Source organism: Drosophila willistoni, unplaced genomic scaffold (genome assembly GCF_018902025.1).
Source record: "Drosophila willistoni isolate 14030-0811.24 unplaced genomic scaffold, UCI_dwil_1.1 Seg784, whole genome shotgun sequence".
NCBI lineage: Eukaryota > Metazoa > Arthropoda > Insecta > Diptera > Drosophilidae > Drosophila > Drosophila willistoni.
The window spans coordinates 4,964-77,052 of NW_025814687.1; the positions used below are offsets into that span (position 1 = coordinate 4,964).

Below are 72,089 nucleotides of genomic sequence, written 5' to 3' on the forward strand. Positions count from 1 at the left end.
AAAGTCAAAAACGACAAATCCATTCAAAAAGACAGGAGAAATAAATCAGTTAGACGAGAAACATTTTGAAGAAAGAAATAGAGGACAAAAAGTTACACACTACAAATCAAAATTCAAGAAGAAAAAGAAAGTTAATAAAAGCAAATACGACAATTAATTAATTACAGGTCAACAACTCAAGATGACTTTTTTATACATCATGCTATTCTTAACATTAAAATCAACATGCAGTCAATCCATTGACATAAACCCAGTAAAAGCACCAAACGGTTACTTAATATTTAAAACAGGAACCATGGATTTACCGACAAACTTTGAATATCATTATTTAAAAGTGAATTTAACTCTAATAGACATTACATATAATAATTTAATGCAACAAGCACAAGAATTTAAAAACCTAATCCATATTCAATACTTAACAGAAAAACTAAGTAGGGAAATTAATGGAATACACATTGTAAAACGTAACAAACGAGGACTAATTAACGGAATTGGTTCAATATACAAATATCTTTTTGGTACTCTTGATCAGGAAGATAAAGATGAATTAGAAGAAAAAATAAATAATCTTGAAAGCAATAGCGTACAAGCAAACGAACTAAATTACGTAATAGACACTGTTAATAAAGGTTTAGAAGTAATAAACAGCCTCAGGGAAGAAAAAGAAAAGAAGTAAGATTAGAAGTTCTAATCTTTAATTTTGAGCATTTCACAGAATACATTGAAGACATAGAAATGGGCATGCAGCTCACTAGATTAGGAATTTTTAACCCAAAACTTTTAAAACATAATCACTTAAGTCATGTTAATTCGGAAAAACTATTGAATACAAAAACTTCCACCTGGCTTAAACCAAGTTCAAACGAGATATTTATCATTTCAAACATTCCTCAAGAAGTAATAAAAACCCCTATCTTTGAGATACTTCCTTATCCAGACGAGAATAAAAATATTTTGACAGAAAATTCATACGATAAATACTATTTTAATAACAACACTTTGTTCAATAAAAACACAAAACAAATAGAAACTAACGAATGTATAATAGGCATTTTAAATCAAATCCCAACCACTTGTAAATACACTAAGACATATAAGAATTTTCAAACTAATTACATTGAACCAAACATAATTGTAACATGGAATCTACCAAAAACTAAACTTAATCAAAATTGCGTAAACAACGAATTAATAATAGAAGGCAATAACATAATAAAAATTTACGATTGTGCCTTACAACTAAACGAAATATCAATAATAAACTCATTACTTGACTATAGCCAAAGCATTTATGTAACAAACAATATCACCAGGCTAGAACCTATTTCCTTTATCCAAACAAAAGAGATAATTAATGAACATACGAAATATTATACTGCATTTCAAACTATTACATTAACCACTTTTATACTTACTATAATAAGTTTGATTACATACTTAATCTATAAGTTTAAGGCAATGCCACAAAAATTAATTATTAAGCATTTCCGATCAAATAACAATCGTGGTCCCACAGACATAACCGAAACCCCAATTGTTGAAAAAATCGAGTCCCAAATTATAAACAAAATTGATACTCCAATATTTACAGCTGAGAAAAACCCCTCGCTATATCCCAATGTATCCGCCTGAGGACAGGCTATTTTCTTTAGGATGGGGGAGTCATATATCCGACTCCAATACCCAATAACATATAAATATTTCGGCCCCTAAAAATCATAACGTAAACAATTGTCCCCCTCAAAACCAAAGCGTATGAACGCTAATCCATAAAAATTAACATAAACAATCGAACACTTGAAGTAATAATTGTCCCCCTCAAAACCAAAGCGTATGAACGCTAATCCATAAAAACTAACATAAACAATTGAACACTTGAAATAATAATTGTCCCCTAACAACCAAAGGCGTGAGAACGCTAACTCAGCACTTAAAATCGGACCAATCAAATCGTCGAAATATCAACCACGCCACCAAAGGGCTCCCAAATTTAGCTATAAATATAACCATAAGACATTTTTGTAGTTAGTTCTAAGTTTTCTTTCAAATAATAAAGTACGTTACTTAACTCACGAAAAATATCTTTTTTTTCCTTATCGAGAAAATCGAATATTTAATTATATATTCTTGATCAGCATGAGAAGCTGAGTTGATATAGCCATGTCCGTCTGTCCGTCTGTCCGTCCGTCCGTCCGTCTGTGCGTATGCGTTTTACTCAGCCATCTTAAGAGCTATCGGGCTGAAATTTGTTTTCGGTGTTTTTTATTACCCGGGAAAAATAAAGTATGAAAACCATCAGGATTGGACCACTATATCATATAGCTCTAGAAGAACTAGAAGAAACATTTTTATAAAAATTTGAGTATGCCATGAAATCTACTTATGTGATATAAAACCCCAGAACCCAAAATTTGAATGTGATCGGATAAATATAACACAAGTTACAGTCAATATAATAATCGGCTCTGCTCCCAGCTCTGCCGGCAGCGCTGCTTGCTGTCTACTACGTCTTTCGTCATCAACAGAGTACATGCATACACACACAGACGCAACGCTACATAAAGTGTATGTGTATGCGTGCGTTGCTTTGCTTTGGGAATGAGGGAAGAAGAACAAATTGTAAAAAGAGAGTAAAATTGTTTTGTTTGTATATTGATGAATTGAGTTGCAGAAAACAAACATGTAAAATTATTATTACCTAGGACTGCAAGGGTATATAAACTTCGGCATAGCCGATGTTAGCTTTGATATTTCTTGTTTGATATTTTTTTTTTTTTACACCGGATTTATTTTTCCATCACTCTACTTACGTTTGTTTATATGTATTTTTCCCATTCATTCTCATGACGCTGCTCAACTTTCGTGTAGTGGGCGGATTGACTACCACACGTAAATAATATTCTGCTCAGCAGCTCCAGCGGTCGTTGTTGCGGTTTATGTTCTAGGTCCGCTTTGCCTTCCGGTCACTTTTTATAAGTTAGTGACCACTGTCACGGTCGCCATGTAATAGGTTCGGTGTTGTATCCTTTGAGATGTAGTATTTTGGGTTTTAAAAGTAAGACACAAGCAGGTCTTTTCAGTTTGAGTATGGTTTATTGAATAATTCTTAATTCTATTACAATTGTTCTCTATAGCTAAAACCGCGTAGCTGCGCTGCTGGCAATGCAGGCAGAGGAGCGGTATGCTTATGTATAAACATATTTATGTATAAATGTATGAATGTATAACTTGAAATGTATTACCAGTTATTTGGTATTTTTATACCCTTGCAAAAAGGGTATATTAATTTTGGTCAAAAGTGTGCAACGCATAGAAAGAAGCATCTCCGACCGTATAAAGTATATATATTCTTGATCAGCACGACGAGACGAGTTCAAATAGCCATGTCCGTCCGTCCGTCCGTCCGTCCGTCCGTCCGTCCGTCCGTCCGTCCGTCCGTCCGTCCGTCCGTCCGTCCGTCTGGATCAACGCAAACTCCTCCTAGACCGTAAGAGCTACAGAGTTGAAATTTTGCATGTAGGCTTGTATATACTGCAGGCGTTGTATATCTCGGATTCAGTCGGATCGGATCACTATATCATATAGCTCCCATACAAATGGCAAAGTCACGAACAGTGACTTTTCTCAATAACTTCGTTATTTTCTTAGCTATTGTCGTGAAATTTAATATTGGTGAGTTAATTATAGATATAAACGACTATGCCAAGTTTGATCAAGATCGGGTGACTATATCATATAGCTCCCATAGGAACGATCTTTCGAAAACAGTGACTTTTGTCAATAACTTCGACACTTTTGACGCGATTGCTTTCAAATTTAACATTTGTCAGTTTAATATATCTATTAATGACTGTGCCAAATTTGATAAAGATCGGCTAACTATATCATATAGCTCCCATAGGAACGATCGGAGGAAAACAGTGACTTTGATCAATATCTTCGTTCTTTCCTACGCTAAGATTGTAGGCCGTTCTTTCGCAATATTAGCCTTTTTAGATAAAACGTTTTTCTACTTTAATGGCTATAGGTAAGGAAAGAGTTACCAAAAAAGTTGCAAGGGTATACAAACTTTGACGCGGTCGAAGTTAGCCCCGGCTTTCTGGTTTTTTTATTTCTTTGCTTAATAATTGTGAATTTTCTTTTGTTGTTGCTTGTCTTGTTCTTATCTTATTTAGAGATAGTTTATTTTTCTTAATTGTTATACCCTTGCAAAAAGGGTATATTAATTTTGGTCAAAAGTGTGCAACGCATAGAAGGAAGCATCTCCGACCATATAAAGTATATATATTCTTGATCAGCACGACGAGACGAGTTCAAATAGCCATGTCCGTCCGTCCGTCTGGATCAACGCAAACTCCTCCTAGACCGTTGAAGCTACAGAGCTGAAATTTTGCATGTAGGCTTGTATATACTGCAGGCGTTGTATATCTCGGATTCAGCCGGATCGGATCACTATATCATATAGCTCCCATACAAATGGCAAAGTCACGAACAGTGACTTTTCTTAATAACTTCATTATTTTTTGAGCTATTGTCGTGAAATTTAATATTGGTGAGTTAATTTCACATATAAACGACTACGCCAAATTTGATCAAGATCGGGTGACTATATCATATAGCTCCCATAGGAACGATCTTTCGAAAACAGTGACTTTTATCAATAACTTCGTTACTTTTAATGCGATTGCTTTCAAATTAATTGTTTGTCAGTTTAATATATCTGGTAATGACTGTGCCAAATTTGATAAGGATCGGGTAACTATATCATATAGCCCCCATAGGAACAATCGGTGGAAAACAGTGACTTTGATCAATATCTTCGTTATTTCCTATGTAGGCCGTTCTTTCGCAAACATTAGCCTTTTTAGCTTAAACATTTTTCCACTTTGATGGCTATAGGTAAGGAAAGAGTTACCAAAAAAATTGCAAGGGTATACAAACTTTGACGCGGTCGAAGTTAGCCCCGGCCCTCTGGTTTTTGTTTAATTTATCTTTTTACATATATCCCTGCCTATTTTTGCGAGTGGTTTTCAGGCCACACTCTAATTGGACAGCTTTAATGCCGCACATTTGCACGAAGTTTGTTTTACAATTTATAAAAAAAATATGCATCGCAGTGCATTAAAAAAAATTGTGCGACGCAGCGCATAGTTTTATAATTAAGTTTTGGTGGGCGCTCTTTGTAGCGCTATCGGTTCACTTTTAGGACGCGTTCAATCTCAAGTTCAGCTGCTGATGTCCGGGGCCTATGGGCTCAGGCGGTACCGGTGCCGGTCTTCGCACCAGATTTTCCTTTTGGGGTCACGTAGCAGTGGCTACAGGTATATTCGCAATACGGCGAATATAGTGGTCCCTCGCAGTCGTTTGGGCAGACTATTTTCACTTTTGGTAATTCCTTCTCCGGTTGTGGCGTTATTTTTGATTTCGTCTTTGCCACGTTGTGTATTGTAGAGTATGGGATTTCGGGTGTGGCTTTATTTTTCTTTTGTCTACCTTTTTGTAATTGCAATTTTTTTTTTTTTTTTAGACATTTCTGGTAGTTTTTTTTTTGTTTAATATATATTTACTCTTTTGTCTACCTTTTTCTAATTGCAATTTTTTTTTTTTTACACATTTCTCGTAGTTTTTTATACCCTTGCAGAGGGTATTATAAAATTGGTCAGATGTTTGTAACGCACAGAAGGAGATGCTTCCGACCCCATAAGTATATATATTCTTGATCAGCATGAGAAGCTGAGTTGATATAGCCATGTCCGTCTGTCCGTCCGTCCGTCCGTCTGTGCGTATGCGTTTTACTCAGCCGTCTTAAGAGCTATCGGGCTGAAATTTGTTTTCGGTGTTTTTTATTACCCGGGAAAAATAAAGTATGAAAACCATCAGGATTGGACCACTATATCATATAGCTCTAGAAGAACTAGAAGAAACATTTTTATAAAAATTTGAGTATGCCATGAAATCTACTTATGTGATAAATTTAACACATGTTACAGTCAATATAATAATCGGCTCTGCTCCCAGCTCTGCCGGCAGCGCTGCTTGCTGTCTACTACGTCTTTCGTCATCAACAGAGTACATGCATACACACACAGACGCAACGCTACATAAAGTGTATGTGTGTGCGTGCGTTGCTTTGCTTTGGGAATGAGGGAAGAAGAACAAATTGTAAAAAGAGAGTAAAATTGTTTTGTTTGTATATTGATGAATTGAGTTGCAGAAAACTTCTTAATTCTATTACAATTGTTCTCTATAGCTAAAACCGCGTAGCTGCGCTGCTGGCAATGCAGGCAGAGGAGCGGTATGCTTATGTATAAACATATTTATGTATAAATGTATGAATGTATAACTTGAAATGTATTACCAGTTATTTGGTATTTTTTCATATATATTAATTGATAAAAATTTTTAACCTATCTTTATGCACTAATTGTTTCTTATTCTTTGAATCCTTAATTAAAATGTTATCCCTATCCTCTATTTCTTCTATAATGTATGGGCCTAAATACTTAGGTTCTAACTTATGACCCGTATCATTAAGTAATAAAACTTTACCTCCTATTTCTAATTCGATATCTTTTACCTTTCTATCATATATTTCCTTATTCTTTGCTTTATGCTGTTCTAACATAATTCTGGCTCTTTTATAAGCCTGTTCTAATCTAAATTTTGATTCCTTAGCTTAATCTTCTATGTTATATAGTGGATTTATATTATCAACACTATTAAAATGTTTGGGTAAGTTCGCAGTTTTACTAAATACCAACTCATATGGACAATAATCATGTGCCATTGAGGGTGTTGTATTAAAACAATATGCGAAGTATCGTATCCATACGTCCCAGTCAGTTTTGTGAACTGAAATGTATGATCTTAAATATTCATTGAGTGTTCGGTGGCTTCGCCCCACAGTGCCTACAGTTTGGTGATGATGTGCAGTTGAAGTTATCTTTTTAATTTGCAAGTTTTTGCATAAATCTTCAATTATTGAGTTTCTATATTCTGTTCCCATGTCCGAAATGAACGTCTTCATTGGACCGTACTGCAGAATGAAATCTTCAAATATAGCTTTCGCTACTGTTTTTGCACTTTTGTCTTTTATTGGTTTTATTACAAGATACTTAGTTAGATCGCCGATTAAGTTTACTGCGTATTCATTTCCGTGTTCTGATTTTTGGAGTGGACCGATCGTATCCACAATTACCCTGTCGAAAGCCAGTTGTGGCGTTTCAGTTATGATTAATGGAGTTTTTGTGTGCTTTGTTATTTTTGCTTGTTGACACTTATTACATTTTTTTATATATTGAGATATATGCCTTTTGATTTTGGCCATAGTTCTTAATATTCCAGTATGACCTCCTTGTATGGGATCATCGTTGAACGTAAGCAGTATTGCTTCTTTTTCTTTATCGTTATTTGATAATAAGGTCACCGGCTTAAGTAGCGCTACTCTTAATAATTGTAAAATCTTATTGCCCATATTTTTAAAAGATTCTATTGAGATAGTTTCAAAGATCTTTTCGCTCGGTGCCACTTTGACTTGACCTAAGTCGAGAATTCCTTGGTATACATATCGCAAATGTCAATTCTTGCTATAACTTTCTTGCCATGTTTGAATGTGGTTAAAGAATCAGTTATTCGCAAGGTCACTACTTTTTGTACTTCGTCGTTTACAATGACGTCATACACATTGGGCTTAGAAGCATTAAGAGATTGCTTTTGCAACTCTTTAATATTATTTTCTTTTTCTTTTCCTGCGCAGGAATTTGACTGTTTACTTTGATTTCTGGTAGTGACTCTCAAAATTTTGTGACTGGTTGGTATATTTTGTAAGTCTGTATAGTTATTCTCGATAGCGCGTCGGCTACGAAATTATCTTTTCCCTTTTTAGTTATTATAATAACCACGACCATTGCCTCTACCGCGATAATTATATTTGATATTATAATTACCACGGTTTCTTTGGGCATAATAGATGGTATTATTTTGGAAGCTTTCTGTGGATCCCGACTCTACTGAAAGAGTGGTAAATCTAGTGATTGCTTCTTTAGCTGATTGAAAGTGTCCCGATTCTATTAATAATTGGACTCTTGGACTTTTGGTATGACCTACCATGGCGTTTACTGCCACTTTGGTAGTATATTTTATTGCTTCCTCACTTGGAAGACCATCGGAAATATATGCGCCTTTAAGGGCGTCGGTCAACTCAGTAATTTCGTTTGTGTATGAAACACAGTTATTGGGGTTTCTCTGCAGATTTTTAATTTTTGCTGTTAAGAGATCTACTGATTCACCCTTGAAGATTGTTGATAGTCTTCGTATTACTTCATCAATCTTTTTTTCCGAGCTTAGGGTATTAGCCGCTTAATTTTGATTTTATGAGTTCGATGGCTACCGCTTCGTGCGGTTCTTTTATGGTGTCAAGAACGCGAAGCGCTCCAATGAAACCCGGTAGACTTTCAATATCACCATCGAAGTATGAATTCTACCCTCGTTTGTGTCATTGTGTTTTCTTTTGGAATGGCTGGTTTGCTATGACTTATTATTGATTTGGTCGTTTAGACCTGTATTTAATTGACAAAATTTTTCTCTTTTAAAAATGTTAATAGTTTGCTACTCTATATCTACTATTTCTACATCTGAGTCTGTTAAATCTATGGGTTCATTATTCGGTACTGATATATTTATCAGCTCGATTGAGTCCTTGAAATTTCGTGTACCCATCCGGGCACCTCTTTTCTTAAAGGAGTCTTGGCTAACAATCTACCGTAAGCTACTTTTATGGTTTTTTCCATAAGCTCTACAATTTTTTTTCAATTTTGTAGTTTTGTTTCGCCTGATTGTATCAGGAAATCAAGGAAGGGTAAATATTTTTGTAGCCTTTTTGTTTCTGTTTTATTCATGCTTGTTCGATTTATTTATTTTTATTTTTATACCCTTGCAAAAAGGGTATATTAATTTTGGTCAGAAGTGTGCACTGCATAGAAGGAAGCATCTCCGACCATATAAAGTATATATATTCTTGATCAGCATGACGAGACGAGTTCATATAGCCATGTCCGTCCGTCCGTCCGTCTGTCCGTCTGTCCGTCTCTCCGTCCGTCTGGATCAACGCAAACTCCTCCTAGACCGTTGAAGGTACAGAGTTGAAATTTTGCATGTAGGCTTGTATATACTGCAGGTGTTGTATATTTCGGATTCAGCCGGATCGGACCACTATATCATATAGCTCCCATTCACCGGATTTTTTTTTCCCATTACTCTACTTACTTTTGTTTATATGTATTTTTCCCATTCATTCTCATGACGCTGCCCAACGTTGCAGTGGGCGGCTACAACACGTAAATAATATTCTGCTCAGCAGCTCCAGCGGTCGTTGTTGCCATTTATGTTCTAGGTCCGTGCTGGCAATGCAGGCAGAGGAGCGGTATGCTTATGTATAAACATATTTATGTATGAATGTATAAATGTATAATGTTTACATAAGAGTATGTATGTATATATGTCGCCGCTGCGAGAGAGTGAGGATGTATCATATTGCATATTGGCCGCGCGTGTTATATTTGCCGACACAGCAGCACCATGCACTCATGGGTGGTTATGTTCCTTAAGAGGCAAATGTACTTGAATGTTACGCACATAAATATTGTTACTAATTGATACAATATATTTGTATACATTGTAATGTTGTTATTCTAGAACATGCTACATCCCCCTCTTTAGAAAAATAACGTAATTATATGGAGTTATTTTCTAATGGAAATTTATTTATGTATTATTGTTAAAAAGAATTTTTTTTTTTGTGGTTTTTTTTTCAATTTGAATGTTTGATTTTCTGTTTGATGATATATATTTTGTATATATGTATAGTGTCATTAAATGCAGATAAAAATTTTTGTCTTGTTTTATTATTATTGTTTTTTTTTCATATATATTAATTGATAAAAATTTTTAACCTATCTTAATGCACTAATTGTTTCTTATTCTTTGTATCCTTAATTAAAATGTTATCCCTTTCCATTTCTTCTATAATGTATGGGCCTAAATACTTAGGTTCTAACTTATGACCCGTATAATTAAGTAATAAAAATTTACCTCCTATTTCTAATTCGATATCTTTTACCTTTCTATCATATATTTCCTTATTCTTTGCTTTATGCTGTTATAACATAATTCTGGCTCTTTTATAAGCCTGTTCTAATCTAAATTTTGATTCCTTAGCATAATCTTCTATGTTATATAGTGGATTTATATTATCAACACTATTAAAATGTTTGGGTAAGTTCGCAGTTTTACTAAATACCAACTCATATGGACAATAATCATTTGCCATTGAGGGTGTTGTATTAAAACAATATGCGAAGTATCGTATCCATACGTCCCAGTCAGTTTTGTCAACTGAAATGTATGATCGTAAATGTTCATTGAGTGTTCGGTGGCTTCGCTCCACAGTGCCTACAGTTTGGTGATGATGTGCAGATGAAGTTATCTTTTTAATTTGCAAGTTTTTGCATAAATCTTCAATTATTGAGTTTCTATATTCTGTTCCCATGTCCGAAATGAACGTCTTCATTGGACCGTACTGCAGAATGAAATCTTCAAATGTAGCTTTCGCTACTGTTTTTGCACTTTTGTCTTTTATTGGTATTATTACAAGATATTTAGTTAGATCGCAGATTAAAACTGGTGCGCTAATCAACGCTGCCTTTAGCTGTTCAAATGCGATTTGATGATCGTCACCGAACACAAACGTTGCATCTTTTCTTAACAAGTCTGACAATGGTTTCGCTATCAATGCGTAAGCCTCTATGAAACGACGAAAATTAGAAGTTAGTCCAAGAAACCTTTGTACACTCTTGTAATTCTGTGGTTTTGGATAATTTTTCACCGCCTGTGTTTTTGCTTTAGTAGGCCTTATAGAACCCTTTTCGACAATGTATCCATAACTCCATATTTTATGAACTGACACTTCTGCCATTTAATGCGCAAACCAATATCCGATGCCCAATTTAACACACAAGCTGAAATAGCTTGTAAATTCCTTCTTTAGTATCCTTTGAAGGAATAATTAGATCACCCATATATGTAACGACTGTGCCATCTCGAATCAAATCAATAAATGTTGCAAAGATGTAGCGAGAAAACACATGAGGGGAATTTGAAATCCCAAATAGGACATACAAAAATTCGAACTGACCGCTATGTGTCACAAAAGCAGTATGCTTCCTTGAGTTGGGCTCCACAGGAACATGAAAATATCCATTTTCAAGATCCAAGGTTGTAAACACTGTATTACCCTGCAATCTCTCAATTACATTATCTATAAGTGGCATTGGGAAATGTTCTCTTACAATCTTAGCATTCAAACGTCTATAATCACAGCAAAGTGTTTTTCCTCCATCCTTTTTTGGAACAAAAAATACTTGGTTGAATGATACCCTCGGCTAACCATTTTTCTACTGTTGAGTCCACGATACCTTTATCAACGAAAGATAAACGCCTCGGCCGTTCGTATACTGGGCATTCGTACATAACTGTATATAACTGTGAATAAGCTGCTTGACTTCTTTGACGTCCGATTTAGTTAAATGGCACAAATCTATTTCACTCTTTTCTTCTTCAGCTAATAAGCACAAACTTTCAAATTCCTGTAACATACCCTTCGGTACTCACTTTTACACACTCCCAATAAACGGTCTCGTTCATCGTTTAATTCTATACCATGAAGTTTTCTGATAATATCATCTCTTATTAAACATAGATCACATCCTGTATCTATGAGTTCAGACAGCTCAACGTTTCCACATGATATTGTTTTGAAAATAGCTTTTCCTTTTACATTGATTTCCTTTGATATGGTACTAGCCCTACTGTATTCCTTTTTAGTATCTAATTTACGTGTCGGGCATACTGATGCTATATGCCCTATCTGATCACACTTAAAGTACTTAATCTTCGGACACTGACTCATAAAATGAGATACTTCGCCACACTTAAAGCATTTCTCGGTTGTTTAGATATTTCCGCTTTTCTATTATCCTTCTCATTATGATTTCTGTTTCTATTTACCACTTGAGGGCGACCAAAGTAAACCTTTTCGTAAATTGTAATCTGATCCTTCAGCTGAATGACTGTCTTTGCCTGATACAAGTTACTTTTGTTAGCATTTGAATCAGGTATTCCTTCTATGAAATATTCTATAAGACTAGCTTCATCTAAATTTATGAAACTGCCTATTTCCCTCAGACTCTAAAGGTACTCACGAAAATCTTCATTTGGGCGTTTACGTCTATTTTGCAACAATTTAGGTACTTCATACTTCTGAGCCGAACTCGCTTAACAAAATTCTTTTTAATGATATCCAATCAGTCACTCCTCGCTCACTACGCACAAAAACTTTTGCTGCACCTTTTAATAATTGCTTCGCATAAATAAATTTCTGTAGCGTGTTCCATTGAACTGCTTCTCCATTATCTTCAAAATCCCGTAACCAATTTTCTATAGACTGTTGACCTGACCCACTAAACGAAGAAAGAGAATCCTCAATGTCGCGCAAAGAAAATTATTTCTAACTGTGTTAGTAATTTAATTTTCTCTTCTTTTAGCAATTACAAAATATAATTATTTCTCTTTCAATATTTACTTTTCTTTTAATTCCAAATTTATTTACTTTACTTTTGAATATAAAATTTATTTACTTTACTTTTGAATCAACAATAATTTACTTTACTTTTGAATTAACATCAATTTACTTTACTTTTATTCAAGCCAATCTTTTAGTTATTAGTTATAATTTTGACATAAATTTATATTGATTTAATTTAATGATTGCGTCAACTCAATTTAAATTATAACATCTTTCGTTCTGTAAACATAATGTTAATTAACATAAACATCTGGCTCACCACTAAGTTGCTTTCTCGCTCGCTCGTGTTGTCTCATCAACGCCGTTTATTCGTGCCAATTTTGTTGATATGTCGATCTTCCACGAATGCTCTCACTAACGCTGTCGCGCTCGTGACGCCAATGCCGATGTCTCGCTCGTGACGCCAATGCCGTATTGTCTCCCTCTTGTACAAATTTTCCACTGCTGCCGCCAAATTTGTGCGTCTAATGCTTTCTGGTAGCTTCTATTGCCGCCAATTTTTACATGAGTCGCTTGCCGGCAATTTCTCAAGAATTTCCCACTCTAGGTACAGCTGCTCACCACATAGATTCCATGTTCCAGGCCATTTGCCACATAAATCTACCATCTCAGTGAATAGTTCCCACGACGATACTCCAACACATTTACAAAAATTACGCTATACCAGCCTCATCGCCACGTAAATTTTTGCAAAATGTAAATGTACATACATATCTCACTTCTGACGACAATTTTTGGGACACGTTAATGCAATACCACTTTTTCCTCCCGAATTTCTAGGCCCTTTTTACTCACAATCAATCTTACAGTTTTATTCAACATTATTTCTTTATACATTTATTATTAATTATTACATTGCTATACTCTTTTTTCGAGCAGCCACGAGGAACACAATCCGTCGACACAACTTGACGCCATAAAAACTCTTTTCTCAATGATATCGATGGTTTGTCATCGATATCGTTGATAACCTTTAAATTATGCACCTCTGAACTGGTTCAATACAATCGACCGCTTCTCGTCTCTCGACCCATTCCCACATTTATGTACGAAAAATATTCTTCACCCCCTGCCCTGCTCCTTCTTCAGCCCTTTTTCTTTACAATCAATAAAGTAATACTCCCAACATAAAACAAAAACAGAGGGCCGGGGCTAACTTTGACCGCGTCAAAGTTTGTATACCCTTGCAAGTTTTTTGTTTAAAAGGTCTTATGTTTGCGAAAAAACGGCTTAGGAAATAACGAAGTTATTGATCAAATTCACTGTTCACCACCGATTGTTCCTATGGGAGCTATATGATATAGTCGCCCGATCTTAATCAAATTTGGTACAGTCATTAATACTTATGTAAAACTGAGAAATATAAATTTATTGTTATTGACCAAATTCACTGTTTTCGACCGATCGGTCCTATGGAAGCTATATGATATAGTCACCCGATCTTGATTAAATTCGGCACAGTAGTTTGTTAAAGTAATAAATTCATAAATATTAAATTTCACGACAATAGCTCAGAAAATAACGAAGTTATAAGGAAAAGTCACTGTTCGTGACTTTGACGTTTGTATGGGAGCTATATGATATAGTGATCCGATCCGGCTGAATCCGAGATATACAACGCCTGCAGTATATACAAGCCTACAAGCAAAATTTCAGCTCTTTAGTTCTTACGGTCTAGGAGGAGATCGCGTCGATCCAGACAAACGGACGGACGGACGGACTATGGCTATTTGAACTCGTCTCGTCGTGCTGATCAAGAATATATATACTGACTGTGACTTTTCTCAATAACTTCGTTATTTTTTGAGCTATTGTCGTGAAATTAAATATTGGTGAGTTTATTATACATATAAACGACTATGCCATTTTATCAAGATCGGGTGACTATATCATATAGCTCCCATAGGAACGATAGGTCGAAAACAGTGACTTTTTTCAATAACTTCGTTACTATTGACGCGATTGCTTTCAAATTAAAGTTAGTTTAGTATATCTGTTAATATTTGTGCCGCATTTGATAAATATCGGGTTACTATATCATATAGCTCCCATAGGAACGATCGGTGGAAAACAGTGACTTTGATCAATATCTTCGTTATTTCCTATGCAATGATTGTTGGCCGTTCTTTCGCAAACATTAGCCTTTTTAGATAAAATGTTTTTCCACTTTGATGGCTATAGGTAAGGAAAAAGTTACCAAAAAAGTTGCAAGGGTATACAAACTTTGACGCGGTCGAGGTTCTCTCTCTCTTGTCGCATGCACGCAGGCAGGTCGGCAAAATATAAATAATTGTGGTAACTGGGTTTCGGCAGAAATACAATCCCTTGTCGATGATTACCGTTATAGACTGATATAACCGGTCGACTGTCGTTGGTTTCATTGTCCTGAACTCCTGACATTTGTGGAAATTAGATTAGATCGGCGTCTGCGACATTTACGTCTGTTAACGAAATTTCACATTGTCCGGAAGGAATTCCCAAACGTTTTTCAATCTTTTTTTCAAACTAAAAATGGTGTCATAATTGGAAACGCTGAATTCCACATTCTACTTAGGCAGAAAAAGCTCACTTGGTTATATAAGACCATTTATTTATATCCTTACGAATACTTACTCTCTTCGATTGTTGTTTAATAATAATTATCAACATTAATATTATGGACGTGACTGTATTATTTTTAGTATGAACTGTGAACTGCGAGCACACGATGTCGAATGATTCAAATGCTGTGCACACAGGGCATATCGAATTTTAGCCAAATCCCAGGCATTCTTAGATCTCAAAATTCTGGAATTATTTCTATCGTAGATAGATTCGAAACTCAACGAGCTAAACAGTAGGCAAGTGAAAAGCTTTCAGACACTTTCGTCAAGTTGGCTTTTTAACTCTTTTATTTCTTGGTTGCACTGCATACTATGCAAATGCCGCAATGTATCAACAATAAACTTAACAGCAAAGTATGCAACAATAAACTTAACAGCAAAGCAAAGTAAATTTGTATATTTCGCCTTAAGCAAAACCATTTGAACATAGAACCGAAACAATGACAAACAAAGAAAAGAAAAGTTCCTGAAAATTGGTCGAATGTAGTGAATCTGCTACAGCATGGAAAACCGAAAACCTTTTTGCGGTCTAATAAACGTCTAATTTTATACCCTTGCAGAGTTTATTATAAAATTGGTCAGATGTTTGTAACGCACAGAAGGAGACGTTTCCGACCACATAAAGTATATATAATTAAATATCCGATTTTCCCAATAAGGAAAAAAAAGATATGTTTTGTGAGTTAAATGCAACGTACTTTATTATTTGAATGAAAACTTAGAACTGAGTTACAAAAATGTCTTATGGTTATATTTATAAGCTAAATTTGGGAGCCCTTTGGTGGCGTGATTGATATTTGGATGATTTGATTGGTCCGAATATAATTGCTGAGTTAGCGTTCTCACGCTTTTGGTTGTTAGGGGGACAATTATTATTTCAAGTGTTTAATTGTTTATGTTAATTTTATGGGTTAGCGTTCATACGCTTTGGTTTTGAGAGGGGACAATTGTTTATAAAAACGGATGTTTACTTTAACGTTATGAATTTTAGGGGGCGAAATATTTATATGTTATTGGGTATTGGAGTTGGATATATGACTCCCCATCCTAAAGAAAATAGCCTGTCCTCAGGCGGATACATTGGGATATAGCGAGGAGTTTTTCTCAGCTGTAAATATTGGAGTATCAATTTTGTTTATAATTTGGGACTCAGTTTTTTCAACAATTGGGGTTTCGATTATGTCTGTGGGACCACGATTGTTATTTGATCGAAAATGCTTAATTAATAATTTTTGTGGCATTGCCTTAAACTTATAGATTAAGTATGTAATCAAACTTATTATAGTAAGTATAAAAGTGGTTAATGTAATAGTTTGAAATGCAGTATAATATTTCGTATGTTCGTTAATTATCTCTTTTGTTTGGATAAAGGAAATAGGTTCTAGCCTGGTGATATTGTTTGTTACATAAATGCTTTGGCTATAGTCAAGCAATGAATTTATTATTGATATTTCGTTTAGTTGTAAGGCACAATCGTAAATTTTTATTATGTTATTTTGATTAAGTTTAGTTTTTGGTAAATTCCATGTTACAATTATGTTTGGTTCAATGTAATTAGTTTGAAAATTCTTATATGTCTTAGTGTATTTACAAGTGGTTGGGATTTGATTTAAAATGCCTATTATACATTTGTTAGTTTCTATTTGTTTTGTGTTTTTATTGATCAAAGTGTTGTTATTAAAATAGTATTTATCGTATGTATTTGCTGTCAAAATATTTTTATTCTCGTCTGGATAAGGAAGTACCTCAAAGATAGGGGTTTTTATTATTTCTTGAGGAATGTTTGAAATGATAAATATCTCGTTTGAACTTGGTTTAAGCCAGGTGGAAGTTATTGTATTCAATAGTTTTTCCGAATTAACATGACTTAAGTGATTATGTTTTAGAAGTTTTGGGTTGAAAATTCCTAGTCTAGTGAGCTGCATGCCCATTTCTATGTCTTCAATGTATTCTGTGAAATGCTCAAAATTAAAGATTAGAACTTCTAATTTAACTGATTTTTCTTTTTCTTCCCTGAGGTTGTTTATTACTTCTAAACCTTTATTAACAGTGTCTATTACGTAATTTAGTTCGTTTGCTTGTACGACATTGCTTTCAAGATTATTTATTTTTTCTTCCAATTCATCTTTATCTTCCTGTTCAAGAGTACCAAAAAGATATTTGTATTTTGAACCAACTCCGTTAATTAGTCGTTTATAACGTTTTACAATGTGTATTCCATTAATTTCCCTACTTAGTTTTTCTGTTAAGTATTGAATATGGATTAGGTTTTTAAATTCTTGTGCTTGTTGCATTAAATTATTATATGTAATGTCTATTAGAGTTAAATTCACTTTTAAATAATGATATTCAAAGTTTGTCGGTAAGTCCATGGTTCCTGTTTTAAATATTAAGTAACCGTTTGGTGCTTTTACTGGGTTTATGCCAATGGATTGACTGCAAGTTGACTTTAATGTTAAGAATAGCATGATGCATAAAAAAGTCATCTTGAGTTGTTGACCTGTAATTAATTAATTGTCGTATTTGCTTTTATTAACTTTCTTTTTCTTCTTGAATTTTGATTTGTAGTGTGTAACTTTTTGTCCTCTATTTCTTTCTTCAAAATGTTTCTCGTCTAACTGATTTATTTCTCCTGTCTTTTTGAATGGATTTGTCGTTTTTGACTTTACTAATGGTGCTTGTTTAAATCTAGTGTCGATTTCGAAGTCGTCTCTATCTTCATTTAAATTGTTTATTTGATGTATTTTTTTTGTTTGGGTATTATAGTCGGGGGATCCTGCATAGATAAAAATGTCCGCTGGTGTTCGGTTAGTTGTTTTATGTCTCGTCTTATGGTTGTATACGTAGAGAATTTTTTCAAATTTAAGTAATTTATCTTCGTTTTATGGAATCTTTCTACGTCTGAGATGCTGTTTTTACTTGATGTGATTTCTAACTTTACATTTTCTTCTTGTAGCCAATTTTTTAGTGCTATACACAGAAATGCTGAATCTTTGTCTGATTTTATTTCTATTGGTTTGCCCATTTCATAATTGCTCTCTTGGCTTCTAACCAATCTCTAGACTTTACTTCTACAAGTGTTGCAAATTTCGAGTAAATGTCAATGCATGAAAGGAATTGTAAATTGTCTATCATGTAAAAGTCCATGACGTATTTTTCTCTGATATTAATTACATTAATAATGTTTTGAATTAGGTTTTGAAAATCGGGAAAATAATATTTTTCTTTAAACAAATTAATCGTTTTTTCAATTCCTGGATGTAATAATTCTTTATGTTGTTTTAGGATTATTTCTTTAAATTGTGCAAACGTTTGAAGGTCCTCTAACTTAATACTAGATTTCGAGGTTTTTGTATTTGCGTTTGGTTGTATTATTTCGATAAAAGCTTTTGGAATATGGGAAAATCTTGTTCATTATGAAAATATAGTACAGTGTTTTTACTGCAAAGATATCTTATGATTATATCCCTTGCGTAAGCATTGGTCATTTCTTTGTATGTTATTTTTATGTTTGTTTTGTAAAAGTAAGTTGTTGTTTCTGCTTTGTCTTCTATTTGTCTGTTGTAATAATTAATGGGTCTTTCTACTATTGGAATGTAGTTTTTATTATCCTCGTGAGAACTATGTATTGTAGCTGCTGTGCTTTCTGTTGATCCTAAAAGATTTTCATCTATTTTAACTCTGGAAAGGGCATCTGCTACATGATTTTCTTTGCCAGGTAAATATTTAATTTTGTAATCAAGCTCATTTAGTCTTATTTTCCATCTTTGAAGTTTCATATTTGGTTCTTTTATATTGTTGAGCCATACTAAAGGCTTATGGTCGCTTAGAATCTCGAACTTTCTACCGAAAAGGTATGGCCTAAAATATTTGGTTGCCCATACAATAGATAGTAATTCCTTTTCTATGGCTGAATAATTAAGTTCGTGTTCGTTAAGTGTTCTACTACCATAAGAAATAGGTCTATGGTCCTGTGAGAGGAACGCACCCAAAGCTATGTTGCTAGCATCTGTGGTTAGGAAAAATGGTTTTTTGAAATCGGGATATGCAAGTATAGGATCATTCATAAGGAGATATTTTAATTTTTCGAAGGATGAAATATAATTTGGGTCGTTTATATTTATTTTAGCTCCTTTCTTTAATCCTAGAGTTAAAGGTTTTGCAATATGTGCAAAGTTGGGTATAAATTTCCGGAAGAATCCGCATAATCCTATTGCGATTACATCTGGCAGCCTACTTGGTCACCCGCCCATCTGGCAACCCTATACGCGTCAAGACGCACTCTCGTATATGGCACCGTCTGTGCCGGTCGTGTTTCTCATAGTTCTACCACAAATAATATATTCACTACTAATATATATATATCCATCAATAACTCTGTTAACCCATGAAGTTGAATAAATCTCAACAGGTTATGGGCCCAGCAACCTTCCACTGCGCCAATAATTCGATGGATTCAGAATAGTGAAAATAAAGTAAAAAGTGTAAAAGTTGTGGCGAAAAAGTTCTAGAAAGATTTTTGTGTCTCGCCTGTGTGGCGCCGAACTGCCGTTTTTTTTACGTTGCTTGTGTAGCTTCGCGGTCGGCTTTTGCTTGTGTAGCTAAGTCAAGAAAAAACGTGCGAGAGAGAACACAATAGAAAACAGTTAAATAAAGAGAAACAGAACATAAAAAATGAGTGTCGCAAGTGTACGTATGGAGCCGTTAGGCAAAGAAAATTTTGATACTTGGAAAATTCAAATGGAAGCACTTTTGATCAAAAATGATATGTGGAAATATGTGAACAATACATGTGTAAAGACAGAACAAAATGCTGCACAGTGGGTGAAAGAAGATGCTAAGGCAAAATCTGACTTAATTCTGGCCATGGCGACAACAGAATTAAAACAAATAAAAAACTGTGAAACTTCAAACGAAGTATGGAAAAAGTTGCATAGTATCTACCAGTCCACGGGTCCCGCACGCAAAGCCACCCTACTGAAGTCTTTGATTTTGCTGAAATTAGGCCCCGGCGCCGACATGCGAGATCACGTCGATAAGTTTTTTGACATTGTAGACAAAATAAATGAAACTGAAGTAATCAACATAAATGATTTAATCTCGATCTTGCTACTGTACAGTATATCAGAAGAATACGAAACATTTCGTATAGCAATCGAGTCGCAGGACAATTTAATTACACCTGAAGCACTAAAGGTAAAATTATTGGATGAATACGAAGCGCGAAATCGAAACAAAGGAAAATCATCACCAGGGGCACTGATGATAAATAAGAGATTCAATAATGGTGCACCAGGGTCGTCCAAGGCAGGTGGTTTTAAATACAAATGTTATAATTGTGGAAAGGTGGGGCACAAGGCGGCGAAATGTCCCAAGAAATTTCCGAAAAACTCCGGAGAAAACAGTGAGTCATATACAAGTATGTACATACAAGAAGCAAATCTTACACGCACAAGCCTAAAGGGATGGTGCCTGGACTCTGGAGCAACGTCACATATGTGTTCAAAGAAGGAAAGGTTTAATAAAACGTACGCAGAAAAATCGCAAGAGTTAAAACTAGCAAACGGCGAAAGTACAGCAATTAATGGAATCGGGTCGGTAACTTTTAAACCAAACTGTAAGTTTTCTGCAAACCTTTTGAACACACTGTATGTACCAGATATTAGAGAAAATCTACTGTCAATAGCGAAGATATGTGACCACGGTTTTAATGTGTTATTTAAGAAGAATTTTGCAGAAATAATACAGGTATCCAATGGGCAAGTAGTTTTTGTCGCACAGCGAAAACATGACCTATACCATGTCGAGGAAATGGCCATTTAGCAGTCGGAAACAAAACAAGTATCAGGGAGTGGCATGAACGTTTTGGTCACTTAAACGAAAAGGACTTAAAAGATGTCATCTAAAAAGGAAGAGTACATGGTGCATGCGTAAATATAAATGAGAGTCTACCAATCTGCGAAGCATGCATTAAGGGGAAGCAATCACGAAAACCGTTTCCTGCATCCGACTCCAAATCAAAAGAACTACTAGAACTAATCCATAGCGATGTATGTGGACCAATGCGAGTAAGTAGTCATGGAGGTAGTCGATACTTTGTTACATTTATAGATGATTTTTCAAAATGGTGCGAATGGTGTATACTATCAAAAGTAAACCAGAAGTTTTTAACAAATTCAAGGAGTTTAAGGTATACGTCGAACTCAAAACTGGAAAAAAGATTAAACGTTTTAGATCAGACAATGGAACCGAGTATACCAATAATGAGTTTAATAAGTATTTAAAAGCCGCAGGTATAAAGCACGAGCATTCAGTGGAATACACCCCACAACAAAATGGAACGGCTGAAAGGAAGAATCGAACTCTTGTGGAAATGGCTCGCTGCATGATGATCCAAGCCGTACTACCAAATAGCTACTGGGCTGAGGCAATAAACACTGCAAATTACTTACGGAATAGATGCCCATCCAAAAGTCTACGGGAGAAGTCCCTTTTACATTATGGAATCATCGTATTGCATCTATCAAACATTTGCGCACATTTGGTCAAATTGTATACTCGCTTGACAAACGTGCAAAGAGTAAATTCAGTCCAAGATCTAAACGTTGTATATTTATAGGTTACTGTAACGATGCCAAAGCCTACAGACTATATGATCCCGAAGCCAAAATGGTATTAAGAAGTCGTGACGTCATATTCACAAATATTTTTGGCAACGATCATGAATTTGAAAAATTCTCAGAGCTGAGTGCAGTCAATTCGGAATATCAAGAGGAACATAGTCAGGAAGATGATTTTCAAGAAGAGCGTGTCGTTCCCGAGGAAAATACCCCAGAAGAGAATGCTGATATTGAAGAAAATATCCAAGAAGAACCAGTACTGCAAAGACGTGGACCTAGAAGACCCAGAAAAGTGCATACAGGAAAACCTGGTCGTCCCAAGCTCATCTATAATGAAGTCCAAATCCAGTCAACCATCGGAAATGAGCCTGAACCGGAATCTGATGAGGAAGACGAATTTTATGAGGCATCGTCACTAATAAGCATCGGAGATGAATCGTCAACGCGCGCAGCTCTAAGTGGTCCAAATGCAATTGAGTGGAAAAACGCCTTGATAAGTGAGTATAAAGCGCTACAAAAGAATAAGACTTGGGAAACAGTAAAGCGAGAGAGGAATCAGAAAGTCATAGAAACCAAGTGGGTTCTCCGCACAAAGTATAAATCAAACGGCTAAGTGGAATGCCGCAAGGCTCGTCTAGTAGCAAAAGGTTTCACTCAAAGAGAGGGAATTGATTATAATGAAACTTATTCCCCTGTAGCTCGTATAGGATCAATACGAACACTGATAGCAATCGCCGTGGAACTCGACCTCGACCTCCATCAATTTGATTTCAACAGCGCATATCTAAATGGAGACATAGAGGAAGAACTGTATATAAAGGTTCCTCCAGAATTCACCGAAATACTTACGGAAAAAGAAAAGCAGATATACACCGACGATAAAGTATGTAAATTAAAGAAAGCTTTGTATGGTTTAAAGCAGAGTGGACGCCAGTGGTATAAGAAACTGGATTACAAATTGAAGGAAATGAACTTGAAGCCACTTGCAGCTGATCCTTGTGTGTATATGAAAAAACAAGGTAATGGGATTATCATCGTTTCACTGTATGTCGATGATCTCATAGTCGCAACGAATAATAACAAGCTACTAACACAGCTGAAAGCCGAATTAACACGTAATTTTGAAATGAAGGATTTAGGAAAACTGTCTTATTGCCTGGGTATCGAATTTCTTCAAAATAAGAACAAAGGTGAATGTCCTTTGGGTCAATCAAGGTATGTAAAGGATATACTAAAGAAATTCAACATGGAGGACTGTAAACCAGTGAGCACACCTATGAACGCCAGCGAGAAAATTTCAAATCAAATGTGCCCAAAGACAAAACCGGACCTGGATGAAGTATCAGGCGTCCCATATCAAAGCTTGATAGGTGCTCTAATGTGGCTTGCAGTGTCGACGCGCCCTGACATTGCACATACCGTAAGTCTTCTTAGCCAGTATAATAATTGTTACGGGAAACAACACTGGGTTGCAGCCAAAAGGGTACTTCGTTATTTGAAGGGTACTCAAGACCATGGACTAATATATAGAAAAACCGGAAAAGATTTGGTTGGCTATGCTGATGCCGACTGGGCTGCTAATATTGAGGATCGTAGATCTTTTACAGGTTTCGCATTTAAGATGGCAAACGCACCAATAAGTTGGGAATCCCGTAAGCGAACTGTCGCTCTTTCTAGTAAAGAGGCGGAATACATGGCCCTATCTGAGACGTCTAAAGAAGCTGTACATCTAAGATCTTTCTTGCAAGAGATTTTTGGCTCGCTCCGTTCCACCATAATCTACAACGACAATCAAGGAGCTGGCCAACTCACACGAAATCCTCTATTCCACAAGAGGACAAAGCATGTCGACATCCGTCATCACTTTATAAGGGAACTGGTGGACAAAGGGGACCTTCGCATTGATTACATCTCAACAGTTGGCACTGTTGGGAGTACAAAAAATAGAGAAATAACGCGCCATCTGAGGGGAAGTATTGCGAATACATCTAGCAGCCTACTTGGTCACCCGCCCATCTGGCAACCCTATACGCGTCAAGACGCACTCTCGTATATGGCACCGTCTGTGCCGGTCGTGTTTCTCATAGTTCTACCAAAATAATATATTCACTACTAATATATATATATCCATCAATAACTCTGAAAACCCATGAAGTTGAATAAATCTCAACAAATCCTAAGAATGATTTAATTTTTTTTGGAGTTTTAGGTATCGGAAATTTTTGAATTGCTTTGACTTTATCTGGGTTAGGTTTTATATCTTCTGTTGTTATTATATGACCAAGGAATGCTGTTTCCTTTTTCATAAATTCGCATATGTCGAGTTGGAGTTTAAGATTAGCTTCTGAGTGATAGTATGTGTTCCTCCAATGAAGTGGAGTACACAATGATGTCATCCAGATAAACAAGGCAATCTTTATAAATAATGTCTTCCAAAAGATTATTCATGCATCTTTGGAATGTTGCCGGGGCATTTTTAACCAAATGGCATACGTGTGTATTCGTAATTTAGTTGAGAAAGCTGTTTTTGCAATAGATTCAGGATCCATTTGAATTTAATGAAATCCCTTAGCTAAATCAATGGTGGTGAAGTATTGGCATTTTCCCAGTTTGTCGAGAATTTCGTCCATGACTGGAATTGGAAATTTGTCATCTATTGTGACTTCATTTAGATTTCGATAGTCAATGACTAATCTGAATTTTTGTTTGTTGAAACATCTCCTTTTTTTGGAACGATCCAAATGGGTGAACAGTAGGGGGAATTCAATTTTCGAATGATACCCTGTTCAATCATTTCATTTATTTGTTTGTTGACTTCCATATCAAATGTTTGGGGATATTTGTATGGTCGTTTATAGATTGGGTCCTCATGTTTTGTATGAATAGAGTGCTTTATTGTACTCGTGAAAGTCAAATTTTCACCTTCGCGGTACTGAATGTCACTGAATTCGTACAAGACCTTTTTTAGTTTTTGAGTTTCTTCGTTGTTTAAATGGTCGAGTCTATACTCATTGCTTTCTATTATCTCATTTTCAATCGCAAAATTTGTTTCCTGGTCCCTTTCTGTGGGTGGGTCCAAAACTTCTATGTTTTGTTCTTCTTCTATTTCTTCAACATCTCTAAAATAAAATGTATAGTTTCCTAATTTTGCGTATTAATCTTCATAATTTATTTGTGCTTTGCAGGCTTTTAGGAAAGTTCTGCCTATCAACATGTCGTATTTATTTGAAAATTTATGGATATAAAATTTTTGTTCTGTTGGACAAAGTTTGCTGGGTGCAAGGAAAATAATTTCTTTTAGTTTTACTGCTCCTTCAATCATGTGAATTTTGAAATCTCCTAAATAGGTTTTGAAATTAAAAAGTTTTCGGACATTATATTAATTGAAGAGCCTGAGTCGACTACACATCTCAAAGGTTTATTGTTCATCATTATTCTGATGAAGGACTTGTCTCTATCTCTTCTTCCGATTGATCCGTGGCATTCTGATGAAAATTTTCGGATGTGTCCATTTTGCTAATTCCACTATTACTTTCTCTTTGCGTTTTTGCTACATTATTTTTTGGATAGTTATTTTGCTGTTGATTATTCATTGGATTTTGAGCCCTGTCAATATTTAATTTTTGTTGAAATTCTTGAAAAAGTTTTTGGTTTGGTTTTGTTTGAGACGGAGTTGTACTATTGGGTACAAAAGATTTTCCACCTTTTTGATTTTGATTTTGGCTTTGATTCGATTTTCTGATTTCTGTTATACTATTCTCGTATAACCCTTCTCTTTGAGCTACTTGCTTCAATTTGCTGACTGTGGTTATATCGTATCTAGCTAAAGTCATAAATAATCTATCGGGTATTTTTTTGTTTATTACATCTTTTATAGTGTTATTTAAAGCATTTGTATAAAGAGCGGTGTTATTTGCATCGTTTTCTAGACTTAATTTGTTTGTGATAATATAGGACATATCTTCGAATTCTGTTACAAACTTACGAAGATTTCCTGCATAGTTGGTGTTGTAGAGGCGTCGAAGAAGTTCCTCACAGGGGGTCTGCGTCTTTAATTCATTGATGAGGAGTGTCCTTAGTTCCGGCCAGGTGTTGGCTTGTCCAATTTGTGAGAGCGGTTGTGCTTCTCCAGTAAGCTGCATCTCGATTGCACTGAACAATATGTTATGTTGCCTTGTCATGGGTTGGATATAGGTGCATGATGAAATCTATCCTCTTTATGAATGACGTCAGATTCTCTGGTGCTCCATCATAATTCCACCTGTCTTAACGAAGACAGTGCTTGATTGAGGTGGGCTTCGGTGAGTTCTACAGCCATTTTGTTTCTTCTTTTATTTTTTGTTTTAGTGGTGTTTTGTTATACCCTTGCAGAGGGTATTATAAAATTGGTCAGATGTTTGTAACGCACAGAAGGAGACGTTTCCGACCCCATAAAGTATATATATTCTTGATCAGCATGAGAAGCTGAGTTGATATAGCCATGTCCGTCTGTCCGTCTTTCCGTCCGTCCGTCCGTCCGTTCGTCTGTGCGAATGCGTTTTACTCAGCCGTCTTAAGAGCTATCGGGCTGAAATTTGTTTTCGGGGTTTTTTATTACCCGGGAAAAATAAAGTATGAAAACCATCAGGATCGGACCACTATATCATATAGCTCACGAAGAACTAGAAGAAACATTTTCAGAAAAATCGGAGTATGCTATGAAATTTACATATGTGATTGTAAAATAATTGTAAAATAGAGAGTAAAATAGTTTGGTTTGTATATTGATGAATTGAGTTGCAGAAAACAAATATGTAAAATTATTATTACCAAGGACTGCAAGGCTATATAAACTTCGGCATAGCCGATGTTAGCTTCTTTGATATTTTTTTTTTTGATTTTCTGGGTTTTAGTGATGTTTTTTTTCGTTGATTTTCTGGGATTTTTCTGGTGTTTTGTTTTGTTATTTTTCTGGGTTTTAGTTATGTTTTGTTTTGGATTTTGGTTTTTTTTGTTCGCACACAAGTTGGCGTTTTTGTTCCTCAATTGGATTTAATGGTTCTAACAGACAGTTGATATTTTCGCGCACAGTTGGCGTAAATATTTGTTTTTTTTTGGTTGCAACACACAGTTGATATTTCCGCGCACACTTGGCAGAAAATATTTTTCACTTTTGTAGACTTTTGAGCACTACCCGTAAGTTCTTGATGTCGGATCGGAATTTTATAGTGATTATTCACTAATTCTATGTAACACACGGATAACAATTCTATATGTAACACCGATAGAATAACTTTTTCCAATCCTACCGACTGCGCCAATTAAATATCCGATTTTCCCAATAAGGAATAAAAAGATATGTTTTGTGAGTTAAAAGCAACGTACTTTATTATTTGAATGAAAACTTAGAACTGAGTTACAAAAATGTCTTATGGTTATATTTATAAGCTAGATTTGGGAGCCCTTTGGTGGCGTGATTGATATTTGGATGGTTTGATTGGTCCGAATTTAATTGCTGAGTTAGCGCTCTCACGCTTTTGGTTGTTAGGGGGACTATTATTATTTCAAGTGTTTAATTGTTTATGTTCATTTTATGGGTTAGCGTTCATACGCTCTGGTTTTGAGGGGGACAATTGTTTATAAAAACGGATTTTTAATTAACGTTATGAATTTTAGGGGGCGAAATACTTATATGTTATTGGGTATTGGAGTTGGATATATGACTATATATTATTAATCAGCATGAGAAGCAGAGTTGATATAGCTATGTCCGCCTGTCCGTCTGTCCGACCGTCCGTCCGTCTGTGCGTTTGCGTTTTACTCAGCCATTTTAAGAGCTATCAGGCTAAAATTTTTTTCGGGGTTTTTTATTACCCGGGAAAAATAAAGTATGAAAACCATCAGGATCGCACCACTATATCATATAGCTCTAGAAGAACTAGAAGAAACATTTTCATAAAAATTGGAGTATGCCATGAAATTTACATATGCGACAACATTGGATATAAAACCCCAGATCCCAAAATTTGATGTGATCGGATAAATATAACACAAGTTACAGTCAACATAATAATCGGCTCTGCTCCCAACTCGTGCGTTGCTTTGCTTTAGGAATGAGGGAAGAAGAAGAAGAAATTGTAAAATAGAGAGTAAAATTGTTTTGTTTGTATATTGATGAATTGAGTTGCAGAAAATAAACATGCAAAATTATTATTACCAAGGAATGCAACGGTATATAAACTTCGGCATAGCTTCTTTGAAATTTTTTACATAAAGGCTATGTCGAATAGGAAATTCATCTTTAATGGTCACGCAAGTTCGCTTTGCCACTTATTTCATGTCTGTGTGGATGCTGAACAAGTAAATGCAACAGCTTAGAACGAACTGCTAGTTTACAAATAAAATTGTAGCTCTTTCAAGGTGGAGGCTGTGGCTAAAAATGGGCCGCTGCTTCAAAATATGTACATTTGTATATATGTATATGTGCTGGGATGTATGTACATACAATTGGTTGCTTTCATTGCTGTCTCACTAATTGGCGTAATATTTAGACTAAAACAAAGAGATGTTTTTCAATTTATCATCAGTCGCTTGACATGCAGCCATGCCAGGCGTAATTAAGCATCAAGAAACTTGGCTAGGATGCCTAAGATGCAACTGCGAGCACTCAGTCGATCATCAAAAGTGCAGCCACAGTGCCAGTACAAACCCCAGCCGTAGTTTCATTCAACATTTTGGGAGCTGCATGCCATTCAGGATAGCCGTAGGAATCAATTCGATCGAATCCCACCAGCCCAGATATGATTAAATACGTGTGGCATGTGGCAGCCCTGATGATTGTCTTTTGATGGCTGTGAAGTGCGCGTAGTGCCAGTTATCAGCAGCAGCAATTGAATAGCCTGGTCATGGATCAGAAGCCTCAACAGCAACAGAATCGGATACAGCAGGCATCGAGTGGTACTAGTCCGGTTAGCTTTTTGAAGGACATGTCGCTGATTTATCGCATATATCAGCAATGTACTGGTAAAAATATGTCCGTTTGTCTCAAGGTGAAACTACTAACTGGCCTGGAAAAGGCTTTCCGTTCGGCAAAATCCTTGACCCTCTTCGAGGGTATTCAGTTTGTTAGCAGCAGTCCGGACAATCAGTATATTAGGTAGGAGCAGGTCCTGAATAGCATGATTATGAAGCGTCTTGGCAATTTTCTGCAAGATCACACTCTACAGGTATGGCGGATCAAGCTATAGTTAAAGGATTATTCAAATTTGCTCATTTTTTTGCAGATTGAATTCCCTGATCTACGCGACACGGATAGCAACTCTGTAGAGGGCCGTAAGAAGACGGATAAAAAGGGCCGTGGATCTTATATAATGATTCCCTTGCTGCTTTGCGGCACATTTGTGCCAGTTGCCTATGGAGCCTTGGCTATGCTGTCCGTTAAAGCCTTGATTGTCTCTAAATTGGCGCTGGTATTGGCATCCATAATGGGCATCAAAAAACTATTGAGTGGCGGCGGCGGAGGCAAGGAATCCTCTCATGAAGTTGTTGTCTCCTCTGGCGGCCATTCGGGCTGGTGTCGGGACTTTGATATGGCCTACAGCAGCTGGAAGCAAGCAAAGGATTCGGCGGGCAGCGGCAAAAGCTTGTAGACGCACCACGCGAACCCCCTCCGCCTGACCCTGCATAGTGATCCAATGATGAATCCAGCCGAGCATTTGCATTTGGAAACGACAAAGAGAAGAAGCCAACCAAAGAACCGATTGCCGCATAAACTGTCTGACTTGAATGTCTAGATTAATTTGCCTAATCGATATTATTATAACCTAATAACTAAATGTGTGTTAGGTTTAAGTAAGCGCTAAATTAAATGTAGTTAATTGTGCTTTAAATCACAAATAGTCTCAATATCGTAAGAGCTAAAAAGGTTGAGGTTTTCAGGAACCAAAGGCCGTCTTGTGGGCAATCCATTTCCCTATACAAACGTTTTCTAACATAAAGGCTATGTCAATTTAAATAAAGTCAACTGTTGTATTAATGTCATTGTAGTGCTCTGTAATATACAATGTGAAAACTAAAGGAAAATTTGATGAACAAGGAGAAATTATATGAGAAGAGCGGCGCTTTAGTATTCAACGAGTAAGGGCATTAATTCGTGCTTCTCAAACACAAGAGCACAGAGGACAGCCTATCAAACGGTTAGGTTAGAAACGAGAAATCGTCGAGCCTATCGTACAGCTGAATGAGGAATAATATTCAAAGTGCAAGAAGAAAAGGTTCAAGAATTGATTTGAATTGAGCAGCCTTTCTATATGATTGCACCATCGACTATAGCTTGCATCGATTAGTTTGTGGCATTGTGGCTCATTGAAGTTTGATGGTAAAACGGTTTGTGCTGCCTTAGTGGTAAAGTAAAATTGTTATTATTGGTCCCGCTAAAAGAGCCATTGTGTTTCCTGGTTTATGGCGAAACACTAGAAATACAAATACAGCAATACAGCACACACCAGTCGTTTTAGGCTCCATAGGCAATTGGCACAAATGTGCCACTGCCCTTTTTATCCGTCTTCTTACGGCCCTCTACAGAGTTGCTATACGTGTCGCGTAGATCAGGGAATTTAATCTGCGAAAAAATGAGCAAATTTGAATAATCCTTTAACTATAGCTTGATCCGCCATACCTGTAGAGTGTGATCTTGCAGAAAATTGCCAACACGCTTCACAATCATGCTATTCAGGACCTGTTCCTTGGCATGTACTCCACGCGGCAGTACAGCCTCAATATCCTGTTCACTGATCGATGGCAGCTTGGATCGCTGCTTATTGTCCGGACTGTTGCTAAGAAACTGAACACCCTCGAAGAGGAACCGAACGGAAAGCCTCTTCCAGGCCAGTTAGTAGTTTCACCTTTAGACAAACGGACATATTTTCACCAGTACATTGCTGATATATGCGATAAATCAGCGACATGTCCTTCAAAAAGCTAACCGGACTAGTACCACTCGATACCTGCTGTATCCGATTCTGTTGCTGTTGAGGCTTCTGATCCATGACCAGGCTATTCAATTGCTGCTGTTGATAACTGGCACTACGCGCACTTCACAGCCATCAAAAGACAATCATCAGGGCTGCCACATGCCACACGTATTTAATCATATCTGGGCTGGTGGGATTCGATCGAAGTGATTCCTACGGCTATCCTGAATGGCATGCAGCGGCCAAAATGTTGAATGAAACTACGGCTGGGGTGGGTACTGGCCCTGTGGCTGCACCTTTGATGATCGACTGAGTGCTGGCATTTGCATCTTAGGCATTATATACCTCCTAGCCAAGTTTCTTGATGCTTTATTGCGCCTGGCATGGCTGCATGTCAAGCGCCTGATGATAAATTGAAAAACATTTCTTTGTTTTAGTCTAAATATCACGCCAATTAGTGAGACGGCTGGCCAGTAGAGCTGCGCTTTCGTGAAAGCAATGAAAGCAACCAATTGTATATACATACATCCCAGCACATATACATATATACAAATGTACATATTTTGAAGCAGCAGCCGCAGTTTTAGCCATAGCCCCCACCTTGAAAGAGCTGCAATTTTATTTCTAAACTAGCAGTTCGTTCTAAGCTGTTGCATTTACTTGTTCAGCATCCACACAGGCCTGAAACAAATGCAATAAGTGGCAAAGCAGAGCAAACGTGCGTGACCATTAAAGATGAATTTCCTATTCGACATAGCCTTTATGTAAAAAAAAAAAAAAATATACTTATACTTTGTAAATAGCTATGTAGGCGAATTCTCTCTTGGCGCCGTTTATTAGACCGTAAAAAGATTTTCGGTTTTCAGGAACTTTTCTTTTCTTAGTTTGTCATTGTTTCGGTTTTATGTTCAAATGCTTTTGCTTAAGACGAAAGATACAAATTTACTTTGCTTTGCTGTTAAGTTTATTGTTGCATACTCTGCCGCATTTGCATAGTATGCAGTGCAACCAAGAAATAAAAGAGTTAAGACACAAACTTAAAGCCAACTTGACGAAAGTGTATGAAAGCTTTTCACTTACCTACTGTTTAGCTCGTTCAGTTTCGAATCTATCTACTATAGAAATAATTCCAGAATTTTGAGATCTAAGAATGCCTGGGATATGGCTGAAATTCTCGGCGTCCGCCTGCAACAACAGAGACTTCTGCAATCTGTTGAATGAATTTTCTTAAAGCTTTGAAGGATACAGAAACGTCGGCTGCCTAAAGTTCAATAGTGAAACACCGATTCTAGAATATAGCGCTACACGTTGCGGCAGCAGACGAGAATACGATGGATTGGGTGTTGGGTGTCATCTGCAAAAAAGATAACTACGAAGCTGTTCCCCTTACGGAATTTCTACATCTCTTACCAGCTCGAGTCATACTGCCCAAAGAAGAAGACTGCTTAAGTAAAATCCCTGAAATGCTCGAACGACAAAATAATGATGTCCAAACATACAAATGGTCTGTTATCGATAGAAATGATTTGGATCCATGCTCCAACGATAATATTACGAAAGTATGCGTTAATGAAGCGATCGATCTATACATGGACGCTGACAGTATTAAAAACAGATGCTACCAGTTAAAATACAATTTCTGGGTAGTCAAATTCATGTTTTACGAGTAATTGTCAAATTAACATATATTTTATTATATTTCATAATATTTCAAAATGATCATTAAAAAAATGGCTGTGCAAAAAGCACGTGAAGCATAGTAATATCTACATAGATCTTTTTTATCAACCACTTTAACATACATTTATTGACTAACCTTCCCAACCAATTCGATTTAATAGAGGGCGCCCTTTACACATTTTGGTTTTTTTTTTGGGGAATGGGACAACTTAATTGCGAATACTGATGTCATCACTGGAATATCAGTGGAACTGACTTGGATTGACCTTTACGCAGCACTTTCATTAATTGAAAATTACTCAAGCACATCACGGGCGGCTTGTTAACATGACGGAAATGATATAGAGCTGCTAGCCGGAATTCAGAGTCGAGGGTGCGAATGCCAGCTATGCGGAATGAAAGTGAAAGTTTCAAAAGGTGTCACTTTTGGTAAGATGCTACTGTGGAAAAGGGTTGGGCAGCCAGGCGACGAAATTATTGGGCTGGGATGATGACCAATCGGAGGAGAGGAGGAGAGAGAAAAAGAGAGATGCTTTAAGTAATAATCATTTTGCTCAACTTCCAAAAATATTTCGCACAAATAATATTCAGGTCAGCACGGAAGCTTTGCTCAATGAGCAACTTTACGCACACGCGGGCAGGGCCAAGGGGCATAGAAGGGAGAGAAATTACTGAAGCACATGTCTAAACGAAAGATATTTGCAAAATAATGTGAGCTAAGCAAAGCAATTTCTATTGCATAAGAAAAAACATAATCAATGGTTAGTTTTTCGTTTGTCTTTTACAATTACTTATTATTTCCCTTTCATTAAAAAAAACCAGAGTTGAATGCTACAAACATATTCCCATCACGCATCCATCTGAGGCTACGTGGAGGTGATTTGCATAGTTATTGTTTCCGACAAGTCGTCGATTCGAGTGTTTTGCGTCTGTTGGATTTGGTGGCCATGCAAATCTGTCGCTTTCTTCTTTTGGGGCAATTGTCCAATGTGTAAATTACAGAGACAAGAGCAGCAGACGCAAAAGAGCAAAATTAAAGTGAAATTTTTTTTTCATCTTGTATTTTGTTTTATTTTCCATACCGCCTGCAAACTAGTTAATTTTCTATTTTACTCCAATTTGAGATACGATTGCCGCGCACTTGTAGTTGCTTTCGACCAATACACACACACACACCCACACAGCCAAATACATAAGTGGTGCTGCTAGTGTGAATGGTGTGGTTGGTGCTGGTTCAATTGATAATTACCCTCTCCACATTAGCCACCACCCATCTCTCTGCGCTGTAGCCACCCTCCTTCCCCTATACCACAAAGTCACGTGCCTGCAATTGTAAATGGAGTAGCACTTTCTGCTGTGGTTATGACTGAGATTAACATTGAAAAGCATTGAAAGTATGCCATGATGTTAGCAGAAAAAGAACAAAAAACCATTTGCCTATAAGTGCCATCATATATCTTTTTAAGCTGTCAAATGAATGCCAATAATATCGAAATAAATTGCCCAGCTAAGCTTAAAACAATTAATGGCTCTTACCTTCTCGCCTTAACACTTTGTTAGCATGTGTGTGTCAATCTGTGTCAGTGTGTGTGTGGCATATAGTTGTTAACCGTTGGTTTAGTGTCTTGATAAACAACAAAATAACGGCTCTGCCAACGACAACGACAACGGCAACTGCGACGCATTTGCACTGTCGACCGGCCTCTATCAGGAGGTTTCGGTCTTTTGCTCTTGGCCAGGTTGGTTCCAGCCGATGCGCCTCCTCTTAACGTCTTCTTCGGGCTGTTTATTTAAATTCTAAGCTCGGCTACTGTTTCAATTCTGGTGGGGGATTGGTAGGAGAGTGTGAAGCACTCGCATCGTGTCGCATCATCAATGCCGGTGTCTTTTTTTTATTTTTATTTTGTCCAACGTTTCTGTTTCTGTTTGCGTCGTCGCTGCTGCTCCTGCTGCTGCTGTCGTTGCTCTGCTGGCGGGGAATAAAACTCCGCGGAATAAAACTTCGATCCGCGGGAGTCTTTTATTCACAGTTTACGGATTGTCTTCTGACTGACAGATCGAACAAGCCAATCGAGCGCAGTGCCACTCAATCAAGTGAAGCAAATCAAGCCAAAAGCACGCTCAGCTAGTGCAAACATCTAAAAGGATAATATACCACTCGCATCTCTCCGTTGTGTCATTAGTGTTTGAGCAAAAACAAATATCAAAAAAATTACAATCATGTTTAAATTTGTGTCTTTTCGCGCTGATTGCCTCAACGGCGGCAGCTGCCTCCGAGGCAGACAGTCTATTGACGAGTGCCCGCAAAATGGTCAAGGATTACGGCGACCGATGGTGTTGTGCATGAAGGTAAACGCCACCATCTCTCCCTCTCTCTCTCTCTCTTTCACTCTGTCATTCCTGATGTCACATGATAATATTTGAACAGGAACGTGCTCTGCATTACTTTGATAGGGAAAACGAAGATGTGAGGCTGACAGAGGGCATTGCCTTGGTGAAAACCGATGATATTCCAGAAGAAGTGGAAGCTTGTCAATCTGAGGTCGATTCATTGCTGGTGGAGCATGTTGCTCACTTCTTTGGCACACACACATTGCAATTCAATGTCCCCAACTTTACCACTAAGGCAGCACAGAACAGTCATTTTATCAGCAAACTTCAATAAGCCACAATGCCACAAAACTAATCGATGCAACCTGTAGTCGATGGTGCAATCATATAGAAAGTCTGCTCGATTCAAATCAATTCTTGAACCTAATTCTTTCTAACCTAACCGTAGCACGAATTAATGCCCTTACTCGTTGAATACTAAAGCGCCGCTCTTCTCATATAATTTCTCCTTGTTCATCAAATTTTCTTTTAGTTTTCACATTGTATATTACAGAGCACTACAATGACATTTATACAACAGTTGACTTTATTTAAATTGACATAGCCTTTATGTTAGAAAACGTTTGTATAGGGAAATGGATTGCCCACAAGACGGCCTTTGTTTCCTGAAAACCTCAACCTTTTTAGCTCTTACGATATTGAGACTATTTGTGATTTAAAGCAGAATTAATTATATTTAATTTAGCGCTTACTTAAACCTTACACACATTCAAGTCAGACAGTTTATGCGGCAATCGGTTCTTTGGTTGGCTTCTTCTGTTTGCCCGCCGAATCCTTTGCCGGCTTCCAGACGCTGTAGGCCAAAAAGGACTTTTTATCAAAGTCCCGACCCCAGCCCGAATGGCCGACAGAGGAGACAACAACTTCATGAGAGGATTCCTTGCCTCCGCCGCCGCCACTCAATAGTTTCTTGATGCCAATTATGGATGCCAATACCAGCGCCAATTTAAAGACAATCAAGGCTTTACCGGCCAGTATAGCCAAGGCTCCATAGGCAATTGGCACAAATGTGCCACTGCCCTTTTTATCCTTCTTCTTACGGCCAACTCTACAGAGTTGCTATCCGTGTCGCGTAGATCAGGGAATTTAATCTGCAAAAAAATAAGCAAATTTGAATAATCCTTTAACTATAGCTTGATCCGCCATAACTGTAGAGTGTGATCTTGCAGAAAATTGCCAACACGCTTCACAATCATGCTATTCAGGACCTGTTCCTTGGCATGTACTCCACGCGGCAGTACAGCCTCAATATCCTGTTTACTGATCGATGGCAGCTTGGATCGCTGCTTATTGTCCGGACTGCTGGTAAGAAACTGAACACCCTCACCCAATAAGTGGCCAAGCAGAGCAAACGTGCGTGACCATTAAAGATTCGAATCCTATTCGACATAGCCTTTATGTAAAAACCAGAGGGCCGGGGCTAACTTCGACCGCGTCAAAGTTTGTATACCCTTGCAACATTATTGGTAACTTTTTCCTTACCTATAGCCATCAAAGTGGAAAAACGCTTAAGCTAAAAGGGCTAATGTGTCCGAAAGAACGGCCTACAATCTTAGCATAGGAAATAACGAAGATATTGATCAAAGTCACTGTTTTCCACCGATCGTTCCTATGGGAGCTATATGATATAGTTACCCGATCTTTATCAAATTTGGCACAGTCACTAACAGATATATTAAACTAACAAATGTTTAATTTGAAAGCAATCGCGTCAAAAGTAACGAAGTTATTGACAAAAGTCACTGTTTTCGAAAGATCGTTCCTATGGGAGCTATATGATATAGTCAACCGATCTTGATCAAATTTGGCATAGTCGTTTATATGTGTAATTAACTCACCAATATTAAATTTCATGACAATAGCTCAGAAAATAACTAAGTTATTAAGAAAAGTCACTGTTCGTGACTTTGTCATTTGTATGGGAGCTATACGATATAGTGATCCGATCCGGCTGAATCCGAGATATACAACGCCTGCTGTATATACAAGCCTACAAATTTCAGCTCTGTAGCTCTTTCGGTCTAGAAGGAGTTTGCGTTGATCCAGACGGACGGACAGACGGACAGACGGACGGACGGACGGACATGGCTATATGACCTCGTCTCGTCATGCTGATCAATAATATATATACTTTATATGGTCGGAAATGCTTCCTTCTATGCGTTCCACACTTCTGACCAAAATTAATATACCCTTTTTGCAAGGGTATAAAAAAAAAATACTTATACTTTGTGTTTAAGAATAAACACCGTGTCCATCTGAAGCGGTTTCACCAAATCAGATGCACTAAAGAAAATATAATACAACTGTTCTTTGGCACAAACAACTAATCTAGCATATGACTAGAATTACAATCAGCCACACGCGTTGTGGGAAAAAACACTTGTAATTGTAAACTAACCCAAACGATCACAACGGCAGGATGTCAAGTGGCCGACGCCGTGCCTAAAATAATAATAATTTTTCAAACCCCGAATGCGTGGGTGTGAGTCGTACTAGAATAAGATCTCCTTAAGAACAATTGTTACCTCCTAGAGCCTAAGATTTCCTATATAAACTCCGTACTTTAGTAAATAAAATCAGTTCATAGGGTTATTTTCCTTCTCTCCGGGAATTCCCTATTCATTTTGGTCCTTCGAGCCGGATGGATCATGTTTGGTCCTTCGATAAAAAAGAACTCTGTATTTTTCCCCCACCAGTGGTAAGAGACTCAGAGGTTCAATCAGCTCCTTAAAGTCTGAATTCTTATGATAAGATCAGCTAAAGGTAGCAAAATAAATAACTCTTGTTTTCCCTCACCAGTGGTAAGAGACAGAGTATAAAATTAAAGCAAAATATTATTGCTTAATAAATAAAAATGCGTGCGTCTGAATCTAAAGGCAGTTTGGCTAGTGGAGCAACTGTAGTATCTTCAGCGGCGACAGAGTTTTTAACCAATCTTAAAGGCAGATTGGCTAGTGGAGCAACTGTAGTAATTTCGGCAGTGTGTATGTACACTAATATCGTTGCAAACGCTGTATGTAGTTGCAAGTAGGCAACAAAGATCAGCAGCAGAGCAATGAAACAGTTGCAATTAGCCAACAAAGGACAGCAGAAGAGCAATGAAATATTTGCAAAGAGGCAACACGTTAGCAGAAGAGCATGAACATAGTTTCAGAGACGAAAAGGATGGTGGCAGGTGGCCGCAGGAGCAGATCGGAGAGGCGAGCGGAGTTCGAACGAGTTTAAGGAGAGGCGAGCGGAGGCAAAGCATGGTTTTCTAACAATTTAAAGGTCGCTTAAATAAAAAACTAATTACATACTATACAAATAAATCCCACTCGCCCCATTTGGTGGCCCCGCGCAGAATGCTTAAGAATAAACACCGTGTCCATCTGAAGCGGCTTCACCAAATCAGATGCACTAAAGAAAATATAATAGAACTGTACTTTGGCACAAACAACTAACCTAGCATATGACTAGAATTACAATCAGCCACACGCGTTGTGGGAAAAAACACTTGTAATTGTAAACTAACCCAAACGATCACAACGGCAGGATGTCAAGTGGCCGACGCCGTGCCTAAAATAATAATAATTTTTCAACCCCGAATGCGTGGGTGTGAGTCGTACTAGAATAAGATCTCCTTAAGAACAATTGTTACCTCCTAGAGCCTAAGATTTCCTATATAAACTTCGTACTTTAGTAAATAAAATCAGTTCATATTTTGAATTCAACGAATGAAGATTGGGTTATTTTCCTTCTCTCCGGAATTCCCTATTCACTTTGTAAATAGCTATGTAGGCGAATTCTCTCTTGGGGCCGTTTATTAGATCGTAAAAAGATTTTCGGTTTTCAGGAACTTTTCTTTTCTTAGTTTGTCATTGTTTCGGTTTTATGTTCAAATGCTTTTGCTTAAGACGAAAGATACAAATTTACTTTGCTTTGCTGTTAAGTTTATTGTTGCATACTTTGCGGCAACAATATAAGATCTAATATCTAGATCCTTTTCCATCCACTATAACCCTGATCATGCCCCTAGCACAAACCCAAAGCGAGAGAGAGAGACACGACAATTGAATTTATGATAACAATTGCCTTATGATACAATCTAGAGCCTAAGATTTCCTATATAAACTCCGTACTTTAGTAAATAAAATCAGTTCATATTTTGAATTCAACGAATGAAGATTGGGTTATTTTCCTTCTCTCCGGGAATTCCCTATTCACTTTGTAAATAGCTATGTAGGCGAATTCTCTCTTGGTGCCGTTTATTAGATCGTAAAAAGATTTCGGTTTCAGGAACTTTTCTTTTCTTAGTTTGTCATTGTTTCGGTTTTATGTTCAAATGCTTTTGCTTAAGACGAAAGATACAAATTTACTTTGCTTTGCTGTTAAGTTTATTGTTGCATACTTTGCGGCAACAATATAAGATCTAATATCTAGATCCTTTTCCATCCACTATAACCCTGATCATGCCCCTAGCACAAACCCAAAGCGAGAGAGAGAGACACGACAATTGAATTTATGATAACAATTGCCTTATGATACAATCTAGAGCCTAAGATTTCCTATATAAACTCCGTACTTTAGTAAATAAAATCAGTTCATATTTTGAATTCAACGAATGAAGATTGGGTTATTTTCCTTCTCTCCGGGAATTCCCTATTCACTTTGTAAATAGCTATGTAGGCGAATTCTCTCTTGGGGCCGTTTATTAGATCGTAAAAAGATTTTCGGTTTTCAGGAACTTTTCTTTTCTTAGTTTGTCATTGTTTCGGTTTTATGTTCAAATGCTTTTGCTTAAGACGAAAGATACAAATTTACTTTGCTTTGCTGTTAAGTTTATTGTTGCATACTTTGCGGCAACAATATAAGATCTAATATCTAGATCCTTTTTCCATCCACTATAACCCTGATCATGCCCCTAGCACAAACCCAAAGCGAGAGAGAGAGACACGACAATTGAATTTATGATAACAATTGCCTTATGATACAATCTAGAGCCTAAGATTTCCTATATAAACTCCGTACTTTAGTAAATAAAATCAGTTCATATTTTGAATTCAACGAATGAAGATTGGGTTATTTTCCTTCTCTCCGGGAATTCCCTATTCACTTTGTAAATAGCTATGTAGGCGAATTCTCTCTTGGGGCCGTTTATTAGATCGTAAAAAGATTTTCGGTTTTCAGGAACTTTTCTTTTCTTAGTTTGTCATTGTTTCGGTTTTATGTTCAAATGCTTTTGCTTAAGACGAAAGATACAAATTTACTTTGCTTTTCTGTTAAGTTTATTGTTGCATACTTTGCGGCAACAATATAAGATCTAATATCTAGATCCTTTTTCCATCCACTATAACCCTGATCATGCCCCTAGCACAAACCCAAAGCGAGAGAGAGAGACACGACAATTGAATTTATGATAACAATAACAATTTCAAAAAACGCTTACGTGCGTGCTAAAAATGGTAGTTGACGCTGTAGTTGATTCGCTTTCTACTAAACAAATATATATAAACACATATATGTATGAATCTTACAAAGTCCAGTGCAATATGCATAGATAAACCGAAATACTCTTGCTTGCAGCATGGTTGCTGTTGCTGTTGCTTTCTTTGGTATGCGACAATTTCACTTTTGATTCGCTGTACAAAATATTAATTAGTTGCCCGTCAATTATAGAACATTGAACTTATCGTCAAGGGAACCTTTTTAATACCCACATACATTTATTGAGTAACCTTCCCACCCAATTCGATTTAATAGAAGGCGGCCATCCCCTTGGTTCTATGGCCGAAGCGTCGAGGCGGCCACCAGGTCCGTTTCCGAGAACACCGGGCGGCCCTACTGGCCCAGATTAACAACGATCCTCCACCACCCTGGGCAGAAGGATGCAGGCTGTGGTACAAAATAGATGACCTGGAAAAGCGCACCAGAGAACCAAACCGGGGGGTGGCAGAGCCATATGCAGCGACCAGTAACAGCAGCAGATGCAGAAACAAAAAATATTAACAAAATATAATAAGAAAATAAAAAAAGTGTGTATATATATACACTAAAATACAAAATACACAAAAAAAACATATATATATATACAATTAAATAATAAATTCCAATCGGCATTATATACCCCAACATACTCTAACGAAGAGCGCATGTCAAACATGTGCACTCAAAATTGCACAAACAACATAAACACACGTGTAAAGCTTGTCACGATCAAAGCGAGCTTCTGAAAAAACTTCAATAAAGTTCAAAAAAAGCTCAACTAAATTTCACGAAGCTTGCAAGCACACATAAAGCTTTCTGATCGCAGCAAGCTCCACAAGATCAAAATTGCCCAATAACAAAGTCTAAATACCCTATAAGAAAAATTACATCATTTTTTTTTTGGAAACAATTAAATATTAGAAAATAGAATTTTAAACAAATTGAAAAAAATAACAAAGAAAAAAAAGAAGAATCAAAATTTTTATATATTACAATATAAAGAAGAAAAAAAAATGAAATACTAAGAGAACAAAATTATTTTAAGGGAAATATTGAAAAAAAATTTCAGAAAGCGTACAAGTGCCAAAGTAGTAAAATCTTCACTGAGCTAATGTACAGTTTAAATAAACAACTAATAATCAATTACTTTCACTCGTTGCAGAGGACGGACGTGTTTTTTTTGCGCTTATCAACTTATATTTTTTCTCGCGATTAAATACTTTTACATAACTCTTAAATTATCGGTTTAATTAATAATAATTTCAACATCCGAATTTTATTTTCATTTCGCGAATTCTTGCTATCGCTTTTGTTTAAATTTAAATAAATCAAAACTTACAACAATACTTGCATTAGCGGTGTTGTTGTTTTGTTTATCTCTTTTGCTTTTGTGTCTTTACCGTTTTAACTAACTCTCGCGCTCTTGCGTACAAATTGTTGTTGCATGTGTTCAATTTGACGCGGGAGCGGGAGAGCCCGCTCTTTTCTATTCTTGATTGATTTGCGCTCTCGTCTTTTGCCTACCCGCGACTCTGTGATACGTGTTTTTGTTTTTGTGTTTTCATTTTTTTTATTCTTTAGTTATGAAGGCCTTACTCTGCACATTAACCCTTGTGTCAGAACTGGTCAGTATATTCTTATATACAGATTTTTTACCTTTAGAACTTTTATTTTTTATTATACCCTTGCAAAAAGGGTATATTAATTTTGGTCAAAAGTGTGCAACGCAGAGAAGGAAGCATCTCCGACCATATAAAGTATATATATTCTTGATCAGCACGACGAGACGAGTTCAAATAGCCATGTCCGTCCGTCCGTCCGTCCGTCCGTCCGTCCGTCCGTCCGTACGTCCGTCTGGATCAACGCAAACTCCTCCTAGACCGTTAGAGCTACAGAGCTGAAATTTTGCATGTAGGCTTGTATATACTGCAGGCGTTGTATATCTCGGATTCAGCCGGATCGGATCACTATATCATATAGCTCCCATACAAATGACAAAGTCACGAACAGTGACTTTTCTTAATAACTTTGATATTTTCTGAGCTACTGTCGTGAAATTTCATATTGGTTAGTAAATTACACATATAAACGACTATGCCAAATTTGATCAAGATCGGGTGACTATATCATATAGCTCCCATAGGAACGATCTTTCGAAAACAGTGACTTTTGTCAATAACTTCGTTACTTTTGACGCGATTGCTTTCAAATTAAGCATTTGTTAGTTTAATATATCTGTTAATGACTGTGCCAAATTTGATTAGGATCGGGTAATTATATCATATAGCTCCCATAGAAACGATCGGTGGAAAACAGTGCCGTTGATCAATATCTTCGTTATTTCCGTGTTTGATTGTAGGCCGTTCTTTCGGAAACATTAGCCTTTTTAGCTTAAACGTTTTTCCACTTTGATTGCTATAGGTAAGGAAAGAGTTACCAAAAATGTTGCAAGGGTATACAAACTTTGACGCGGTCGAAGTTAGCCCCGGCCTTCTGGTTTTTTTGTATTTCCTTTTGTAATTAAATTAAACTTTTTGATAAAATGGTTGTCTGCTCAAAAAATAATTGCATAGTTGCCACTAATGCGGTTGACTCCCATGATTATATTCTTTGTTGGTTGTGTGACAATGCGGTTCACGTTAAGTGTGCAGGTTACACAGGCAGAATCAAGGAGTCTATTGCTAAAGGTGGTGGCTTAAAATATGGATGTGATGCTTGCCGGGAGGTCGAGAATGAGATGCGCTCTTTCATGAGGCGGACTAGAGATAGTTTTGACACTTTAAGGGCACGTTTTAATAAACTCCAAGCGGAGTTTACTGCGGTGGAGACTCAGTTCAGAAGTTTATTGCTTATGAATGAGTCTCCGAAACGTAAAAGGACCAGTCCTTGGGGTGTTTCTGTATCTGTATCCGGATCCGCCAGCTCTCTTATCGTCCCCGACCGGTCTCATGCACCGTCCACTCCTAACTCGAGAATGTACAGCAATTGATATCGTTTAAGAGCCCGGTTGTGAATGCTATTAGTAATGAATTACCGGTATTACCTTATTGCCGATAGTTCTAAAAGTATCGAGGGCCCCGTAAACAAGTTGACTGCTGCAGTGGGTGACTTGTCCAACGTTACTGCTGCGGCTGACGCTTCGGGACCGCGGCCTCTCGTTGGCATACCACCAAAGAAACATATATTTGTTTCTAGGCTAGACCCTGTTGTCACATCTGATGATGTAATAGCCTATATTCGGAAGAAAGTTAACGTCTCGAATATTGCGGTGGAGAAGTTTAAATTTTCTTATTCTAGGGACATTTCGTCCTTTAAAATTAGTGTTTCTGCCAATATCTTCGACACTATATGTCGAGAAGATTTTTGGCCTAAACATATAATAGTTAAGGAATATACTGTAAAAAAGAAAAATCGGCAACCGATTCGCTTGCCTACAACAACAACTAATACTATTCCTGCCACATCAGCATCTGCTGGTGTGTCAAAAAACTAGCTTCGTCCCTTAACCTGGGTTACCAGAACGTTAGAGGACTGAAATCTAAACTTCCTAATCTCTATGTAGATAGTCTTTCTTTTGAGCATAACATTCTAGCTTTCACAGAGACGTGGCTAAAACCTGATATTGCTGATGCATCGGTTTTTTCCACAAACTTTTCTATTTTCAGACGTGACCGGATTTCTCGCATAGGTGGTGGCGTTCTGATAGCTGTTGATGCTGCTTTCTCATCTGAAATGATTCAATTTTCTAGTACCCAGGAGATTGAGTTTGTCGGTGTTAAAGTAAATTTTAAATCTTTTAATGCTTTCATTACTTGTTCCTATATTCCACCATTGTCAGACATGGTGGTATATTTAAATCATTTAGAGGCAATTCAGTTTGTCTCCTCTTTAGTTTCGAGTCAAGACATGCTCATAGTTGTAGGTGATTTTAATTTACCCGCTTTAGCATGGTCACTAACAGATGAATCTACCACGTTGCTGCCCTCTTTGTCACATGACTTTATTGATGGCCTTCTAGGCTTATCTTTATCCCAAGTCAATCCTGTCTTAAATTTTAATGGAAAATCGTTAGATCTTATTTTTGTATTGGATTCTTCTTATTGTGACGTTTCTAGGATCGAACCATTTGTTCTTCCAGAAGACAAATTTCATCCTACATTAAATTTAAAAATTGATTTGCCCTTGCTTTCACCATTACTTGGTTCAAATGAGTTACCTCTAACTAGGTGTTTTCGTAAGACTGACTTTGCCAGCCTTAATTAAAACATTGCTACTACCGATTGGTCTTATCTGTACAATTGTAGTGATATGAACTCGGCTGTTCGTTTTTTCTATGATACTCTGAATTCACTCTTTGATATTTGTGTGCCTCTTGGTAGGCTGGAGCGGCTTAACATTTGCAACATTTTTGCAGCTCTATTATTTCGCCATCTCAACATGGGTTTGTGAAACGTAGATCTACAACCACTAACCTTTTAGAATTTACATCAATAATTATCAAGGGGTTCAAAAATGGTAAACAAACTGATGTCATATACACTGACTTCAGCAAAGCCTTTGATTCCGTTTATCATACCCTATTACTTTCTAAGCTGAGCGACATTGGGTTTCCATCCCTTTTCCTTTCTTGGGTTCGAGAATATTTAAAAATAGAAAACAGAAGGTACTTTTTAAGTCTTCTTTTTCCGTTTCCATTTCTGTGACTTCTGGTGTACCTCAAGGTAGTCATCTTGGCCCTCTGCTCTTCACACTATTTATTAACGATCTTCCATCAGTCATTGTTCATTCGCGTGTGCTTATGTATGCTGACGATGTCAAGCTTTGTCTTACTTATAAAGATACAGATTCATTTAGTCGGCTACACGCTGATCTTGAAAACTTTCAATCCTGGTGCCAGTTTAATCTACTAAATCTTAACACTACCAAATGTAAGGTAATGACTTTTTTTCGTAACTCTCCTCAACTGGTCACTTATATTCTAAACAACAGCCCTTCAGAACGTCTAAATAATATGAATGATTTGGGCGTACTTATGGACCATAAGTTAAATTTTAACACCCATATTTCCACCACGGTCGCAAAGGCCATGAGTGTCCTGGGTTTAATTAAAAGATGGTCAAAAGAATTTGATGACCCCTATACAACTAAAGTTCTTTTTACTTCGCTTGTCCGTCCTATTTTAGAGTATGGATCTTGCATTTGGTCACCTCAATATGAGTCGCACCAGATTAGACTAGAATCCGTTCAAAAGCAGTTCTTGCTATTTGCTCTTCGTGGCTTAAGCTGGGATCGCAATGTCAATTTGCCTTCGTATTCTAGTAGACTTCTCTTGATTAACCTTCCGTCCCTAACTAACCGTAGAATTATGCTTGGTGTCATTTTTATGCACAAGCTCCTAATTGGTGATATCGACTCGCCTGAGTTATTAGCTCAGGTGAATCTGTCGGTACCATGTAGACGGAGTAGACATCCTTTGATACCTTTATCCCTTAGTCGTTGTTCTTCTAACTATGCTATGCATGAACCTTTTAGGGTCCTCTGCTCTGATTACAACCTTCTATCCCCTGTAATCGGCTCAGAGTTTTCTATTAATATGCTTAAAACATCTATCCTATCCCATTTAGTTAATAGATAGCTATAGTATTATTTGTTTGTCTGTCTTTTCTATTGTGTATTTTGTCCACGCGATTCGTGTCGTGCGTTATACGGCTGCACCCATCGGTCGGTCGGGTGGGAGGTGGGCAGTTGTCTGCTTGGGCTCGCGCGTAACAAACTTTGTCCTGGTTTCGTAGGGGCCACAACGATACTATATAGAAGCAACTTTTGAACCTCTAGTAGCAAAAGACACAGAAGAACCAGCTGTAAAAGATAACCCACAAGACATTCAAGATAATACAAAACCAAAGATGGTGCAAACAAAGATTAAATTTCTTAATACAGCTTCTAAGCTGATTCAGGAGTATTATGTTGGAGTAGAAACACTTCAAAGTTTCATAGATTCACTGGAAATAATCAATGAAATTAAAGCAGAACATGAAGAAACAACTATTAAACTCATAAAAACAAAACTAAAAGGGGACGTTAGACTACTAGTATCCTCCTAAAACACAACAAAATAATAATGTCAGATTTACAAACATAGAAGGAAATTCGGAAAACGAAAGTCCTCTGATGTAAAAAGTCGAACAAATAAAATATATAGTTTAAATTTCAACATAATAGCTACATAACTTTAAACTTTGACGATGTAGGGACAACAAAATTACTATTAGACACAGGAGCTGATGTATCACTATAAAAAAAAAATATTAAGAAAAGACAATACAGTTGACTTACAAAGACGGACAAAACTTGGTGGAATAGGCAAAGACGTCCTATTTACAATAGGTGAAACCAAACTAAAGATCAGCAACCTCTCAACGGTACACACCTTCCAAGTAAAAGAAAATGATTTCCCCATCCCATGTGACGGAATCCTGGGGCTTGACTTTATAAAAAAATTCAATTGCACACTCAATTATTCCACCAACAAATTGATAATTGTAAGGAAGCTCTGGCTGGGGTACAGTTCTCAGTCCCAGAGTCCCGTCTACAGAACATTTATTTAATCTGGAGACCTTGATGAGTATTAGGATAGGGGACTGAGATCACATGAAGGGGAGAAAAGGGAAGGGAAAGGAGTAGGAGGAGAGTCCAAGAGGAGTAGCAACGACTGATCTCAATTTCCACTCGTCTGCCAAGCGAAGCCCGCCAAGATCCGTTGCCTCTTGGAAATGTTAGTGTGGTTATTAGAAAGGGATGGTGAAGAGGAACTGCAACAACTGATCTCGTCTGCCAAGCGAAGCCCGCTTGGCCAAGTTGTGACTGAGCCTAGAGACCAGCGACTGACTTCGTCTGCAGGAGAATAACTCATCCTGACGAAGTCCGCTGATCCTTCGGCTCCACTCAAATAGTGAAGTGGCCAAGGAAAAGGGAAGGGAAAGGGTATACATAGATTCGGTGACGAATAAAGAAATAATGCCGGGTGTGTTAAACGTTAAAAAAAAGAACTACAGTTAGTTTTCATGTTGGGATATTTAATGTGCCCTCCATGGGCGTATTAAAAAATAAAAGTAAAAATGAAGAGGGGCCCTACATGAGCGTAGTTTAAATTGCAATGATAATGTGACTCGTCACACGGTGTCCTTATTTCGAATGGACGAAATGGATCGTGACTCGCCCGTGTACTTTAACGTCGATACGGAACAGTTGATCATCCGCCCACATGAGGAAACGGTGGTTTGTGCGGGGTCCATCGTGACGGAGTACCGCCACCCGATCTCGGACTTCAGCGGGTACTCGTCTACCCGGGGTGTCGACGAGCCATTCTGGTGGTGTGAGGACATAATTGGACGCCGCGGCGGTGGCCTCCGGCACATAAATTGGCGTAGATCGGCGCAAAGGGCCTCGCGACGTTGGTCCAGGGCTGGCGTGAGTTGGCAGAGTAGCGGTGTCGTTTGTCCGGGCCGGCCGATCGTCGAGGACGGTCCCGGAGAGGTCTAAGCGTCTCCTCGTTGTCAGATTGTGTCTCACTGACCCTGACGGTTGTCAGGAGAACACCTGTGTTCGCTGGGGGGCTTATCGGCTTATACACGGGCCGCAGAGGTGTGTCTGGCATGGCTGCTTCCACGACTTCTGGAGATTAACGTCTCTCCAGACACTCACAAACGGGTCGCGGAGGGGTGTCCGGTGTGAGCGGAACTGGGTCTGCGCGGGCTTTAGACACGGTGAGACGTCGAGTTGGACTTGAATCCATAGTCATCAGCGGCGGTGACTCTGGATTGTCTCTTCCGGGCAGGTTTGCCCCACAGGACCAGTGGATACCGTCGAATCCTCCAAACGAACAGGGCCGGCAGACTCCGAGGGTCCGATGTTTTGTGCCGGGGGAGAGAGTTCGACCACCGACAGTATCACAGCGCGCTCAGGTCGGGTCGAGGCGGAAGCTCGTTGCGCCTCGTCGGGTGGCTTCTTGTCGCTCTCTAGATCCTTGCCCCCGGCAGGTCGCTCGGTCGGGATGTCGGTCGGGGCCAACTCCACGCGGCAGAGAAGGACTGGGACTCCGGTGGCTTGTGGTGGGGCCGGGCATGGCAGGGCCGTGTTCCCTTTCACATACAGCAATCATTTGTTCGACGATCCGGGCTATGTGGGCCTCGCGGTCGCTGTCGTCTTCTCCTTGCTGTGACATACTGCTGTGAAATATAAAGTGTGTTAAAACTACCCTGAATTCTGAGTGTACTAACGAGGCCATATGAGTGCGGTTTACAAAAGTGCTATGATTAAATTCGTTGGCAAGCAGCACATGATGCTTGAGCATGACCATGCTCCCGATGTTTGGACGCCAGTCGCGTCGTCTCAGGTCGTAGTATTTCTTTTGATTCTGGGTAGCGTTCAGTTGATTCTCATGTACGAGCTTAAAAATATCTTCCATTCGTCGGACGCGCTCGTCGGGGCTAGGGGGTTCGTTACAAGAAAACTAGTAACATCGTATTACCTTGCTTAGAACGTGGCAAAGGCCCGATAAAGTCAGTACACACGGTATCGAAAGACTCCGCGACTTGACGGGTGAGCATTTTGCCCGCTGGTTTCATTTGCGCCGGTCTAAATTGCAAGCAGGTGAGGCAGCATCTAACGTAACGCGCGACATCTCGAAAGAGGCCAGGCCAAAAGTATCTTTGGGTCACTCGCAAAGTGGTTTTCCTGATCCCCAAGTGGCCAGCCGTCACTACATTGTGACATTCCTGTAGTACTTGGTCTCGACACTCTAGGGGAACGCATAGTTGCCAAGGTGTAGAATCGTGGTCATCTGGGTGGGGGTCTCGTCTGCGATAAATCTGGCCGTTCTCGAATATATAATCTGAAAAATCCGCAGGGTGTTCCGTGACGTGCTGCCGCATCTTTAGCCACCATTTGCACTCCGGTTCTACTAGTTGTCCAAAGGTTGTCGCGATAAGGCATCGGCAATCACGTTGAGCTTACCTCGTCTATAATGTACCTCGAACTCGTATTGTTGCATCTATCCTATCCCATTCAGTTAATAGATAGCTATAGTATTATTTGTTTGCCTGTCTTTTCTATTGTGTATTTTGTCCACGCGATTCGTGCCGTGCGTTATACGGCTGCACCCCTCGGTCGGTCGGGTGGGAGGTGGGCAGTTATCTGCTCAGATGGTGCAAACAAAGATTAAATTTCTTAATACAGCTTCTAAGCTGATTCAGCAGTATAATGGTGGAGTAGAAACACTTCAAAGTTTCATAGATTCACTGGAAATAATCAATAAAATAAAATCAGAACATGAAGAAACAACTATTAAACTCATAAAAACAAAACTAAAAGGGGACGTTAGACTACTAGTAACAAATGAAAATACTATAAATGGTATAATACAAACATTAAAGAAAGAAATTAAGGGTGAAACAGTTCAGGTAGCAGAGGCAAGATTAATGAATTTAAAACAAAACGGCAAGAACGCAAAAAAGAAACAATTACACAAATAAGAACTCGTACAATAATAAAAGAAATTATAATAACAATTACCAAAATAGAAACCCAAATGAAATTATAACAATAGAAATACAAATTATCCTCCTAAAACACAACAAAATAATAATGTCAGATTTACAAACATAGAAGGAAATTCGGAAAACTCTGAAAGTCCTCTGATGTAAAAAGTCGAACAAATAAAATATACAGTTTAAATTTCAACCTTAATAGCTACATAACTTTAAACTTTGACGATGTAGGGACAACAAAATTACTATTAGACACAGGAGCTGATGTATCACTCATACAAAAAAAAAAAATATTAAGAAAAGACAATACAGTTGACATACAAAGACGGACAAAACTTAGTGGAATAGGCAAAGACGTCCTATTTACAATAGGTGAAACCAAACTAAAGATCAGCAACCTCTCAACGGTACACACCTTCCAAGTAAAAGAAAATGATTTCCCCATCCCATGTGACGGAATCCTGGGGCTTGACTTTATAAAAAAATTCAATTGCACACTCAATTATTCCACCAACAAATTGATAATTGTAAGGAAGCTCTGGCTGGGGTACAGTTCTCAGTCCCAGAGTCCCGTCTACAGAACATTTATTTAATCTGGAGACCTTGATGAGTATTAGGATAGGGGACTGAGATCACATGAAGGGGAGAAAAGGGAAGGGAAAGGAGTAGGAGGAGAGTCCAAGAGGAGTAGCAACGACTCAATTTCCACTCGTCTGCCAAGCGAAGCCCACTTGGCCAAGATCCGTTGCCTCTTGGACTGGGAAAGGGAGGCGTGAAAGGAAATGTTAGTGTGGTTATTAGAAAGGGATGGTGAAGAGGAACTGCAACGACTGATCTCGTCTGCCAAGCGAAGCCCGCTTGGCCAAGATGGGACTGAGCCTAGAGACCAGCGACTGACTTCGTCTGCAGGAGAATAACTCATCCTGCCGAAGTCCGCTGATCCTTCGGCTCCACTCAAATAGTTAAGTGGCCAAGGAAAAGGGAAGGGAAAGGGTATACATAGATTCGTTGACGAATAAAAAAATAATGCCGGGTGTGTTAAACGATCATATTATAGAGTTTATTGATAATTAATTAATTCTAAACATCTTCCGCACTCAAGCAAAACAAGGGGGGAACTTTGGACATGGGCTCATCTGCTAATCCTGGATTTCACTTGATGGTTGCCTATGGATTTATGTCCTTGTTTTCTGCTGCTGGTTGCTCTTTTTTTAACTTTGCACTCTCGTGGTCACTGGCGAAGTGATTTTCTCCTAATTCTAACTCTTTGTTGAAACCCACCCTTGCTCTGCCTACTTATGTCCTAACGGTGAAAACATACGATGCGTCTTGTGCTTTGGCACGCGTCACGATCGCCGTCTCTCTCTTACTTTCGATTTTCTCATGGTCTCTTTAGCGTCGGTATGCGGCGCAGCGTTCGCTGTCGGGAGGTTGTTTTCTCCGCAACGCGTCGACGCTGCAGCCGCATCAAGACGGTAGCTAGAAAGAGAGGGAGGCGTCGATCGTAAGTATTGACTATTAGAAAAAAAGAACTACAGTTAGTTTTCATGTTGGGATATTTAATGTGCCCTCCATGGGCGTATTAAAAATAAAAGTAAAAATGAAGAGGGGCCCTACATGAGCGTAGTTTAAATTGCAATGATAATGTGACTCGTCACACGGTGTCCTTATTTCGAACGGACGAAATGGATCGTGACTCGCCCGTGTACTTTAACGTCGATACGGAACAGTTGATCATCCGCCCACATGAGGAAACGGTGGTTTGTGCGGGGTCCATCGTGACGGAGTACCGCCACCCGATCTCGGACTTCAGCGGGTACTCGTCTACCCGGGGTGTCGACGAGCCATTCTGGTGGTGTGAGGACATAATTGGACGCCGCGGCGGTGGCCTCCGGCACATAAATTGGCGTAGATCGGCGCAAAGGGCCTCGCGACGTTGGTCCAGGGCTGGCGTGAGTTGGCAGAGCAGCGGTGTCGTTTGCCGGGGCGAGCGATGGTCGAGGACGGTCCCGGAGAGGTCTAAGCGTCTCCTCGTTGTCAGATTGTGTCTCACTGACCCTGACGGTTGTCGGGAGAACACCTGTGTTCGATGGGGGGCTTATCGGCTTATACACGGGCCGCAGAGGTGTGTCTGGCATGGCTGCTTCCACGACTTCTGGAGACACCAGACACTCACAAACGGGCCGCGGAGGGGTGTCCGGTGTGAGCGGAACTGGGTCTGCGCGGGCTTTAGACACGGTGAGACGGCGAGTTGGACTTGAATCCATAGTCATCAGCGGCGGTGACTCTGGATTGTCTCTTCCGGGCAGGTTTGCCCCACAGGACCAGTGGATACCGTCGAATCCTCTAAACGAACAGGGCCGGCAGACTCCGAGGGTCCGATGTTTTGTGCCGGGGGAGAGAGGTCGACCACCGACAGTATCACAGCGCGCTCAGGTCGGGTCGAGGCGGAAGCTCGTTGAGCCTCGTCGGGTGGCTTCTTGTCGCTCTCTAGATCCTTGCCCCCGGCAGGTCGCTCGGTCGGGATGTCGGTCGGGGCCAACTCCACGCGGCAGAGAAGGACTGGGTCTTCCCGTGGACTACCGCTTGTGGTGGGGCCGGGCATGACAGGGCCGTGTTCCCTTTCACATACAGCAATCAATTTGTTCGACGATCCGGGCTATGTGGGCCTCGCGGTCGCTGTCGTCTTCTCCTTGCTGTGACATACTGCTGTGAAATATAAAGAGTGTTAAAACTACCCTGAATTCTGAGTGTACTAACGAGGCCCTATGAGTGCGGTTTACAAAAGTGCTATGATTAAAGCTAAGATACAATGTTTAAGATAATTTTTGCCTAGCATCGGTGCGAAGAGCACCTCGTTAGAAGGAAGGGGGACGTTGGGCAGGCGCACCCACCAACAAGTGGTCCCCCTTGAAAGATCGTTAATCAGTGGCCTCGTGCGGGCCGTGGGTATGAGGTGTCTCGAGGCCGATGTCTTCAGAAAGACCGAGTTCTGGTGGTTCGTTGTCGTCACTATTAAAGGCCTTTAAGTCAGCCAGACCGGCGGTACGTCGCTCACGCCCCTGGGCTACAAGAAGTCTAACGATGTTGCTGGAAAGAAACTTGATTATTTTATACGGGCCCTTAGGCGCCAGTTTGGCATTGAACCCTTCGTTGGCAAGCAGCACATGATGCTTGAGCATGACCATGCTCCCGATGTTTGGACGCCAGTCGCGTCGTCTCAGGTCGTAGTATTTCTTTTGATTCTGGGTAGCGTTCAGTTGATTCTCATGTACGAGCTTAAAAATATCTTCCATTCGACGGACGCGCTCGTCGGGGCTAGGGGGTTCGTTACAAGAAAACTAGTAACATCGTATTACCTTGCTTAAAACGTGGCAAAGGCCCGATAAAGTCAGTACACACGGTATCGAAAGACTCCGCGACTTGACGGGTGAGCATTTTGCCCGCTGGTTTCATTTGCGCCGGTCTAAATTGCAAGCAGGTGAGGCAGCATCTAACGTAACGCGCGACATCTCGAAAGAGGCCAGGCCAAAAGTATCTTTGGGTCACTCGCAAAGTGGTTTTCCTGATCCCCAAGTGGCCAGCCGTCACTACATTGTGACATTCCTGTAGTACTTGGTCTCGACACTCTAGGGGAACGCATAGTTGCCAAGGTGTAGAATCGTGGTCATCTGGGTGGGGGTCTCGTCTGCGATAAATCTGGCCGTTCTCGAATATATAATCTGAAAAATCCGCAGGGTGTTCCGTGACGTGCTGCCGCATCTTTAGCCACCATTTGCACTCCGGTTCTACTAGTTGTCCAAAGGTTGTCGCGATAAGGCATCGGCAATCACGTTCAGCTTACCTCGTCTATAATGTATCTCGAACTCGTATTATTCCAACTCCAACTCCCATCTGGCCACACTTGAGCCAAATGGTCCGTGATCACCTCAAAGCAATAGCCTTTCAAATAGCAACGATATTTCCTGATGGCCCAGACTATTGCTAGGCATTCTTTCTCAGTAGTCGAGTAGTTTTCCTCCACCTTCAAGAGACGTCGACTAGCGTAAGCAATGACTCTTTCAGCACCGTCGAGAAACGACATTTGTCTCGGTTGATTCTTAAATTGGCTTGACGCCGAAAGACTTCAAGCAGGTGTGAGAGGTGTTCCTCGAGCGCCTTTCCGATTACGATGATATCGTCTGGATAATCGAAGGCATGTGGTTCCATTTCGGGTCCAATCGCGCTATAGAGTGTAAGCCGAAGTGCATGACTTTCCACTGTAATAATCCGCGTCGGGGCACTGTGAAAGCTATACACTCTCTACTTTTGACCTCTAAGGGTATTTGCCAATACCCACTCTTTAAATCTAGAGTAGAGATGTATTTCGCGTTCCTCAATTTCCCCAGGATATGGTGTATATGAGGCAAGGGGTATGCGTCACGCACTGACTGAGCGTTCAGTTGCCGAAAGTCTATACACATGCGAGTATCAAAAGTTTTCTTACTTACCAACACGATTGGTGACACGTGAGGGCTTTTAGATGGTTCAATACGGTCTTCCTTCAGCAGTGCGTCTACTGTTTCGTTGATAATTTGTTGTTGGGACGGATTACGGGGATAGTACCTCTGCTTCATGTTTCGATCGGTCTTCAAAACAATGAAACGAACTTAGTGATTTCCGCGTCAAGAATAGCTTGAAGTTCCGGCTCTAATGTCTCCTGTTCCTTACTAGATGATTGTTCTGGCTTCAAGTCCTCGTCACGGATCTCAGCTTCTACTGAGGCTAATCGGGCGTCCATCTCGGTTACCGGTTCCTTTTGCTGCTGGGCTGGCGTAATGGGTTTTTAAGGACAGCGTCGGGTGTTGGAGGCGGCAAGACTGCCAAGCCTGCCTGACATACTGGTTTGTTGCTATGCTGAGAGTCAGAGGTATCCTTGGGCGTAGCGGTCGTTTCTGCAGGATCCGGTTGATTTAAATGAGCATCAGGCTGCGTGTGGTCATCCGCCACTAGCGATGGCTGAATTGTAGAATTGATGGGACTGTGGGGCTAATCGAAAGGGGGCAACTGTAACAGATAACCTCCACAACGTATAGAAGTTCCTATGTTCCGAAGGAAATCCACTCCCAGAATAAGAGGGTCCATCATCGATGGCATCGCTAACAATGTCATATGTACGGTCTGTGCCCCGAGACTGATGCTTGCCCTGAGAGAACTTTTGATCGCTGTACGAGTATTATCGGCAAGGTCGGGAACGGAGCGAAGTGCTGAAGAGCCACTTCCTCGTTTATGAAACTCTTGTTCGCTCCAGAATCCAAGGTAGCTACCATTGGTTTACTATTGACGAGGACATGGGGTTGGATGCGGTCTTTCTTTAGGAGGAGGGGGTTACTTGGCTGAAGTCCTGGTCTAGTCCCTCCGCCTGGCCCAGATTGACACAGAGGTTTGGCTCGTTTCCCGAACGACGGCAGCATTCGATGGTACGTACCCCCTTTGTCCGCATTGCCAACAGAACAACACACGGGGCTTCGTACATTCTCGTGCGAAGTGACCAGCTCCCGCACATTTGCGGCAAGCTGTGCTGGTATCCACGAGTACTTCAGAGAGTTGACATATCGCAGTCCCGTTTAGGCTGGAAGCTATATGATCCAAGGGCTTATTTTGAACGGCGTTGCTCCTTTTCCAAGAATGCGCTGAGTCATCGCTGCCTTGCTCCAATCGGATTGTCTCATAATTTACCACCAATTTAGTTAAGCCGGGTAACGTTTGGAAATTATTTCGTCGGGTATACAGCTTGTAGTCTGGTAATAGATTTTCGTAGATCCTGTCGAGTTCCTGTAACGTCGAGTAATTAGCTCTCTTCATTACGGTCTTCTAGATACTCGTTGTATGGTTCCTGATGGCGTTGCTTTCGAGCGCGTATGCTATCCTCTAGTTTCAAAAAAGCGTGGGGGTAGAAAGAACTCTAAAAATTCGGACTTGAAGACGACCCATGTTATCTCCCGATAACCGCTGGTTTGCCACCAACTTTCGGCCCGTCCGGTCAATAATATGGCTATCATCGGAGGCAGAGTCTCCATACTCAAACGGTACGTCGCGGCTCTGGTAGAGACCAGAGATTTAGAGATTTAGAGCAAATAGAGATTTGCTAGATGAAATAGATAGGATCGGTAGATCCGCTAAAGGCAATTCCCCATTTAGTTATACGTTCCGCGATCGAGGCATAGCTCCCAGTAGTTCATGGACTCGATTCCGCTCACTGGGTTCGATGTTGATCTATGAGCCAGGCATACCGAAAGGTGTCGGAGAACCGGAACGAGAACCAGAATGCGATTCAGAACGATAGTTAGTGTCTTGTGGCACCGGTAGTTGAGAAACAATTTCTTCGGGAGTAGGCGACGGTGCTCTAGACTGTGGTTTTACATCTAATTTCTTGTCCCCGGCACTAAATTGGGCTTTGATTTCGGCAAGTCGACTCAATACCTCAGGATGATGATCCTCCCTTGAGACGAACTCGCGGAAACGATTTCTTAGGTCTTCGACTATTCCACCGGTGTCTAATCCGAATTCGTCAGGACTTCCAACTCGGCTTTGCGACGATGGTTTATCCAATGAACGCCCATTGCTAGAATATTAGTAAGGACTCGGGGTCGTAGTATAAGCGATAAGCAGCCAAAAGTTGTCGGAGTTCGCCCAGTAGGCTACGCGATACTGTGTAAAGATGGCTTCGGTAAACCTTTAGACTATGATATGGATGTGCATATATATATTTTCTTTAATTTTTAATAAATTCTGCAGGGAAGGGGTCAGAAAATATAAAAATGTATATATCTTTGTTCAATGAAGAGTAAGTAACGGTGACGCGTAAATTAGAATTATCGCCGCCAGCGAAACTTTCGAGGTGGTTTTCGGTTTAAATATTTTGAATAAAATCTTTGCAATGGTTCGAATATATAAGAAAGATCTTGCCTGTTGATAGAATTAGATCCAGTTTGTTTATTTGAAATAGGTAAATCCTTGAATGTAGAACATAGTTATTGAGGACGTGATTGATTCTCCCTCGATGTTGTCCAAAGAAAATAGGCGTTTACTCCGATTAATGTTTAGAATATCCTTGAAAAAATAGTGGTCCTTGCTGCCGAATTTCCTGATGTCATTTGCATTAATCTCCGTTGGTGCTGAGGTATCCTTGAGCTTAGTTCACCTTGGCGATGAATGTCCTTGTCCTATGTCCTTGTTGATCCTTCTGTTGTTAATCCTTGTATTGATGAGTAGCCCTGTTGATGATCCTTGTCCAGTTGTTATCCTTTCGGATTGAAGCAATTTTTTCCCTCGATGTTTTCTTGTTGAGTTCCAAACACTGACTGCCTTTTCCAGTGCATATGCTTGGACTTAAATGGCCCCTTGTGCTTTACTCTTCCTTCTCTTTCACTCTGCTGCTTTGAGTGAGAGCGGTGGATTTTTAGGTTACCCATACCCAGGTCCCGTTCAACTCGAAGTGCGGTAGGTTACAGTCTCACTAATGACCTTGACTCGCTCTATCTGCTTCTGGTAACTTTAGCTCTTTTTCTTCTCTCTTGTAAAAATTTTTATTTTAATAAAACTAATTTCTATATGCGACTCTGTCGATGGCTCCGTTGATGACCCTGTTGCTAGCTCTGTCGGTAACTCAGTAGCTGACTTCATTAATAATTCTCTCCGCACTATGCTGTTGAGGATACTATTAATCCTGTCGAAAACTCTGTTGATGACTCTGCTGATGATTCTGTCGAAACCCTGCCAGAGACTCTGCCGATTTCCTCACCTAGCATGGCATGACTGTGTGCGTGTTATATATGTATATATAAAATTTTTTTTTAAATTTGTTGCTCTCATTGCAACGAAACCCAACGCGCGACTGTACTTGCAAATCAGTGTGAGTGAAGGAATGACAAAAAAAAAACCGGTTGAATCAAAGCTGTGTGTAAGTGTGAGATATAAATGGCAAGAGAATACTCGTAGCTCACACACACGCCCCGAATCAAACGGTGAATTGTCTATTCTCATTCTTACTGGCTGCTCGTGTGTCCCTGTCTCTTTCTCGCATGTAACTGTCGCTTGCAAAGAAAACTAAAGCGCGTGGCACATCGACAACGTATATGCGACCTTTAAATACCCTAACCACAAATATACATATATATATATATAAAAGAATGTTTAATTCTGAGTGGACTCCGATATATATATAAATGAATATGCATACATATAAAATTTTCACCCTTATGTGGACTCATATATATATATATATTTATATAAATTAAACACTTCCTTCACTCACGGGTTAAAAAAATGAATTTTTATTTATAAAGTCACTTTTATTACAATACAGTATGTTTTAATTACAACTGAAAGATGCTGACTTTGGTGAGCGAATTCAGCGGAGTTTAAGCGAAGTTACCGGTTGGTTTGTACTTAGGCTCAAGACTGATTTGCTATGGTTCGATTATGTTGGATGAAGGCTTGGGCAATCGACGTCGTCGCAGGCGGCGGCATGTGTTGGGTCTATGGCTTCTATGTTATGGTATGAGTTGTGATAGAAGTACTTAACTCCTCCCGCTTTAAGTGCGGACGTCCTCGGTCGCAACAACATATTGGAAGGCCCGATTGAGACTTCCATTGGTGGACCATGGTTGCCTGTTCCGTGGCTGCAGTATTTTTTGATGATGCAATATGTTATCATGGCAGCTGCTAGAAGGGTTCGAATAATCCAGTTTGATGAAGACATAATCAAGTTGTTTCTTTGGATACGCTCCAGATTATTAGTATTATTGATGTGTAACTCCTTGATCATTTCCAGCGATAGCTTTTCACCTCTCTGCTGCTTATTTGATAGTAATTGTAACATCGGCGGTTGAACCTCGGCTTCAAAGCGTGTCTTCACAATATACCAGGAGTCTTCTATAATGACTGTCGCGTTTTCCGCTTGGATTATGAAGGTGCCTTCTAGGGTGATGTTTTCTCCATTGATGCTGATGTCCCCTTGGAATTGGTTCAGCAGCAAGGTACCGGGTATTATTTCCGAATGGGATTTTACGTGCTGGTTGTTGATGACCTTACATTTGGGAGGATTCCTTCTTTGCAAGTAGGCTCCTATACATTTACTGTTTTCTAAATTAGTCAGATGTTCCAGTTTACAAATTGTCTTACCATTATAAATTTTACAATTACTCTTATTGGTTAACCCGAAGTATTTCTTGTTACATTTCATGATGTTTTCATAGTCTATTTCTTCTATAAATTTTTGATATTTAATTGGATTACTAGGATTTGTTTACAAATTTCATTGATTACTCTGGGAAGGCTAACAATATAAAGGAGTGATTTACCATCTGAGGCTACACTGACCTCAGCAAACTCTATTAATTCTTCAATGTTTATAAATGTAAAACTTTCTTCTTTAATTGTTTCCATGAAATATATTTCGGTAGAGGATAATATTAGTGAATTTACTGTATTGGACTTGGCCCAATCGATTGCATAGATAATATTTGTTATTTCTTCTCTTAGGAGACTCAATTTAAATTTGGTTATTTCAATTTCTTTTGACTTATTGTTAGATTCGGGTTTACCTTTAATTAATATGGTATTAGTTATTTTAATTAAATCGTTTATCTTATTCTCTATTAGATTATTAATTATGACCTGCCGATTATTGTTTACCAATTGTTCATTGATCTTATTTACCACAATCATATGATCTTCATGATCAGGTGTGCCCGCTAACCATTTCCACGCCGTGCCAAGTATATCAAGCGATCTTTTGTTTCTAAACTGCATCGGCTGAAGCCTCCTCAGTTCATTCTGTATCCGCGTTATCCCATAGGCCAAAAAAGGCTGATACGGACTTAGGTTTGTAGAATTTTTGACGACTTCTTTTAAAACGGATATGGACATTTGATATTTTTCTAGTTCGATGACATGGACGATTTTAAAGGTTCCATTCTGTCGCGCGGCTAACCCAGTTTCCAACATGACCACTCTTGACTTATTGTAGTCTAATATGGTTGTGTGACCCCAGCAAAGTGGTAACATAAGCAATCTGTCGGAAAAGGATGTTTATCAATATTTCAAGTGGTTTTTATGAACTATCCTGCCTGACCTGGTTTTAACTTTGGTATTAAGATCTTCGGCTACTATTTTTTTTTTATATAGACGTTAGTTTCGAACCCAATCGTTTATTAATCCTAACGTAGATGATTTCACCTGGATCGTACATTTTTATGGGTTTTTTTTGTTTTGTTATGGTACCCTAGGTCTTTGTTTTGTTTCTTTAAGATGTTTTCTGAAATCATTTCCCTTTCGAGTGCTAATTTTTCTGGTGTATGGATTAAACTTGTTGCGAAAAATGCTTCTATTTACTTTTTATTGGTTGTACTGTGGATTGTTTTATTGTATTCATCTGCAGCCTTGAATATTAAATCCTCAAATTCCATTTCGGGGTGCTCTAACTTCAAGCATCTCATTATTTCCGTACATGTGGAATGAAATCTTTCTATTTGGCCGTTGCTAGATGAAGTATAAGGTGGGGTAGTGTGGACTTGTAAACCTAACTGATTATTTAAAAGAAATTTTATTGATGCAGAATTTAAAGCTTTTCCGTTATCCATTACCACGGTTTTCGTCATACCGAAGGCTATCAATAACTCAAGTAAGGGTACTTTAAGATATTCTGCTGCTTTTGAGTTTAAGAGTTTAACTTGCGCGTACTTAGAAAATTTGTCTATGGCTGTTAAAATTATCTTATTTTGGGTGGAATATAAATCTATATGGATTATTTCGCCTGGATATGCCGGAATAGGGGTTGGTTGTATTTCTTGATTCGGAGAGTGTCTTTGATACTTCGAGTGTTTGCATGTTTGGCAAGAGTTTACTATTGCTTCTACTTTTTTCTTCATACCTGGGAAAAAATACTCAGATAAAATTTGCTTTTTATTTTCGATGGAATTTCTATGTGCTCTAAGGTGTTCTTTAATTATGATTTCTTGTTCTTGGGTCTGATCATGGACATCTACAGTTTGGATTTGTGTGAATCTTGCCTTGTAATTCCTAAAATGCTCCGGAAAAATTTGTTGAATTTTACCCATGATACTTTCGGAAGTGAAAATACCATTTACTATTCTCGGATCCATTTTTTCTTTTAGAATAGTTACAAGATCGTCTTCGGAATAATTACTTCTCACTATTGTGTGTCTGTGGTATGTGGGAAATGGTATTTCGAAGGTGGTGGATTCGTTATCACCAGTGAGGATAAACAATTGGTTTTTAAAGACATTGATGGGGACTTCCATTGCTGGAATGAGTTCATGCCCCGAGCTTTCATCACTGTGGACTGTAGCTGACGTACTACTAGCATTTATGTTAGTAGGGTTCCTAGAGAGTGCGTCTGCTACGACATTTGAGCTAGCCGGTTTATATTTTAACTCGTAGTTATATTCCTCCAGGTAACTTTTCCATTTCTTCATGCTTTATGTTGTTATTTTTTGGGCTGAGAGCATAAGTGAGAGTCTGGTGGTCGGTGTAAATGATCACCTTGGATTTGCCGTATACATACATTCTTAGCTTATCCAATGCCCATACTATTGCTAGCATTTCTCTTTCATTTGTGGCATAGTTTTCTTCAGCTATGGATAACGCACTGGAAGGAAATGTAATGGGTCTCCCATTCTGTTCTAGAGAAGCGCCTAGTGCGATGTTTGAGGCATCGGTGGTTAGATGGAACTCTTGTTTAAAGTCAGGGTATGCTAGCATAACGTCTTGTGACACTAATGCATTTTTTACTTTCTCAAAGGCATCGATTTCGGCTTCACCGAATCGGATTTCGATCTTGCTTGAGACATTTTTCTTGGCTCTGCCATGTTCTCCTCGCAATAACGCAGTCAAGGGTCTAGCTAATTTAGCAAAATCTTTGATAAATCTTCTGTAATAACTAGCTAGTCCCAGGAAGGAGCTTAGTTGTTTTAGGTTTTTTGGTATGGGGAACTTTTTAATGGCTTGGATTTTCTCTGGATTGGTTTTAACTCCTTCCCTTGAAATTACTACGCCTAGGAAGTCAACGCTATGTCTTAGGAATTTGCATTTATCTACTTGGACCTTCATATTTGCCTTGGACAAGGTAGAAAATACCAAAGCTAGATGTCGGAAATGCTCTTCCTCCGATTTACTGAATATTATTATGTCGTCGATGTAGACGTAACAAATCTTTCCAATGAGATCTCTCAAAATATCATCGAGAGCTCTTTTAATAAATTCTGCAGGGAAGGGGTCAGAAAATATAAAAATGTATATATCTTTGTTCAATGAAGAGTAAGTAACGGTGACGCGTAAATTAGAATTATCGCCGCCAGCGAAACTTTCGAGGTGGTTTTCGGTTTAAATATTTTGAACAAAATCTTTGCAATGGTTTGAATATATAAGAAAGATCTTGCCTGTTGATAGAATTAGATCCAGTTTGTTTATTTGAAATAGGTAAATCCTTGAATGTAGAACATAGTTATTGAGGACGTGATTGATTCTCCCTCGATGTTGTCCAAAGAAAATACGCGTTTACTCCGATTAATGTTTAGAATATCCTTGAAAAAATAGTGGTCCTTGCTGCCGAATTTCCTGATGTCATTTGCATTAATCTCCGTTGGTGCTGAGGTATCCTTGAGCTTAGTTCACCTTGGCGATGAATGTCCTTGTCCTATGTCCTTGTTGATCCTTCCGTTGTTAATCCTTGTATTGATGAGTAGCCCTGTTGATGATCCTTGTCCAGTTGTTATCCTTTCGGATTGAAGCAATTTTTTCCCTCGATGTTTTCTTGTTGAGTTCCAAACACTGACTGCCTTTTCCAGTGCATATGCTTGGACTTAAATGGCCCCTTGTGCTTTACTCTTCCTTCTCTTTCACTCTGCTGCTTTGAGTGAGAGCGGTGGATTTTTAGGTTAGTGCTCTCCGAACTATGCTGTTGAGGATACTATTAATCCTGTCGAAAACTCTGTTGATGACTCTGCTGATGATTCTGTCGAAACCCTGCCAGAGACTCTGCCGATTTTCTCACCTAGCATGGTGCGTGTTATATATGTATATATAAAATTTTTTTTTAAATTTGTTGCTCTCATTGCAACGAAACCCAACGCGCGACTGTACTTGCAAATCAGTGTGAATGAAGGAATGACAAAAAAAAACCGGTTGAATCAAAGCTGTGTGTAAGTGTGAGATATAAATGGCAAGAGAATACTCGTAGCTCACACACACGCCCCGAATCATTCTTACTGGCTGCTCGTGTGTCCCTGTCTCTTTCTCGCATGTAACTGTCGCTTGCAAAGAAAATAAAGCGCGTGGCACATCGACAACGTATATGCGACCTTTAAATACCCTAACCACAAATATATATATATATATATATATAAAAAAATGTTTCATTCTGAGTGGACTCCGATATATATATAAATGAATATGCATACATATAAAATTTTCACCCTTATGTGGACTCATATATATATATATATTTATATAAATTAAACACTTCCTTCACTCACGGGTTAAAAAAATGAATTTTTATTTATAAAGTCACTTTTATTACAATACAGTATGTTTTAATTACAACTGAAAGATGCTGACTTTGGTGAGCGAATTCGGCGGAGTTTAAGCGAAGTTACCGGTTGGTTTGTACTTAGGCTCAAGACTGATTTGCTATGGTTCGATTATGTTGGATGAAGGCTTGGGCAATCGACGTCGTCGCAGGCGGCGGCGTTGGCTGAGTCCAATAGTCCACTTTAAGTGCGTGGGACCATTCTTTGTTTTCACAAGTGTTCAGGACCATTCTTTGTTTATTGCCGAAATTTGTGGCGTGATTCTGCGTATGCACCGAACCCGACACCATTCTTCTAGGGCCTGGGAAAATGGGGTGCAGGCTTATTGTTTATCCTAGCGATCGGACTGTTACTTGAGATTGGCGATCATGCGACAAATGGGCATGTGACGATTGAGTGGGGTTGACCAATGGGTATTGCATGTGATCATGAAATAGGGTCGGCCAATGGGCATGCGGTTAATGGGCATGTGTTGACGGACTTGGGTCTATGGCTTCTATGTTATGGTATGAGTTGTGATAGAAGTACTTAACTCCTCCCCCTTTAAGTGCGGACGTCCTCGGTCGCAACAACATATTGGAAGGCCCGATTGAGACTTCCATTGGTGGTCCATGGTTGCCTGTTCCGTGGCTGCAGTATTTTTTGATGATGCAATATGTTATCATGGCAGCTGCTAGAAGGGTTAGAATAATCCAGTTTGATGAAGACATAATCAAGTTGTTTCTTTGGATACGCTCCAGATTATTAGTATTATTGATGTGTAACTCCTTGATCATTTCCAGCGATAGCTTTTCACCTCTCTGCTGCTTATTTGATAGTAATTGTAACAGCGGCGGTTGAACCTCGGCTTCAAAGCGTGTCTTCACAATATACCAGGAGTCTTCTATAATGACTGTCGCGTTTTCCGCTTGGATTATGAAGGTGCCTTCTAGGGTGATGTTTTCTCCATTGATGCTGATGTCCCCTTGGAATTGGTTCAGCAGCAAGGTACCAGGCATTATTTCCGAATGGGATTTTACGTGCTGGTTGTTGATGACCTTACATTGTGGAGGATTCCTTCTTTGCAAGTAGGCTCCTATACATTTACTGTTTTCTAAATTAGTCAGATGTTCCAGTTTACAAATTGTCTTACCATTATAAATTTTACAATTACTCTTATTGGTTAACCCCGTCTTTCTTCTATAAATTTTTGATATTTAATTGGTATTACTAGGATTTGTTTACAAATTTCATTGATTACTCTGGGAAGGCTAACAATATAAAGGAGTGATTTACCATCTGAGGCTACACTGACCTCAGCAAACTCTATTAATTCTTCAATGTTTATAAATGTAAAACTTTCTTCTTTAATTCTTTCCATGAAATATATTTCGGTAGAGGATAATATTAGTGAATTTACTGTATTGGACTTGGCCCAATCGATTGCATAGATAATATTTGTTATTTCTTCTCTTAGGAGACTCAATTTAAATTTGGTTATTTCAATTTCTTTTGACTTATTGTTAGATTCGGGTTTACCTTTAATTAATATGGTATTAGTTATTTTAATTAAATCGTTTATCTTATTCTCTATTAGATTATTAATTACGACCTGCCGATTATTGTTTACCAATTGTTCATTGATCTTATTTACCACAATCATATGATCTTCATGATCAGGTGTGCCCGCTAACCAATTCCACGCCGTGCCAAGTATATCAAGCGATCTTTTGTTTCTAAAATGCATCGGCTGAAGCCTCCTCAGTTCATTCTGTATCCGCGTTATCCCATAGGCCAAAAAAGGCTGATACGGACTTAGGTTTGTCGAATTTTTGACGACTTCTTTTAAAACGGATATGGACATTTGATATTTTTCTAGTTCGATGACATGGACGATTTTAAAGGTTCCATTCTGTCGCGCGGCTAACCCAGTTTCCAACATGACCACTCTTGACTTATTGTAGTCTAATATGGTTGTGTGACCCCAGCAAAGTGGTAACATAAGCAATCTGTCGGAAAAGGATGTTTATCAATATTTCAAGTGGTTTTTATGAACTATCCTGCCTGACCTGGTTTTAACTTTGGTATTAAGATCTTCGGCTACTATTTCTTTTTTATATCTAGACGTTAGTTTCGAACCCAATCGTTTATTAATCCTAACGTAGATGATTTCACCTGGATCGTACATTTTTATGGGTTTTTTTGTTTTGTTATGGTACCCTAGGTCTTTGTTTTGTTTCTTTAAGATGTTTTCTGAAATCTTTTCCCTTTCGAGTGCTAATTTTTCTGGTGTATGGATTAAATTTGTTGCGAAAAATGCTTCTATTTACTTTTTATTGGTTGTACTGTGGATTGTTTTATTGTATTCATCTGCAGCCTTGAATATTAAATCCTCAAATTCCATTTCGGGGTGCTCTAACTTCAAGCATCTCATTATTTCCGTACATGTGGAATGAAATCTTTCTATTTGGCCGTTGCTAGATGAAGTATAAGGTGGGGTAGTGTGGACTTGTAAACCTAACTGATTATTTAAAAGAAATTTTATTGATGCAGAATTTAAAGCTTTTCCGTTATCCATTACCACGGTTTTCGTCATACCGAAGGCTATCAATAACTCAAGTAAGGGTACTTTAAGATATTCTGCTGCTTTTGAGTTTAAGAGTTTAACTTGCGCGCACTTAGAAAATTTGTCTATGGCTGTTAAAATTATCTTATTTTGGGTGGAATATAAATCTATATGGATTATTTCGCCTGGATATGTCGGAATAGGGGTTGGTTGTATTTCTTGATTCGGAGAGTGTCTTTGATACTTCGAGAGTTTGCATGTTTGGCAAGAGTTTACTATTGCTTCTACTTTTTTCTTCATACCTGGGAAAAAATACTCAGATAAAATTTGCTTTTTATTTTCGATGGAATTTCTATGTGCTCTAAGGTGTTCTTTAATTATGATTTCTTGGTCTTGCGTCTGATCATGGACATCTACAGTTTGGATTTGTGTGAATCTTGCCTTGTAATTCCTAAAATGCTCCGGAAAAATTTGCTGAATTTTACCCATGATACTTTCGGAAGTGAAAATACCATTTACTATTCTCGGATCCATTTTTTCTTTTAGAATAGTTACAAGATCGTCTTCGGAATAATTACTTCTCACTATTGTGTGTCTGTGGTATGTGGGAAATGGTATTTCGAAGGTGGTGGATTCGTTATCACCAGTGAGGATAAACAATTGGTTTTTAAAGACATTGATGGGGACTTCCATTGCTGGAATGAGTTCATGCCCCGAGCTTTCATCACTGTGGACTGTAGCTGACGTACTACTAGCATTTATGTTAGTAGGGTTCCTAGAGAGTGCGTCTGCTACGACATTTGAGCTACCCGGTTTATATTTTAACTAGTAGTTATATTCCTCCAGGTAACTTTTCCATTTCTTCAGCTTTATGTTGTTATTTTTTGGGCTGAGAGCATAAGTGAGAGTCTGGTGGTCGGTGTAAATGATCACCTTGGATTTGCCGTATACATACATTCTTAGCTTATCCAATGCCCATACTATTGCTAGCATTTCTCTTTCATTTGTGGCATAGTTTTCTTCAGCTATGGATAACGCACGGGAAGGAAATGTAATGGGTCTCCCATTCTGTTCTAGAGAAGCGCCTAGTGCGATGTTTGAGGCATCGGTGGTTAGATGGAACTCTTGTTTAAAGTCAGGGTATGCTAGCATAACGTCTTGTGACACTAATGCATTTTTTACTTTCTCAAAGGCATCGATTTCGGCTTCACCGAATCGGATTTCGATCTTGCTTGAGACATTTTTCTTGGCTCTGCCATGTTCTCCTCGCAATAACGCAGTCAAGGGTCTAGCTAATTTAGCAAAATCTTTGATAAATCTTCTGTAATAACTAGCTAGTCCCAGGAAGGAGCTTAGCTGTTTTAGGTTTTTTGGTATGGGGAACTTTTTAATGGCTTGTATTTTCTCTGGATTGGTTTTAACTCCTTCCCTTGAAATTACTACGCCTAGGAAGTCAACGCTATGTCTTAGGAATTTGCATTTATCTACTTGGACCTTCATATTTGCCTTGGACAAGGTAGAAAATACCAAAGCTAGATGTCGGAAATGCTCTTCCTCCGATTTACTGAATATTATTATGTCGTCGATGTAGACGTAACAAATCTTTCCAATGAGATCTCTCAAAATATCATCGAGAGCTCTTAATAAATTCTGCAGGGAAGGGGTCAGAAAATATAAAAATGTATATATCTTTGTTCAATGAAGAGTAAGTAACGGTGACGCGTAAATTAGAATTATCGCCGCCAGCGAAACTTTCGAGGTGGTTTTCGGTTTAAATATTTTGAACAAAATCTTTGCAATGGTTTGAATATATAAGAAAGATCTTGCCTGTTGATAGAATTAGATCCAGTTTGTTTATTTGAAATAGGTAAATCCTTGAATGTAGAACATAGTTATTGAGGACGTGATTGATTCTCCCTCGATGTTGTCCAAAGAAAATACGCGTTTACTCCGATTAATGTTTAGAATATCCTTGAAAAAATAGTGGTCCTTGCTGCCGAATTTCCTGATGTCATTTGCATTAATCTCCGTTGGTGCTGAGGTATCCTTGAGCTTAGTTCACCTTGGCGATGAATGTCCTTGTCCTATGTCCTTGTTGATCCTTCCGTTGTTAATCCTTGTATTGATGAGTAGCCCTGTTGATGATCCTTGTCCAGTTGTTATCCTTTCGGATTGAAGCAATTTTTTCCCTCGATGTTTTCTTGTTGAGTTCCAAACACTGACTGCCTTTTCCAGTGCATATGCTTGGACTTAAATGGCCCCTTGTGCTTTACTCTTCCTTCTCTTTCACTCTGCTGCTTTGAGTGAGAGCGGTGGATTTTTAGGTTACCCATACCCAGGTCCCGTTCAACTCGAAGTGCTCTCCGAACTATGCTGTTGAGGATACTATTAATCCTGTCGAAAACTCTGTTGATGACTCTGCTGATGATTCTGTCGAAACCCTGCCAGAGACTCTGCCGATTTTCTCACCTAGCATGGCATGACTGTGTGCGTGTTATATATGTATATATAAAATTTTTTTTTAAATTTGTTGCTCTCATTGCAACGAAACCCAACGCGCGACTGTACTTGCAAATCAGTGTGAATGAAGGAATGACAAAAAAAAACCGGTTGAATCAAAGCTGTGTGTAAGTGTGAGATATAAATGGCAAGAGAATACTCGTAGCTCACACACACGCCCCGAATCAAACGGTGAATTGTCTATTCTCATTCTTACTGGCTGCTCGTGTGTCCCTGTCTCTTTCTCGCATGTAACTGTCGCTTGCAAAGAAAATAAAGCGCGTGGCACATCGACAACGTATATGCGACCTTTAAATACCCTAACCACAAATATATATATATATATATATATAAAAAATGTTTCATTCTGAGTGGACTCCGATATATATATAAATGAATATGCATACATATAAAATTTTCACCCTTATGTGGACTCATATATATATATATATTTATATAAATTAAACACTTCCTTCACTCACGGGTTAAAAAAATGAATTTTTATTTATAAAGTCACTTTTATTACAATACAGTATGTTTTAATTACAACTGAAAGATGCTGACTTTGGTGAGCGAATTCGGCGGAGTTTAAGCGAAGTTACCGGTTGGTTTGTACTTAGGCTCAAGACTGATTTGCTATGGTTCGATTATGTTGGATGAAGGCTTGGGCAATCGACGTCGTCGCAGGCGGCGGCGTTGGCTGAGTCCAATAGTCCACTTTAAGTGCGTGGGACCATTCTTTGTTTTCACAAGTGTTCAGGACCATTCTTTGTTTATTGCCGAAATTTGTGGCGTGATTCTGCGTATGCACCGAACCCGACACCATTCTTCTAGGGCCTGGGAAAATGGGGTGCAGGCTTATTGTTTATCCTAGCGATCGGACTGTTACTTGAGATTGGCGATCATGCGAGAAATGGGCATGTGACGATTGAGTGGGGTTGACCAATGGGTATTGCATGTGATCATGAAATAGGGTCGGCCAATGGGCATGCGGTTAATGGGCATGTGTTGACGGACTTGGGTCTATGGCTTCTATGTTATGGTATGAGTTGTGATAGAAGTACTTAACTCCTCCCCCTTTAAGTGCGGACGTCCTCGGTCGCAACAACATATTGGAAGGCCCGATTGAGACTTCCATTGGTGGTCCATGGTTGCCTGTTCCGTGGCTGCAGTATTTTTTGATGATGCAATATGTTATCATGGCAGCTGCTAGAAGGGTTAGAATAATCCAGTTTGATGAAGACATAATCAAGTTGTTTCTTTGGATACGCTCCAGATTATTAGTATTATTGATGTGTAACTCCTTGATCATTTCCAGCGATAGCTTTTCACCTCTCTGCTGCTTATTTGATAGTAATTGTAACAGCGGCGGTTGAACCTCGGCTTCAAAGCGTGTCTTCACAATATACCAGGAGTCTTCTATAATGACTGTCGCGTTTTCCGCTTGGATTATGAAGGTGCCTTCTAGGGTGATGTTTTCTCCATTGATGCTGATGTCCCCTTGGAATTGGTTCAGCAGCAAGGTACCAGGCATTATTTCCGAATGGGATTTTACGTGCTGGTTGTTGATGACCTTACATTGTGGAGGATTCCTTCTTTGCAAGTAGGCTCCTATACATTTACTGTTTTCTAAATTAGTCAGATGTTCCAGTTTACAAATTGTCTTACCATTATAAATTTTACAATTACTCTTATTGGTTAACCCCGTCTTTCTTCTATAAATTTTTGATATTTAATTGGTATTACTAGGATTTGTTTACAAATTTCATTGATTACTCTGGGAAGGCTAACAATATAAAGGAGTGATTTACCATCTGAGGCTACACTGACCTCAGCAAACTCTATTAATTCTTCAATGTTTATAAATGTAAAACTTTCTTCTTTAATTGTTTCCATGAAATATATTTCGGTAGAGGATAATATTAGTGAATTTACTGTATTGGACTTGGCCCAATCGATTGCATAGATAATATTTGTTATTTCTTCTCTTAGGAGACTCAATTTAAATTTGGTTATTTCAATTTCTTTTGACTTATTGTTAGATTCGGGTTTACCTTTAATTAATATGGTATTAGTTATTTTAATTAAATCGTTTATCTTATTCTCTATTAGATTATTAATTACGACCTGCCGATTATTGTTTACCAATTGTTCATTGATCTTATTTACCACAATCATATGATCTTCATGATCAGGTGTGCCCGCTAACCAATTCCACGCCGTGCCAAGTATATCAAGCGATCTTTTGTTTCTAAACTGCATCGGCTGAAGCCTCCTCAGTTCATTCTGTATCCGCGTTATCCCATAGGCCAAAAAAGGCTGATACGGACTTAGGTTTGTCGAATTTTTGACGACTTCTTTTAAAACGGATATGGACATTTGATATTTTTCTAGTTCGATGACATGGACGATTTTAAAGGTTCCATTCTGTCGCGCGGCTAACCCAGTTTCCAACATGACCACTCTTGACTTATTGTAGTCTAATATGGTTGTGTGACCCCAGCAAAGTGGTAACATAAGCAATCTGTCGGAAAAGGATGTTTATCAATATTTCAAGTGGTTTTTATGAACTATCCTGCCTGACCTGGTTTTAACTTTGGTATTAAGATCTTCGGCTACTATTTCTTTTTTATATCTAGACGTTAGTTTCGAACCCAATCGTTTATTAATCCTAACGTAGATGATTTCACCTGGATCGTACATTTTTATGGGTTTTTTTGTTTTGTTATGGTACCCTAGGTCTTTGTTTTGTTTCTTTAAGATGTTTTCTGAAATCTTTTCCCTTTCGAGTGCTAATTTTTCTGGTGTATGGATTAAATTTGTTGCGAAAAATGCTTCTATTTACTTTTTATTGGTTGTACTGTGGATTGTTTTATTGTATTCATCTGCAGCCTTGAATATTAAATCCTCAAATTCCATTTCGGGGTGCTCTAACTTCAAGCATCTCATTATTTCCGTACATGTGGAATGAAATCTTTCTATTTGGCCGTTGCTAGATGAAGTATAAGGTGGGGTAGTGTGGACTTGTAAACCTAACTGATTATTTAAAAGAAATTTTATTGATGCAGAATTTAAAGCTTTTCCGTTATCCATTACCACGGTTTTCGTCATACCGAAGGCTATCAATAACTCAAGTAAGGGTACTTTAAGATATTCTGCTGCATTTGAGTTTAAGAGTTTAACTTGCGCGCACTTAGAAAATTTGTCTATGGCTGTTAAAATTATCTTATTTTGGGTGGAATATAAATCTATATGGATTATTTCGCCTGGATATGTCGGAATAGGGGTTGGTTGTATTTCTTGATTCGGAGAGTGTCTTTGATACTTCGAGAGTTTGCATGTTTGGCAAGAGTTTACTATTGCTTCTACTTTTTTCTTCATACCTGGGAAAAAATACTCAGATAAAATTTGCTTTTTATTTTCGATGGAATTTCTATGTGCTCTAAGGTGTTCTTTAATTATGATTTCTTGGTCTTGGGTATGATCATGGACATCTACAGTTTGGATTTGTGTGAATCTTGCCTTGTAATTCCTAAAATGCTCCGGAA

The 72,089-nt window shown here is 38.6% G+C and overlaps 1 protein-coding gene and 2 pseudogenes across 1 annotated transcript; 1 reads left to right on the plus strand and 2 right to left on the minus strand.

The window, feature by feature from the left end:
- The first annotated feature begins 28,076 nt into the window (after nucleotides 1-28,076).
- Nucleotides 28,077-29,729, plus strand: LOC6637503 (annotated as a pseudogene).
- Nucleotides 29,730-30,357: 628 nt separating this feature from the next.
- Nucleotides 30,358-31,097, minus strand: LOC26529989 (annotated as a pseudogene).
- Nucleotides 31,098-35,611: 4,514 nt separating this feature from the next.
- On the minus strand, nucleotides 35,612-41,962 carry LOC6637665. The gene is made up of 3 exons (XM_047013373.1): nucleotides 41,954-41,962; nucleotides 36,038-36,210; nucleotides 35,612-35,936 (listed from the first exon to the last, which is right to left on the minus strand). The coding sequence occupies exons 1-3, from the start codon at nucleotides 41,960-41,962 to the stop codon at nucleotides 35,612-35,614; spliced, it is 507 nt and encodes a 168-aa protein (XP_046869329.1).
- Between the last annotated feature and the right edge of the window lie 30,127 nt (nucleotides 41,963-72,089).

What these genes read in the sequence shown, in the direction of transcription:
- LOC6637665 (XM_047013373.1), bottom strand. An exon ending in CTGCAAGATCACACTCTACA is followed by an intron (nt 35,937 to 36,037) that starts GTTATGGCGGAT and finishes GCAACTCTGTAG; the next exon opens with AGTTGGCCGTAAGAAGAAGG.